The 72,089-nt window shown below is 36.0% G+C and overlaps 1 protein-coding gene, 2 long non-coding RNA genes and 2 pseudogenes across 6 annotated transcripts; 2 read left to right on the forward strand and 3 right to left on the reverse strand.

Moving 5' to 3' along the window:
• LOC109076013 overlaps nt 1-20,276 on the reverse strand; it is a 38,608-nt pseudogene extending 18,332 nt beyond the window's left edge.
• Nucleotides 20,277-20,418: 142 nt separating this feature from the next.
• On the forward strand, nt 20,419-21,280 carry LOC122141345. The gene is made up of 2 exons (XR_006157732.1): nt 20,419-21,206; nt 21,251-21,280. It is a non-coding gene; the product is annotated as an uncharacterized LOC122141345 (long non-coding RNA).
• On the reverse strand, nt 21,001-26,344 carry LOC109075732 (transmembrane protein 209-like). 2 transcript variants are annotated; one of them, XM_042747534.1, is made up of 15 exons: nt 26,189-26,344; nt 25,625-25,792; nt 25,491-25,549; nt 25,282-25,413; nt 24,420-24,640; nt 24,117-24,321; nt 23,845-24,020; nt 23,636-23,707; nt 23,197-23,293; nt 22,924-23,049; nt 22,704-22,801; nt 22,450-22,564; nt 22,003-22,100; nt 21,854-21,927; nt 21,001-21,690 (listed from the first exon to the last, which is right to left on the reverse strand). In XM_042747534.1, exons 1-15 carry the CDS (start codon nt 26,197-26,199, stop codon nt 21,636-21,638), a joined length of 1,707 nt encoding a protein of 568 aa, XP_042603468.1. In that variant the 5' UTR covers nt 26,200-26,344; the 3' UTR covers nt 21,001-21,635. The 2 variants fall into 2 exon arrangements, with proteins under 2 accessions (XP_042603468.1, XP_042603476.1); XM_042747542.1 differs by having other exon boundaries at nt 25,625-25,777; nt 26,189-26,329.
• A 1,769-nt stretch (nt 26,345-28,113) lies between these two features.
• Nucleotides 28,114-45,914, reverse strand: LOC109048185 (annotated as a pseudogene).
• Nucleotides 45,915-63,737: 17,823 nt separating this feature from the next.
• On the forward strand, nt 63,738-69,472 carry LOC122141341. 3 transcript variants are annotated; one of them, XR_006157728.1, is made up of 6 exons: nt 63,738-64,045; nt 65,443-65,559; nt 66,100-66,189; nt 67,526-67,694; nt 69,038-69,171; nt 69,251-69,472. It is a non-coding gene; the product is annotated as an uncharacterized LOC122141341 (long non-coding RNA). The 3 variants fall into 3 exon arrangements; XR_006157727.1 differs by having other exon boundaries at nt 69,038-69,472; XR_006157730.1 differs by lacking the exon at nt 69,038-69,171.
• Nucleotides 69,473-72,089: the final 2,617 nt, after the last annotated feature.

The following is a 72,089-nucleotide window of genomic DNA, read 5'->3' on the forward strand; positions in this document are numbered from 1 at the left end:
GCATTTGCACCAGGCTGACAGATCAAGTCTAACGGGTCAAAGAGATTGTGTTGGATCCCCTCTTGCTCTCTACGGCAGAAAACACACATTGAATCCTGCAAATCCACACTGAGCTCACAGATGGCTCTGGACTATTTTCATTCCAGAAGTTTAAGCTTTCAGCCCCCAGGAATGCTCGAAGACCACCCTGTCACTTTTTCTCCCCTCTTACCTTCTTAACAGAGGGCTCGGAGATCTCTCCATCCTTCTTTTTTCTTCAGCATGTCACACAGGAAAGCGAAGAGAGAACAGAGCGGCAAAAGGGAAGGGACCAGCGGAGAGGAAGTAGACTATTTTACCAGCTTTACATGTGGCCAGTCTGAACTGATTCCATGGCCTGTGCATCACAATCCTAGACTGTTTCCCTTTGGGGGTTTTTGTGCATCTCTCTTTTAATTGTTAATTGTTTAGAGGCTGAAACGATTCTGGTCAGAGTTGGCAGAACGTGCATGTGTGTGTGTGTATGTGTGTGTGTTTGGAGGCTTTTAGGAGGTGATTACTGCATCTCATGCTCAAGATAATGAAACATGCCAAGGACACATGCACTCACACACTGCCACCTCTGGCCCTGACAAAGGACTCTTTCTGGTCCTACAATACAGAAGCAGAAGGGGACAGACCAGAAGTACCAGACCAGAGGGACAGTTACTCTGGCATGTTCTTGAGTTCTTTAAACTCACCTTTATGACAAACATCAACGTCATGGTCGCTGGTTTAGCTTGACGATTATCAACTGTTGGCCTTTAACAAGAAAAATGTGCCAAGAGTTTACAAACAGTTCAACATTGTAAAGCAAACAAATTGCTGATGGATGTTTTATGATGGCCCAATCTTGAAAGCAGTGCTAAAGTGCTGGAGATCATCCTATAAGAATACGGTGGTCCACATCTCCTGTGAGCTCCTTTGTGAAATGTATTAGAGGTGTGGTTTAAAACTTTTTCCCAGTATGACTTCATACCTTTCCCATGGACCTGGATCACGCATTACTTTATCTAGGGAGTTTAGAAAGTCAAATATTTGAGAACTATTATCAGTTTTTTGTGGGTCTGTGCATTCTGCTGATGTAATTTGCACAACAAAACAGACTAATACACTTAAAGCCTTAATGTTGCTCAAACAGTAGAGCATGACGTCAAGGTCATGGGTTTGATTCCCAGGGAACTGAAAAAATGTGTACCTTGAATGCAATTTAACGCTTTGTATAAAAGTGTCTGGCAAATGCATAGATGTAAATGTTTAGTCTATGCTAGACATTTATTTTAAGGCCAGAAAGGTGTTTGCAAATACAGATGCAAATGCTTGGCCAGCCTTGCAAATGTGCGGTCTTGTACAAACTAAACGTGTTACTTTCAAATCTTTGTGGCATTAAACCAGATGTAATGTACAGCAGCTTGCTATAAACATGTAAGTGTTAACTAACCTCACAAGATTAGTTATGTAGTAGAACTGAAAGTTTAATGTGTCTATAAAAGCTGCTTTAGTTTATGTTTACGTATTCCTGTAGCTAAAACAGTAGAGCATGGATTTGCAACGCCAAGGTCATAGGTTCAGTTCCCAGGAAATGCATAAACAATTATGAGATGTATACCCTTAGAGCAACGTAAGTCGCTTTGGATAAAAGTGTCTGCCAAATGCACAAATGTAAATGTTAATGCCTGCTGCCGTGCCACATGTCGCAACTTGCATTGCATTATACTGTTGTCCTAGCAGACACAGTTCCTTTAAGACACTGCATGTATACTAATAAACATACAGACTTCACCAAGTGCAGAGAAGGATTTGTGGTTTTTGCATTACTTTCGTTCCTAATCAGACACTGTCTGCACAGTCTAAAAACGCTGTAAAGGCCGCTAGTTTATTTAGAGGGAAAAAAAAAATGGAAATAAAAGAAAAACATCAGCAATATGAAATGGTCATCATCCAAATGAAAAGACAAGGATAATCATGCACCAAAACAAAGCATTGTGCTATTATGTCCTCTTTTTAAATGCCACTGGACATTTTGCCAAAATAGAATGAGGTATTTTAATCTTTCAAAGGTAATATGAATGGATTTAGGTATTAAACAGGAGGCAAAAAGCTCAATTGGAGGAGAGATTCAGGCCACATGAGCAGCACTTCCATGAAAAAAAGATCACTTATATAAGAAAGAAAGAACTAGAGAAAGAGAGAGACGCTTGCATCACGTTAACGGTACATTTTAGTGACACTGCTGAAAGCCGATGATTAAAGAACAGAGCGAGGGGAAACGCTTATACTTCTTGTGAGTGGATGTCCAAGTGTTCACAGTCTAGCTATGTTTTTCACATTGAGAGCTCCCGCAATGAATGCAAACACAGCCGTGCTGCAGGGTGCTGATGAATACATCGGTCATTTGTTGAAATGCTGAATCACTTTTCTAATGAAGTGAACTGAACCGTTACTCAAGGATAATCATTAGACAGCTTTGCTCAACACCCGAGTGAGCCACCTGCCAAGATAACATTAACCATCCATCATAAGATACTGTAAACATTACAAAAAAAAAAGATTTAGAGTGCCAAGACTTTATAGTCTCTTAAGTGTGTATATGCAGTATATATATCCTTTCTGAACAATCGTGTATGACAGTAAGGCAGCTTTCTAAGGTTTGGCACAAAGCTGACGAATGATCAATGACTGACACTGTGACAATATTAATTAGAGATTTCTTCCACATTAATATACATCTCAATGAAAAATCTACAGCATGTAACAGAGATACCTAACATTCATTGTACAATTGTTTCCTCCAATTAACTTACTCCTCTATACATTATGGATGTGTGTTAATTTAGAAGCAAACAAAAACTGAATAATGAATGTAAAGCGATGGCTTACAATGTCGGTTCTCGTGCTGGTGAAGTGTGGAGGCAGTACAGGAGCCAAAATAGAAGCTGGCTCATCCAAGACCCTAACATTTAGAGTCCTGTCACGATGCAAGCCATGGCTGGTGTGCCAGGGCTATTGTTTATTTATACTGATGTGGTGCAAATTGGTAATTGCACTGGCATAATGCAATTTTGCAATGCTTTTATTTACTTGAGATGAGACTTCAGTTTAAGCCTACAGTTAGAGAACAGTACAGCTACAGTAAGAGCAGTTAGCGAAGATTTCCTAAACTTGAAACAGAACTCTGCAAACAACAGTTCACAAAGTTCATATCATCACGCTGAGCTCTGAGACAAGAAACAATGACACTTGTAATGGAAATGTCATGGGATATGATAGTCTGGAATTTACTACAGGATAAAAGGTTCTATTTTGAACAATTTGAACCATTTTCAACGACTGTGCATACTCTGCAGTATATACACGTGACCGTTTTGTATTTTTAGCAGCATGAAAAATAGGCTAAAACTTTTATTCAAATTGTGAAAAGATTAAATACAGAAAATTACAGCGCTGTAATTAAAAGCTTTTAACGTTCTTCATACAGCACGTGATCACAAGCATGGGCCCTTTTGAAAAGAGCTGCCTATCAGCATGTACTGGATTGAGTTGAAATATTCTTGGCTATTGGAGCCGCATCCGGACCGTGCCTGTCACCCAACACAAAATTATTATTCCACCAGTTACATCAAATATTAGCGGGTACCCGCCCACTGGTCGTGTGCAGGACTCTGGATAGGCTTGTTCTGCTCAGAACGCATGCTAACAGGAGAGGAGAAGTATAGAATAACTGTACAAGATAAAGATTTTTTTTTCCTCCAGATGACAAATGACAGAACCATACAAAAACCTCAGGCCAAACAACAGAAAAATGTAACATACTTGGAGTCACCCTGACATACTTCAGTTCTGAGTACACATCAGTAATGGAGTCACTTGAGTGTCAAAAAGTGAAAATTTTTCTGCAGAAGCACAGAGTTATAGGTCTCCTGAGGAAAAAATAAATAAATAAATACATGATTTTTTTTTTCCTCAACCCCTGAGCCTTTCATTACAGGGCAGCAGCAACGTCAGGCTGAGGTCCTGAACATCTCTCGAGAATCATTAAATTTGTTCTCAGTGGAAAGATATGCGTAAACAGATTCACAAGTCCTGTGTAGCACCTGCATGTGGTGCAGCATAAGGTTGAGCTCAAGAACTCATTATAACAGAACATTATATGCATGCACTTAAAGATGTGTACCTGAATGCAAATGTTAAATCACTTTTAACTAAAGGCCAGGATAAACCAAGCCGACTTCAAAGAACTAAAGCCGACAGAACTAAAGAGCATCTGGACCAGAAAGCTGTGCTTGAATTAGCTGTCTCTATCAGCAGCTATCAATATATTCATCTTTCACAAGGAGAAACCAAAATAAGGATATAGAAGATATACGCAGATGTACGAAACGTAAACAAAGCAGCACTTGCTTTCCATTTTGAATATCAGTTATGTAAATAACTTTCTTCATTTTAAGCGGCTTATGTTGTTATGAAAATATTTACATATTGGAATGTTTGGGCAGCCGACCGTGGGCTTGGCGTAGAGACCTGCAGTGACCCGATGCAACAGAGTGCGGTGTGGGACAAGACTTGATGGGTGAGTGCGGGTGAGTGTGGGTAGATACTCGTGTTTGCAGGATGCGGGATAATAAAACTATTTGCTCCCGCAAAATAGAAATATTTAAACATAAAATATCTAATAACAAATCAATTGTTATTCATCTGTTGCACAAAAGCAACAAGAACAGCTAATATCAACTAAAGACGAGGCACAATCATAGGCAGAGTTTCTATTTTATAATACGTGTTAGCAGCGTTGAGCAATGTAGCCAATCACAGACACATGTGCTGATTTCTGGAATGCAATGGCCAATCAGAGGTGTTTAAGTTACAATCTACTCACCGCTCAAAACGCTGGAGTTCTTGTGCAGCGCTGAAATTAGCATGCTCACGAATCCTCTTATTATGACACACGAAGTGTAGAAATTATGAAAGATTCATTGTGTTATAACAGAGCTTTCTAAGATTGCGATGAACTGAGATGTCAGCTTTTTAGTGATGACAGCTTTCCTCAGAATTTTAGTTCACTGATCACCAGGGATCAGAAATAAAATGATATACTAAATATTAAAAATAAAAGAGAAAAACCACTCAGCCTTCGATTACTTACTTAAAAAGCCTTAATTATCAGTTCATTGCCCTGCAAGAAAAAAAACTTTAACTAAACTAATATTTGTTGCTGTCATGCACCACTGCATCATATAAAAAATAAAGATCTTAACGCAACTGATCTTTCGCATATGCTTCAATTGTTAAGAGCGTAATAGCTTTGCTGTGACACACAGATCTGCACCTCTGCTTTCTTACTGCAGGACAGTTTGTGACTTCATAGACTTTTCATCCTGGCATTTTCACAAGCTTTACAAGCTATAAAGTGACTCTCATAGCAACTACACTTTCCAGCCAGAACAGACAGGGTTTGGGGTATGGCGGTAGTGTGGGTACTGTGATACACAGAGGCCTGCTTTGACTAATGATGGCACTAGAAATGAGAGATCCTGGTGCAACAGACACCGAGGATCATCTCAGGGCACTTAATCGGAGAAAGAGCTTTAGCAAATCTTCTTCCATCTAAATGTTTTCATTTAATGCATAGGCTTAACAGAAGGTATACGGTGAATTTCCATAATTCAAATGGCCGATCCGACCCTAGCAATCGTGTGGCAAAGAACACTGGAAGGTGTGACAGGTCATTTGCTTCCTGCTCGGATGACGGATCACATTGTGGGACATGTGCACTCAAGTGTTCAGCATCCAACACGTAACGTACCTGACAGATTTGATTACCATTTCTTGAAATTCTGCCCTTCCTTTTTTCTTTGTATCCTTCAGCCACAAAATAATAGGATTGTATTCCTACAAGGCCAATATATCACTGGGCTTGGCAAGGAGTTTGACCTTTCCTACAATAAAGTGTTGAAAAGCACTCAAGCAGAGCAAAGCATCTGAAGTTTGATGTGGATTTTTCCGCTCTGAAGAACAGAGGTTAGCCGTAGTTAAAGGATCTGTTCGGACTTTGCCAGTACTGGTAAAATTAAATCAGTCTGAAGGATTTTAATGGAAATTTACATTGTAGTATAGTAGTCGAATTCATCATAAAGTTTTATTGCTCTCTGCCTCAAAGTTCATGACTAATAGACAAAACTGCCATGATTTCATCAAAAGCATGAAGAGTTTATTCTGTTTAATAAATGTCTTCATACTCTGCACTTGTTCTGTGAATGTATAACAGTCATCCACCTACACACAGAGCTCAGCTGCGAAGGGTTAGGGGGCGGTCAGCTACCCCATGGCCAATTCAGATTCTTTCTGGAGGAGCCATTCGATACCACGTCCCACTATTAACAAAAGCTTTCTGAGACGAGCGCCTCAGGATGCTTCAGCTGTGCTAGAGGAGCAAAAAAAGAAAAGAAAAAAAATGCAGAAATGTCAATATCAGCCTACAAGATGTGTTGTTCTCATGCCCTTTGCTATAGACAAAATTTACAAAATTTACAATTTACAAAAAAAAAGCAGCTGCAGTGAACACACCCTCACAGACACACTAGGGTAATAAAAACATGAGGGCTAAAAACAGATTTTTAAAACAGAACAGATTCTCAATTTCTTCAGAATATTTAACTTTGCTGTAGGAACCAGAGATGCATGGATATTAACATTTGAACGATACTGATAAGTCGATAATTGTTTTCATGTTATGATCAATATCCAGAATAAATTAACACAATTTTGGCTAAATATATATATATATATAATAATAATAATAATTATAATTTGTTTTAAAATGCTACAAGTGAATTTAGGCATCACAAAATTATAATGTACAGTATTAAAAACTTATATTAACTTTTGAAGATGACACTCAGCAATGTAATTTAACAGTTGCCAGTTATACAGTGGTAAAGGCAACAATGGAAACTGAGATACAATGAATAAAAATAAATATCCAAATCAGCATATTAGAATTTCTGAAGGATCATGTGACACTGAAAACTGGAGTAATGATGCTGAAAATTCAGCTTTAAATCACAGGAATAAATAACATTTAAAAAAAATATAAAAACAGATATCAATTATTTTAAATACTCAGAATATTTCACTTTTTTAAATGTTTTTTTTTTTTTTGGATTAAATAAATGCAGCCTTGGTGAGTATAAGAGACTTATCAAAAATTCAAAATCTTTATTATTCCAAACCTTTGACCTGTCGTAAATTACACAGTTATTCTATTGATATGAATTCTAATATCGACGATAACCACTATAGTACCAACATATCTATATTCTGATGGTTGTTGCAGGGCTAGTTAACCCTTATGACCAATCCCTAGCTTTGGTATTACAAACCGATGTAGAAATTAGCCTGCATAACTGGAACAACCAAGGCAGCACCATCTCAAAGCACAGACTGGCCACTTGAAGAGCTCGAAATCAGTCCTTTGGACTTTAATTGAAGCAGTCGCTCTCTCTGAGTGTTCTTCCACCAGTATGAACCTGTTCCTGCAAGCCCACTCTGGAAAGTTCCCTGTTCAACAGGCAGTGATGAGCGGCAATAATTGTCTGGAGGTCCTTGGATAAAAGGCTTCTATTTATGTGCCAGATGGTGCTCTTCTGACTAAGCACAAACAGAGAGAAAGAGTGTGATGTTCTCTCCGTTCTCTTCGCATTTGGGTTGAACGCAGGCTGCCAGCATGTTCTTTCACAGTGTGCTTATTCCGAAGAGAAAAGAAGAAAATCATCCCACATAGTATTCTAAAATGAGAAATATTTCACTGCTGTGGGCTCTAGAGGCAAGGAAAGGGGTAGAGCAGATCTCAATGACTAAAAATAGTTATTATTTAGAAAATAGTTGTTGCATTCAGTTCATTTGCCTGCCTCGAATTCATGTTTATCTGTAGCAGAAATCTAATCCTAAAAAATCTAATAAAGGTAAGTAGATGTTATTTTACTACATTGAAATTCAGCCTTCAAGGCACTATGACAGTCCTTCAAAACATCTGGTGATGTCTAAACTCATGCCAAGTGGTCAAAGCCTGGCCAATTATTCAGCCCCTATTGGACATTTTAAACAAGACAATCTGGTTAAAACATGTTACTTCAAAGACAGCCGTTCAAAATTAGCATGTATTTTTTTTATCAACTTATTTTGCTATTTTATAGTATAAATGTTCTCTGATGCCAACAGAAAGAACAGCAGATTTCAAATATTTCCAGGAGGGCCGGTTGTGCACCAGCCAAGCAACCGCCATTGAAATGAATGGGAATTCTAACTCTAACTCCAGTCATTATAGCTCTCTTTGCTACAAGCTAAGCAAAGTATGTTTGGGTTTTCGCAGTGGCACACATTATCTGTTCTCCTTGAATCTGATATTATTGCAGAAGCATAGCCTTGCTGGCCAAACACAGAATGTATAACATGATATTTAACTATACACACATCGTTCTCCTATTGTCATCTGTTATGCACTGATAAAGACCAAGACAAAGAAACAAGCAATTTACTGATGAAATAACATCTGCCTGTCTCCTCTCTTCAACAACAACCATGAATACAATACATGAATACAAGGTCCCGTAGACTACCATCAGCAAGCGCCACCCATCTGACTTCACTCTGACCGGTAAAGGGAAACAGTTTGAGTTTGGTGGACACAAACACAGATGCACGAATCCACTCTGAGCTTGTTAGGTATTCCACTTATCCTGTTAAACTTATCCTAAATCGAGTACATCATTAACTACAGCAGGTGCAGGAAAAACAATGATCCAAGACTTACTTGCCATGCATGATCTTGCAATATTATAATGAACCAAAATGTTTTATATAGGGCTGGACGATATGCAGGGCTCGAATTTAAGAGGGTTGAAAAAATGGACAAAAAAGCATCCCCTTGGTAAAACCACCATCCCCTCTTACCGTCCCCTTTAGATTAATAATGTGTATTATGTCAAACTTATGCAAATTAAATGTTAAAATTCTCAGTACTGTAACAAGCTGCTCACAAGCGGAAGTTTGTCATTTTTCATGCAAAATGGATCAAGCGCAACTTTTGAAGTTCTTTAAAAAGAAGACAACAGAAAAGGTATGATTTTTCCTTGAGTAGAATTTAAAGACATTATGTTATTGTGCTGTGTGTGTGTCTGAGGAATCGAGAGACGATAGTAGAGCCGACATTATCGAGTCACCGACTTTGCAAAAACCAAACAAAAATACGCCACGGTGCAGTTAGTAAATCCAAGGTAAATGCTGTCAGCACTGTTTTACCCGAGTCGTTTGTGTTGTTCACTGAATTCAAGCGCTTCACACTGGATCTCACAGCTCTGTTTATCTGCTCTAGTAAGCTTGCACTGCGGTAATAAATGTAGCAGAAATCTAATACTAAAAAATCTAATAAAGGTAAGTAGATGTTATTTTACTACATTGAAATTCAGCCTTCAAGGCACTATGACAGTCCTTCAAAACATCTGGTGATGTCTAAACTCATGCCAAGTGGTCAAAGCCTGGCCAATTATTCAGCCCCTATTGGACATTTTAAACAAGACAATCTGGTTAAAACATGTTACTTCAAAGACAGCCATTCAAAATTAGCATGTATTTTTTTTATCAACTTATTTTGCTATTTTATAGTATAAATGTTTATATAAGCTTGCACTGCGGTAATAAATGGTCCATGTGGTGCGCTTCAAATGAGTTGCGCGATTTTGGCGCATAAACACTATATTGAACAATTGTACTTTTGTTATCGTTTTATCTTGGAAAATTCTTTCTCGATAATTATCGTTTTATCGCCCAACCCTAGGTTTATGGAACCTATGCTGTCAATATTGTGATATAAGGCATAACACATGATAATGGAAATAAAAATGTGCAAAAAGGAAACATACAAGTGCTTTTTGAGTCTAAACGTATAATCAGGATACATTTAGGGACCATTTTACAACACATCCGCTGGTAACTTTATGATGAAACAAGTATAACTGTAGTTTAACAGTGCATTGTAGACCATATTAATATCTTCAGCAAGAGCTCAAAGCTCTCTGTGTATCAGGGCCTCTGACTTGCTAATTTTGGTTCGAGAGCAGATGGCTGCGTCCTTTTTAGAATCATCAATGTGTCTGATGCTCAATCATTCCTGTTGCTCCACATAAGGAACAAATATCAGTTCAGGATTTAGAGATAGTGAGATGGAGATAGAGAGAAGAAAATGAGAAGGATCATATTACGCAAGCCAGTTACTGATTCCTAATTCATAAGAGGCCAGCGAGACTGACTTCAAAGAGAGCAAGACAACCCTAAGAAGGCATCATATCTCCTCTCTCAAGTCAAATATAGCAACATCAAAAAAAAAGGCGTTTTGAGATGTATGCAACAGACATGCTTAATGATTTTGTCACTAATGTTTATGCACACATGCATTTCATTCAGATCCATCCGTTGTATTATCTAATCTCATTCTCTAAGAGGAGGAAGAACGCATCTATTCTGCAGTGGAGCAGAAGAGGAAGAAACCTCATTCAGTTTTATATTGGCCAATGGAGCTACCAGGCCACAAGATAAGCGTGAAAGCGCAGCAAGACCCTGAAGCAGAAACACTAGGAAAGCGATGCCCTGTTGCACTGATTTATCGACACTGGCATATGAGCAGTACATGCAACAATTACAGTCTTCGGCTAACTGCATTCAATGTGCAAAAAACTGTTTCTGTACGCTGAGTCAGAAGGACAAGAAATCTCATTGCAGTTTTTCCCATGATGCACTACACTGCTGACACATTTCCTGGGAATGGGGAGGAACTAGGATAAAGGATGACATCACGCCCAATGATGGTCATCCTGAACCAATCAATCGACCCACAAATTTAGCTCAGAAGTCATGTTCTAGGTCATCAGCCAATTCAAGTCAATGAAGCCACACACTCTGAAAGCTCAAACGCTTTCAGAGGAAAAGTCTCATGAACACTCCGCAATCAGAATGTCCTGAAAGTGTGACCTTCATAAAGAGGAGTAACAAGCCACAGTAACACTAAAGTATTTTCAACCCCGTACCAGATCAGAGGCATCAAATCCAGTAACTGGGCTCCACTTCTTTGATCTGCAGAGGTGCTTGTGGTCCCAAAGAAAAACGATGGACTGCAATTTAGGAATACGTACCCACTACAAAGAAAGCCTAGGGTACGCTGAAATTGTAGGTTTGTGTGGACAGACTGCTGCAAATTGATATTTTACTTGACCAAATATGCAATTAAGAACACTACACTTTGCCATAAAGGTCATTTTTAGATTTGCCTCATTTCTGGCTCACTTTTAAATTATTAAGAGACAGAAGCGTTTATCTGTGCTTTTGCATTTCAGACATCCATTTACTTCAGTTCAAATGTAGGAGACTGAAAATGAAAGTTGATGCATAAAGAAGTCTTCCAATGTGTATCAACGTTCAAGTAAAGCCACAGTGCAAGACATCTGGCTAATATTTGATTATGATTTTTCTGAATTTCAAGAATGCACAAAAATGTAAAAGTTTGGCTGGGTCAGAAGAAATTTCGTATGCTCTTCACTGAAAAATAGAGGTTCTTTATAGGCATCTATGGTTCCATGAAGGGCATTAACATCCATGGAACCTTTACATTCCACAAAAAATTCTCTATAGTGAAAAAAGGGTCTTTAGATTTTTAGATAACCAAAAATAGTTCTCCCATGCCATTGCTTTTGGAACATTTATTGGAACATCAATGTAAATCAATGTAAACTGATGTCAGAAAAGTGTAGGTTATCTTCAGGTTACCTTCTGGTAAATTCAACACAATGTGAGCCAGGCCACTAAAATCAAGGTAACAGTCACATTCAAGCCATGCATTTCAGCAGCTGTGGTCCGAGGTTTGTATTTTCTGGTAGAAAGGAAAAGGAAGAGAAATGAGGGTGGCTTTTCTTAACCTTTTGTGATGCAGCAGATTTTGAGCACAATGAAGGTTCTTTGTGGGGGGCTGCTGCAGGGGTTTAGGGTGCATTCCTTAGCCGTGGATCCTGCATGTGTGTCCATTCCACGGTTAACTAATTGAAAAACCTGAGGCCTCAATACAATACAAACGCCATCAGAAATCATCTACTTAATTTGCAACAGCATGAATCAGTCGAACAGTCACTTGTGAACAGAAGGTTCATTTGGTCAATGGAAAAGCTTTTGTTCATTCATTCAGTAGCACATTCCTGGCTAACGCCTGACCGGTGGCTTAATCTTTCACATGCACAATTGATGCAAATTCACTCCTTCGTTCAACAGTGCCACAAATCTGAATTCATTCAGTGAACAAATGTATAAACCATTGGGATAAAAATGTTCTTATAGGATTGTATTTCCCAATCTCTCTAAAGCAAAGCTTAACATATAATGTTGAGCAAAGAGCGAGAATAAATAACCAACTGCCATGTACACAGCTTGGTCCTAGTGTTCCTCTATCCTACGACCAGCCGCACAATCCGACAACAGCTGGCAGCCTCCAACAGATTTGCTTTCATGATGCCTACTTTGACTCTTCTAGCCCTGCTGCTATTATAAAGCTCACTTGTGACAAAGCATGACAAGCAAGTCACAGATTGCAATCCAGCTGCTTATCAAGCCACGGTACGGAAACTGCCATCTCTTGTGCAGATTTGCTAGGATATGGAAGCAATATATGGCAGCACAGTCTGAGAGAGTAAAACAAAAATGCTTTTAAGCCCAAAAAAAGAATAGGACAGAGACAGAGAAGACAGGGCCCTGTAAAAAAGTCATACAAATGGAATTCACAGTATAACCTGGAATGTCATGGAATTTGGCAGATTTGAAACTCAAAAGGTCTTCATGACAAACTGTCAAGATAAATGATCTTGATTTTAAGAAATTGTGACAGAAATGTATTACTTCTACAGGGGAGTGTACTTTTCAAAAGAATAATAACAATAATAAATTATTATTAACATTTAAATTGAAGTAAAATCACACAGTTTTTATTACATTTTTTATTTTATTTTAACGGTAGACCTCTGTTGTGCAGCAGTTTGTTTGCCAAAAAGGGCAACTGTTACATTTTCATTTATTTACATTTTAACTGATTAATTGATGTTTTCCGTAGGGATGTAACGATTCGATTCAATTCACGATTTTGATTTCACGATTCGATTCACTTTTTTTTTTTAACAAAATTATATTTAAGATAAATTAAGAATTAAGTGTGTCCTTTTATTATTGCTTGGACAAAAAGCTTTACATTTCTTTGTGAAATTGAAATATAACTATAATAATATACTAATATAGCACTAGCATATTATTGCTCTTTTGTTGGTTTTGATTACTTCTATTGTCCTCATTTGTAAGTTGCTTTGGATAAAAGCATCTGCTAAATGACAAAATTTAAATAGAATGTAACAAAACTAAACTAAAATTTTAAAACAAGCCCCAAATCAAATAAATAATTAACAAATTAAATCTCTTCATATAAACAAAATAAGGCTTTGTCTGTGCTCTTTCCACTTAAATCAGAGGTTTTTAATTTAAATTAGATTGTATAATTACGAAAATTTGAAGCAAAAACAGAATGGTTTAACTTCAGTTTTGTGAAACTATACATAAAAATATCTTGCATGAAACAGCGGACGAGCTGAATGAGACGCAGATTCACTCTCTGCCAGCAGGTGGCACGTAAAGCGTTTCCTTGGTATCTGCTGTAAACGAAGCAGTGCTGCACTTATGAACTCTAATGTGCATTACTCCTACCCCTAATTGAATCGCGATTTGTTTAGCATCTCAACCAATTTGAATCATCATATTTGAATCGATTTTCAACCGACTCACGGTTAATCGTTACATCCCTAGTTCTCCGCCTTCATTTGATTACAACTGTTTTTGATAATAAATTTGTATTAAGTCATAAACCTAGAAAAGTTCAAACAGTTCTTTTTTTACTTCTGAAATCTAAACGTTAAAATGGAATCCAGAAAAATTTTAAAGGAATTCAGGAGAAATAATCAGATTTCATAGGGTTCTAGGTAAGAGAGTGTGAGAGAGAAGTCTGTCACACATGCACGCAACAGAAGCAGCATTGAGCTGGCATATTTTGTGTTTGTTTGGCTGGCTCGCTCTCACTGTTGCCTCCGCAGTACACAGAGTCATTACGCCACTCGAGAAGACTCTGGGTGATTTCAGGTGAACGAGTCCTGCTGCGGTGTGGTTACGGCTGCCTGAGGGAGAAAGAAATCTCAGCTGTGCCCTTTAAAGTGTTGAAGTGCACCATTAGGGTTGCTGCCAAGGACACAGAGTCATAGATGAGTGTTTGAGAGCAAGAGAAGATGATTCGGTGAGTGCACTGTTATCAGTAAACTGCTTCAGTACAAAACATGCAGTTCAGTTCAACGCATCACTCCATCAAAGCTTCAGTCTCCATGACCACCACTTACCTGAGAGAGCACATCTAGTTCTGTTTAATCGCACATGTGTGGTCTTTTTTCTTAAGCTCTTAAGACAATAAGTGGCATGAACAGAAAATGGCCTTCCTGGAGGTATGCTCTCATTCACACATGAACCCTCTACAAGTGCAGATAAACACAGGCAGGTTCAATGTATAGGTCAGTCTCTCTGGTTCCATTCCAACATTAATCAAAGTCTCCAAACTTCGCACCATGGTGGGAAATATTTTCCTGTCAACTGCTCGTTGAAATCTCATCACGTGTCATGTGAGTAACGAGAAACTTGGTGCGGAGCAACCTGGAACGGAGACACGAACCAAATCACAGTACCGCAGGTCTTCTTGACCCTGATTTCAAAGCAACATTTTCTAAACACTCCCAAAAGAGAAATTGAGCTGTAAACATGATTATAGGTCAAAAACATTAAGAGACAGAACAAGTTTGTTTGAATGGTGGTTGTCGATCTGACGTTCATCTGTTGATTTACGCATGTGAAGCTGAGCTACATCACATTTTATTATTGTGCACTTTTGTGTTTTTAATTAATCTTTCTATTTAGCTTATTATTATTTTTTATTTTTTTCAGTTTAGTTTCAGTAAGTTTTGTAGTGAAACCTAAACTTTTTCTTTTTGTCAGTTGCCAAGGCCTACACTTAAAAAAAAAAAAAAAAATTCTGTTTGCATCAAAGATGAGAAACAGTGCTTTTTACCCAAATGCTGGGTTGAGTTTTTTTTTTTTTGTGTTTCTTTTTTCCCAAATGCTGGGTTGAGGGTATTGAGGGGGGTATTTTTCAGTGTTTGTGTAGTTTTAGTGTTATCCAGCTCCTGGTTCAGACATAACAACCCAATGTTCGGGTAGTTTTTGTGTTACTCAGATCCTGGGTCAGACGTGACCCAGCGGTTGAGTTATTTATTGCGGGGATTTTGTGACCTCTTCAGGAAAGAGCAGTTCTAAGCACCATCGAATTGATGCATTTCTTCATTTCATCATATTTTATTTGTAAAATAGTTACTGTGCTGTATATTGTTTAGTTTTATGCAAAGCATCATTTAAGTTTTGCGTAAAAAAAAAAAAAGATTTTATTCATAAAGACACAAAATATAAATACTTTGGGTGTTAAAATATGTCCTCAGACCTGTTTACTGTTTGCTTATAGGCCGGTTATGGAGTTAGTCATAGCATTTTTCGGGCTAAGCGTGAAACGCAGGCGACGGTCTGAAGTTAGCAGTTCCCCACCGAACACGATTCCAGCTCGGGCACGAGAACCAGTAGAAACAGAATAACAGAGACTGGTCGATTACACATGAATTACATCGGTTTAATGTTTGTTAAACAAGTTTAAATATAGGCGATAGCCTACATATTAAAAATGACTATAAACGATGCTGTAAATGATATAAATAAAGGAAAACAAAGGAAGTTATAATGCAAACCACTGGTTGTGTGGAGTATTTTACACAAGTTTAGAGGATTTAAGTTTAAGTTTACTTAGAGGATTTAACCTGGAGTATTTAAGTTAAACATTATTTCATATATGAAATAAAAAATAAGCTAGTAAAAATGAATCAACCCATTATGCTGGGTTAAATAAACAACCCAATTTGATGGGTAAAATCAACCCAACATGTGTTCTGTCCTATATTTACCCAGCCCTTGGGTTAAAAACAACCCAAATTGGGTTGTTTTCAACCCAGTGCTTTTTTAGAGTGTAACTATCATTTAACTTTGAAAGTGCATGTTAACGATTCACCAGCTCTCCACAACTCCATTGTTGTTTTATCATTATTTATATATTATTATAATATTTATTAATATTTTAATTTAATATTTTTTTCTATTTAGCTTTATTTTATTTTTGATTTTAGTTTTATTAATGAATGTACAACTGAATGTAAACAACTCAATCTCTCCACAATTACCAGTGTAATCGTTTATATAGGCTACTATTATAATATTAATGGACATTTTAAATTAGCTTTTTTAGATTTTCGTTTTTTTATTTAAATTGTAATAATTTTGTGATGTGCTTTTTCTATTTTTATTAGTTTTCATTTTTATATTTACCTTAATTTATTTTTATTCCAGTTTTAGTAAATTTAGTACTTCAACTTTTTACTTTAGCTCTTAATTTCAAATTTTTTGATTTCTAATTTCCATTTAACTTTAATTTTAGGTTTTTCATCTTAAATGTATATTTTATTCTAGCTTTATTTCATTTTTAGCTTTAAAAGCTTTTTTTTTATTTTTAGTTAACAATAACAATACTGCTCACAGCTGTTACTGTTACATTTATATTGCTCTAAAAACAACTTATCCTTATCTTATCATTCTGAATATTATCACCAACCTCTAACACTTCTTTAGGCTCCATCATTAGTTCACAATTTATTATAAATAAACCATCTAATATATATATATTACCCGCATTGACCCATAGGCAATAGTCATGTACAGGGCTTCCCCCATTTTATCTGCATCACATCATAAGCCTGTCAGGTCTAAGAATCCTGGGAACAAAAGCTTTAGTGACATAGCACCACAACAGTGCAAGGTATGCACAAAGCTCACGCCTGATGCCAAACAGCAGCGTGAACACGTCTATCAGCACCCTGGTTCCCCTCTACACCCTCAAATCCAGTGGTGTGAATGTTCACTGAGGTCACAACAATCCTTAGTCAAACTACAGGCCGTTTGCACCTACATGATGTGATGACATGGACAGGCCTGCATTAGAGATCCTGCTGCGGGACATGTCACTGACCTCCCCTCCTCTCGGCTACTTTACAAAAGCAACAGTAGCATGATGTAGCTAACAGTTTTACAGATGAGCAGCAAGCCTGCTTTTTGGGTGGCTAAAGATTTTTTTTTTTTTTTTTTTGGGGCAGATAAAGTAACAATGGATTGAAAGCATCACACCAGAACCTTCAGGATAGATGAGTGGCATAAAAGAGTGTCTGTTCTAAAATATGTGGGATGTCACCAACCCCATAAAAGATCATCTAAACCATTGGTCTCAAACTCAATTCCTGGAGGGCCACAGCTCTGCACAGTTTTCCTCCAGCCCTAATCAAACACACCTGATCCAGCTAATCAAGGTCTTTAGGATCACTAGAAACGTCCAAGTAGGTTTGATTTGGAGCCGGTTGGAGCTAAACTGTGCAGAGCTGTGGCCCTCCAGGAATTGAGTTTGAGACCAATGATCTAAACCCACTATAGTTCATCATCTGTCACTGTCCACAGAAAAGCTCCAGAGTTACACTGCTAAGAACATATCCTGTTGATATTCAGCAGACACGGTCCGCACTTAGAAAGAAGGTTATTAATAAAAAATTAATAGACATATTTAAAACAAAAACTAATAAAAATTACAAAAGACAACAAAACTACTAAATAACTCAAATTTAAATAAAAGAATATTAAAATAAAATCTAACTCAACATAAGAATAAAAACTATATCAGTATCACAATAGCACTAAAATAAATAACCTTGCTTCCTTTTTCTTTACAATACAAATGAACGCTATGCACTTAGCCTCAAAAAAAGAAACAACTACGAACCAAAATAATATACAGTATGCGTGTGGATTTAAAAAAATTCAAATAATAATGAAAAAAAAAGTGATTGGAAATTAGAAATGCTGCCTTGGTAACTAACTGAAATAAATTTAATTTGAAATATGAAATATTCTAGCACTAAAACGTTAATAAATTAAAGCTAAATATAAAAAGTAAAAACTAATAAAAATGTCAAAATAACAAAATTACTAAAAATGAAAACAGAAAATATAAAAATAAAAACTATGCACTTGGCCTTAAAAATAAATAATCAATCAAGAACTAAAATAAAAAAATACATATACACATACATATATATTTATGATAATAATAATAAAAATAATAATAATAAAACATAAATAAAAATTGTATTCAATTCTTAATTGCTTGAAAAAAAAAAAATAATAATTTTGTCAAAGAATAAATATATAAGGCCACATCCAAATGTCATGTTATGGCTCGTTCTGCATTAAATCCTTGGCTAGTGGCAACAGTAATAATAAAAGTAAATTTCTTTATCAAAATCTTTTATCCTTGAAATGTACACCATCTTTATTTTATCAGCTAAGATAAGATAATGGAGATACTGTTTTATAGATAAGAGATTCATTGAGAGCACAGTCTAGATAAGCCAGATAAGAGTCAAAGAGACACTCCATGGAGTGAACCGGCAAATTCCCCTAATTATCTAATCTAGCTCTGGCCACACAAAGCTCATGATAGAGAGAGGCGTCACAGTCACACGGACACATAATAGAAGAGTGACATTTCTCAAGTTATATCAGGCAATACAAAGTCTGTTTCCTCACATCAAATCTGACATTGCTTTTGAATAGGGAAATGAAATTACATTTCAGAAAGTCAATCAGAACACACGGACAAAGCAACCTAATCATAACAGAGAACTGGAAAAATACTCAAACAATCAGACACAACCATTTCACCGGCCTTGCTCCAGTACTGCTAACTTCAAGTGCCACAAAACTGACCTGCACACACTCAAACAACACTTTTCTTCGCTTTTAAAGTGAAAAGCAAAACTAGATATTTAGATTTACATGCAAAGGAAGTACAGACTTGTATGCAAATAATGGTATAAAAGAAAAACTGCGACTGAAACGAATGAAAACAATCTTAACCAACGCTGGAATATCAATTCATAGCTGACCACAATCTTCACATAAAGATAAATCTGAAGGATTCTCAAATAGCCTTTTATTTCTTGAAGATCATAATCACAAATGGAACTACAACACACTTAAAAAAAAAAAAAAAAAAAAAAAAAAAACTTGGTTTACTTTACATAACAAATGTCATTAAGATAAATATAAAACGTGATTACATTAAGTATTGCTTAAATCATGTACAATCAAACTATTCCATGAAAGTGCAATAAAATTAAATTGCTTATCTAATGCATTACATAATCTGCGAATGAATTCATAATTAAAGTTTTTTTTATAAAAGTGTTACTATTTTAAGCACGATTATGTTTTGGAACTGTTTGTTTTGACCCGGATAAACGCACGCACGCAGCGCCACGACACGCGCAGTGCGGGTCTCGTTCAGTTATTGCAGACAATCACTCACGAGCTCGAAATCAACGCGATCCGATCAAAAACCCCGTGAAAGCACTCGGTACATGTGTCACCGATGATCCCCGGACAGCTGGAGGTAAATGAACGTGAATGTACAGCTGTTACGCTGCTAGTAAAGGTCTGATAGGCCAGGAATCATCGCCGCACAATGACACGCGACAGCGGATGAACGGTTCAAAGCGAGCTCCATCACAGATTTCACGGAGCTCAGCACAATCAACCCGTGTTACCTTTTTCATTCGCGGTGCCTCGGCCACGGTGCCGTCACAGTTGACAAACGCCTCGCCTCCGTTCTGCTGCGGGTCCGGCCGCTTCATCGCGGACGCCTGCGGCATCTTCACGGGGTTCGGAGCGGTGGTCACCGGGCTCGGCTCAACCGTCGCGGCAGCTGCTGCTGCTGATGGCGAAGTAGGGTTATTTTCACTCTTCTTCTCCTCTGCTTTGGGTGTCAGCGGAGATATGGCGGGGGAAGCGGCTTTACCGGCCACGTCTTTTAATTCGACCTCGGCCATTTTCGCTGTCACAGCCTGGACTGACATCGCTGCGAACCGCACTGAGCTTGCTTTTTTTTTTTTTTCTCAACACAGAAACGACACACGAACGGATGCGCACGGTGGGATGACGAGCGGCGCAAAGCACCATGGGACATGCAGTTCATGTTACCAGAGCGTCTGTAACGTTTCATGTTACGCATGGCTCCATATGGCTAATAATAGCAAACGGTAGTAATAATAATATTAGTTTTTTTTTTTTTAATCCTCAAACACTACATTCTATTATTTTCATATAGTAAAAACTATTATTATACTTTTTTATTCAGAACACAACTATAACTTTGACCTCGCAAAAAGTAGTCACTACAATGGTACAGCAATGGCAGCATATGTTAATACCGTGGTACCGATTAATTATCATGTGGTATTTACAAGGTACTCTCAGGAATAGCATGGCTTTACCATGTTTTTATTCAGTTTGACCATTGTAAAACACTACATTCTATTATTACTATTATTACTCACTATTATTACTCACATTTCACTGCTGGTTATATATGCTCTATATAATTGTGTATGTGACAAATAAAAAATCTTGAATCTTGAAAAGACTTCTAATATATTCTCTCACACATTACAATTGGCATTCTAGGAAATTTAAGTTGCAGTACCAATGGAACTGCTATAAAGCTTTTATAAAATATTAAAATAACACATAAATATATTCTTACCATTTATAACCATTTGTAGGTGTGCAGCACTACCATCCAGTGGTTAACACTGCGAATATAGTTTTAAAAATATGTAAGAACAGTGCTGGGCATTTATTAATTTGAAAACCTAAGACAAAAGTGGAAGCTCATTCCATTTCAAGTTTTACTTCAGACCCAATATAAAATACAAACAGCATAAACATTTCTTGTCAAATATGTAATCTGGGATTCAAGGATCATCTGTTGTGTCCCAGCTCTTCTGTATTTTGTCAATGTAACAGTGAGGAAAAATTAAGAAAAGCCCGTCACTGAGAGCAAATAAATGATCATTATTACACCAAACTGTTTTTAAAAAGTACATATGACTTATGTTTGTTCATGGTTGCATGTCATTACAAGTGCATGAAGAAAAACTACCAGTAACTGCTTCATAACTCATAAAAAAATCATAACTTCTGCAGTGTCCACCCATCCAAACTAACAATTAAGAATTTACATTCATGAATAACTACATTGTTTTTCTTGTATGATGAATGAAATACGTGTACAAAATCCAGTGGAACAAGATCCATTTTGACACTGTTTCAAGTCATAAATATCTCAGTGTTGAAATTTAAAACATTTGTTTCAGCTAAAATGACTTTGTGTTTATTCTGTATTTGCATTAAGGTTGCAAGTTATGTGACAGTACAATGCATCTCAAAAACATGCAACGTCACAAGATTATAAAAGTAAAAAAAAAACAGTCTTTATCGCATCCCAAGGCTTGTGCAGTTTTCTCCTCTCAGTCCCCGAAGATCCAAAGTACATTCACTCCCGAAAGACCCAGATTCACTCTCCTGGTACAAAAAAAGGGGGGCAAAGGTTTCATCCATTTCATACTTTAATGTAGCACATACTTTCAGGATCCAAATAGCAAACCAAAAACAGATACAACTATTCTAGCTACAAAATTCCTTAAAACGATGCAGATCACAGATAGCATGATAGATGTACACTCACCCCAGCATGCCCGACTCCTTGGTTTTGATAATGTAGAGAAACATCAGGATGGTATGAAACAAGTTATTTCTGCCCTGTGGAAACACAATCAAGCATTAATCACAGAAAAGTTACTCCACTGTAATTATGGTTGGAGAGTATGTTCTTACCTTAGGCAAGCTGTAGATGTGGCCCTGGTAGACGAGCTGATAATGAGGAGGGTTTGTGCTACTTTGATGAATGCAAAACAGGTTCTCATTGGACACGTCTGTTAGAAATTCACACATAAAATGCCAGAGTCATAGATTAAACACGCTGTATAAAAAAGGGTTATTATAGTTAATTAAAGCATTAAATATAAAATAATATACACGTTCAAGTAGTTGCCAAGGTAACATTCATTTAGTTTAGCTAGATTTAACCAAAATGAAAATTGATAAAACATTAAAATGTCAACAAAAATTAAAATGTCGAAAGTGCACAACAAAATAAAAAAAAAAAAAATGTAATTAAAACTAAAATATAAAAACTAATTCGAAATCTAATTAAAAACTATAATAGTATCTCAATTATGCTAAAACTGGTATAAAACTCAATGTAACACAGTCTATGCATACCTGGTTTATCAGGTGTCTGTATAAAATGCTGGGACGTAAAGGTTTTTCCGTCGGGATACTTCGGATGTGGAGGAAGCCGTGAGTCCAGGTACGTACACAGCACATGCATCAGGATCTGTGTTCGTCAAAGTGTTTGCATCAGTGTAGAGTAAAAGTAAATGCAATGCATCAATATTATCTTTTATGCTATCATCCAAACTGCAATGCACTGGTGATATGGCATTCAAATGCTGCAAATGTTTGGAAGAACACACAGCAGAATCTGTCGGAAGGTCTGTGTCCCATTTCCGGTTTTTCAGATCTCCTCCTCCGTTCCAGCGGAAAGAGCTCATGCAGCCGCTGTGGGCTAGTTCTGCAAGAGCATTGATACAAATGAACATTAGCAGTACAGTAGTATCATCTCTGTTCATGAGACACAACCATGGTAAGTCTAAATATTTATTATGTTTAATCCCAGTTGTGTATTCTGCTCACCCTTGATTCTCTCCACCAGATACTCCTGGTTTGGTGAGACGTCCAGATACTGTACGATAGTATTGAGGGTGGGGATTGCAGAAGCTTTGACCACAGCAGCTTGTTTGAGACTGCTGATGCTGGCCTCTTCATGAAACAAGGGCAACAGAAGTGAGACATAATGGAAACGTTTACAATCTAAATATCTTTACTGCATTTCGTTGCCTTGTACCTTACATGTGCAATGACAATAAAGTTGAATCTAATCTAATCTTTGGCAGAAAAGACAATTACCTCCAATCTGGAGCTCAGGGCAACCCATCCTCCTGAGCTGACTGTTGACCGAGTCGATCTCTCTGACCAGATGAACTAGAATGGTGTCATTTATCCACTGGAATAAGCAGAAAGAGAAAAATATTATCATTTACAGACTATTGACACACTTCATGGATAAAAATTAATAAATAATAATAATAATAGTAATAATAATTAAAAAGTAATAAAGAATAAATTAATAATAAAATAATAATATAATAATAATAAATTTAAAAAAAATAATTAAATAAACATAAATGTATAATAATAATAATAAAATAATAATAATAATAATAATAAAATGAGAATAATAAAAGAATAAATAAATACTGAAACAATAAAATTAATAATAAAAATAAATCACAAATAATATACCACCACACGACTCGTCGTGATGAATTAATTAATTTGGACTCACATTTCTCAGTTTAGCAGTCCAGCTGTCAATACTATCCGTCACCACACGACTCGTCGTGATTCTTGCCCAGACCTGTAATAAATCGCAAAACTCTACTTTAAAATACTCTTTAAAAAAATTTGATCCTAAACAAATAAGAATCTATATCTAGAATACAAACAAAAAAAAACCAAAGATGATTTGATATCTTGAATTCATTTGATCCTCACCTCTTCAGCAGCTTGTTTGGAGCCCAGCTCCGTGTCGTCTTTATGGGCAGACGGTGCCTGTGAACGGCAGGCCGGCTGATACTCAAACTTCCTCAGGCTCTGTGCGTAATCTCCCACTGAACGACTGTAGTTCCAGAACGATGGACTGTGTCTTGGAGATGCTGACTCTGGACTCCCTAAAGAAGAAAATATTGCAAAGAAAATGTTGTAGGCCACTGCTTAGCCCAGCCACAGTTTGATTCAACACCTTCATGTCCCTGCAGGACTCTTACCCAATTGACTGCGGTGGCTCTTCTCCTCCTCCGAATGTAAAAACTTCTCCAAAGTCTTCAGGTCATCGATGTAGTCCTCCTTACCTCCAGGCGAATTAAAGACTGACGGGGATGTACGGTACCGAGCGCGGAGACTGGTGCCCTCTGCTGGTCCGAGGATGCTTGGGTAGGGAGAAGAGCCTGGAGATGGACTATAGTTCAACACCTGCAGACATAAAAAGCAAGAAAGGAAATGCAGTGGGTGTGTGAACAGAATAGAATATCAAAAATACAATTTTATAGAAGCTTTTCAAAGTACTCAACCTTGCCGAAAGCCATGGAGGGTGAGAAGGGTCCTCCTGCTGAAGAAGTGCTGCTCAAAGGTGGACTGAACCCAGACACACAGCTGGGGGAAAACTTAGGGCTGAGGCTTGAGGTTCGCGCAGGGCTAAAACTGAGAACATTCTGTCCCTGCAGGGGCGACGACTGCACTGAGACTGGAGCTTCTTTCTTTTCTTGTTTCTGAGGTGGAGAGGTCTGAATGCCTGTTAACAGCAATGAAGGGTTAGTTTCCACCACTACCAGAGCTACAGACTAAATATTTTAAAGCAAATCTGATCAGTTCTTTACACAGTCCTGCATCTTAAGAAAAAAAGAGTTTTGACTATTTGAAAAATCTTTTTATAGAATTATTCTTTATTATTAAATAATAACTTTAATTATAAAAAAATAATATTAGTTTGTTTGTCATTCCATATTATTTATTTAATTTTATAATTGTTTTTATAATTTATTTATTTTATTATTATTTATTTTTATCATTAGGGAGTGGGAAAATATGTTCAAATACAACATTTAACGTCAAAGAACTTTACAAAAAAAAAAAAAAAAAATCCCCATAAAATCTGTCATTTTCTGTTGCTGTTTGGATGTAGTAAAACCTACAGATGTATCAGAAAACACCAGTCTGCATTTGTCACTGACTGTAAATTCTAACATTGAAATCAGGATTAGGCATAAAAAACGAATCATCCATGAGACACACTAGAGTAAAACAGATACTATTTTTGTAATCAGCATTCATTAAGCAATTATGCTACTGGGCAGTGTAAATGCATGTCAAGAATTGTCTTTTCGGTGAGAAATTCTGTGAGAAACACTTCTTTCTAGATGCCAGCGAACTCACCTGAACCCCTGAGTCCAAGTAGTCGATGTTGTTCTGGACTGACGGTGATCGTGGATGGGGCCATAGTGTACTTGAAATACTTCCAGAAGTCAAAAAGCGCATTGAGACTGAACAAGGATGCCAGGGCAAGCTCTGTCCAACAAAACCAGTCAGATGAAAAACAGCATACCAGATCACCGACACACTTTGAGCTCTTATTATAAACTTACCAATATACCAGATGGGCCAGTAGGTTATGTTGTAGTATCTGCTAAGAAGCTTTCCAGACCTATAAGACAAGGTGACTTGGTTACCCGTTGTTTAGAAGACACTTGAACCACATCAGGGTCATAACTTTACTCACATCTCAGTATAGATCATCCCAGCCAGAGACACATTCAGCACGGCCCACGCCAGGACAACCTGCCGAGCCTGTTCCTCCCTCCTCAGCTTTATGGTCTTGTCGATGAGAGAGGTCATGCCGTCCTTTGATGATGTCATATCTGCACTTGATCCTCTACCAAACCATAAGCTTTCATAAAACAAAGTATATCAGCAGCCACATAATGCATTCCAAAGCATCTGAACGACTCGAATAAGGGTGCAACGGGTTACACATTTATGTGTAAAGAGAAATAATTTTTTTTATATATATATATATATATATATATATATATATATATATATATATATATAGTTGTGATTGTGAAATGTTATTAGTATTATAATCCACGTTATCTAGCTATAATGTTCAGTTACATTATATGAGCATTCCATGCATGTGCACTTGTGAAATACTGCCCTAGCAAACTCTACGCTGAGACTCTCGCACGACAATAAACAAAATACGAAAACATATAGGGGTTTTTATGGGTAAATAGTTTATAAACATTACAAAAAATCGTTTGAAAGGTGATTTGATACATACTTCCTCTGCATCAGCCCTCCATGAACGCGGTAAAGTATGAGATGTGAAGACAGAAACAATAAAGTATATCAACAGAGTGAAAGGAGCAGGAAATAAATTACTTTAGATGGCGTTTCAAAATAAAAGTCTCGCATGTGCTCTTGCACAGTGTGGCCAGAGAATGTCTAATATGGCGAGAGGTTTCACTCTCACTACACTTCCGGCTTCTGAACTGGTTGCAGTTCCACTCTGATTCCATATGAGGGCACTCACAGGACGAGTGCAGAATGAATGGAGGTCAATGGCGGTATACCCCTCAAAATCCACTTTTCTCAGGATATAATTTTTTGTCTAGTAATTTGAATGTTGTATTCAAAAGGAGATGCAAAGAAATTACACATTGCTGGGTGTTAGATTTTTTTTAGAGCCACTAATTTGCTTTAAAAAGTATTTTAAAATGTCAATGACGTCATACGTTATACGTTCATTAGCAGAATGCTAGCGTGTTATGGGCAACAACCAACTCAACCTGTAAGAAATCGAAAGGACATAAGTACTCGTTCATTCAACTTTCGACCTATAACCCATGTTGAACTTGCAAAACCTACAATCAGATCTGAGATTTCTCAACGGCAATCGGTGGAAAGGGACAAATTTAGCCGTCTAGCCCCATAGACTCCCATTCATTTTGCACTCATGGCGATCGCCCCCAGGGGAACTCTGGTGGAACTGCAACCAAAAATTCGGTACAATAGGACTTAATAGGGAGTGGGAAGGCTCTCCGTAGACGGGCTCTGGTGTGGCCTAAAACACATAGACAGTAAAAGAAATGGACACAGCGACCCCATTGGAACTCATTGAGACAAGTGAAGCCCGTTTTTAGAGTCGATTTTTTAGCACTTCCGTTTCTGACGCGCAGACTCAAACTAAACTTGATGACGTCAGCAACCTGTCTGACAGATGTAAATCTTCTAGTAGCTGTGCGTGCAAACTGCCATCGTTAATCTTGCAGAGACGGAGAGCTTGAGCGGGGAGTTCTTTGGGCATGAGTGAGCAGGAGTAATTATTCTGATTAATTATTTTGTATAGTATTTTAAAAATGTAACGCCAGTACGCCATATCTCTTGACGTCTCCCCGATTGCCTGCGAGCTTCTCCTCCTGTCTGTACGGTAATTTCTCTACTGTGCGACAGAGAGTCGAGTGGTTATGACGCAATCGTTAGCCTATTTTTACAAAAACTGTTTCTACGGGGCCATAATGTAACATAGAAGGTAATGGAGCCCTTTATACATTGTCGTGTATCTTTAGAAATAAATAACGCTCGCATGGACAAATGGAGTCTTTTAAACGCCTCAGATGCAAAGTTATTCGCTGTCAAAGTGACGCCAAAATGAATGTGAGTCAATGGGATGCTAACGCAAGTGAAGTTCTGATACAAAAAGCCAACACCCTACCCACACAAATAGTGAATTTTTATTCACTTCGTGATACCTAAACATGCCTCAGCTAAGTAAATTAAATGTAGCATTATAGCTAATGGCTTACCCCGACATGTAGTGAATTTTTATTCACTTCGTGATAACTGATGTGAAGATCTGTTTGTGTCTGTGTGTACTCAAATGTATCAGAAAAGTGCAATTGATTTTCATATTAATTAAAAATAATATGAAGTTTAAAATAATACAAATATTTATATTAATCAGTTATAATAATATATCTAAATAATTACATGACGTTAAAGGCAAAGCTGCATTTAAATCCACAAACTCCCTGCAACCCCTCTTCTAAGCAGCAGGGGTCAGAAAGACACTTTTCAACCCATAATTCCCTTATGAGAATAAACATTTAAGTTAGGAGTAAAGCCTCTTGCTCGAGTCCACAACTGTGTCAAAGATGGAGACAGTTAGGGCCAATTCACATCAATCACCACAGAAACTGAACACGATTTTTATTTTTCAGATTGAGATTTATTGGATTGAATGATAATCAGGGGAAAAAAAATGAAAATGATGCTTCAATGGATATTTTTGGATGTGGAGGTGGAACTTTGAACAAAAGGTGACTGCTTCAACATAATTCAAACAAAATTAAAAACAATATTTTGAAACTAAACGATGCATTGCCCCAGTCTAACATCAACCACCTGATAAGAAAATACATTTACAGCTGTTTGGTGAGTGTGTATCTGACAAGTTCATAAAAGAACCAGCCTGGAGGCTTAATCTTAACACAGGCTTAATCTTTCAATCTTGCTACTCTTCTACAAGCGTCCTGACTGAAGTGCTGTGAGGTACAGTATTGTGACTGGGCAGGAACTTTATTTGAAAACAATAAAGGCGTTTCATTACACAAAGTAATATAATAGCTAGAAAACGAAGTCAGATAACAGTTATGTTAGATTTAACACAAATGAGGCGAGACCGTTCATGCAAATATCTGCAAGTAACTGCCAAGGCACTTCATGCATGAAAATAATTGACAGTGTAAATGTGAACAGAAAACAGACATGCAGCCACCATGAAAACACGTTCAATAATTCTGATATAGCAGCAACATTGAAATTAAGGTATGCATTAGCTCTTTTTTTCATTTTTCTTTTTCTTTTAGCAGCACTGGAACACAAGTTCAAACATTTACACAGAAATAAAGGAATGGGAAGAACACAAAATGAACAAAGATAAAATAGCACACAAACTCTCTCAAAACTTATATGTGTGAAAATTTAAAATAAAAATGAACTTTGTTTGAAAAACACTCATAACATCATTTGCATAGATGTGTTGGAATGGCACGTTGATGTCAGCACAACACATAATATATCTGAAGTAAACATCTCAAACATCTCAGACCTCCGAGTTACTTTTAGGTCCACTTCATATAAAGAGGACTCACTTGCGAAATCAATTGTTAAAAGTGCAAGAACAAATGAATACGTAGAAAGGAGAATAGCGTAATGTTTCAAAATATCTTTTTCCTATATATGAGAAAAGTTCAAGTAGATTTTGAGAACAGAAAATAAAATAAACTAATAAAATAAAGTGATTTAATGATGATAATTTGATGATGTCCTATCTATGCTGACATGAATTCAACACAACTAAAGTAAAACGCAACCAATCTTGGCATGTCAAACCTCAGCATTTCTATTGGAAGTTGACTGTTAGATCAGTTTTTGGTCTAAATTTATTGGTCTAAATTTAAAACTATAACCCGCAAGGCACAGCTAATATGGGAAACCAGCCCCAAAACAAAAATAATTTAAGAAAAACAATGCAAATAAAATAAAATAAAATAAAATAAAACCCTTTAGAATGATTCGCCCTCCTCTTGTATACCACGGATAACCAGCGAGAGGTGATATCTGAAAGTGCATTTGTATCATCTTTGCTAAGAAGGATTTTAAGACTCCCAAATGATTGAATCCCTCCAGCATTGTGAGTGTCTCTGCCCCACAAGTGATGGTGTTTAAACAGGTCAAAAGAGCGTGCAACTTCACACTTTTTCATTATAAACATTATAGAGCGTTCCAGAAACCACCTGCCTACAACCGTTCATATTTCAACCACGTGCAAAAACTTTCAATCTGCTATTCTTCGATTTGCCTCTTTCCTTCCTTCCCTACCTCACCCTTACTCCACCTTCACTACATACTTAGTGTCCATCTGAAACTGTCCTGCGTGCTCATGAAGCTGTGATGGTCACCATGCATGGATAGAAACAGTTTAACATATATTCATTTATGCTTATTGCATGCAATAACATTCACTGTAAATAATCCCTATACTAAGAGTTACTTGTATCTGAGAAGTAACTCTTCAGATCATTGTATTAATATCTCTAGGATAAGAAAATGAATCCCACTGAAAGGACTGATGCATCACTCTATCCATTCTGTAGAACAGCATTTTCATGGGATCACATGCTTCCTATATTGTATAAAAAATGGCCTCTGGGAATTACTAAGGAAATACAGATAAGATAAAAAGCATAATATTTTTAATAATAATAGGTATTATTATTATAATTATTAAATAACCACATAAATTACAATAATAATAATAATAATAATACAGTTGCATATGGTAGCCAAAACAGATGTGTGCTCTTTGTTAAGTAATATACAACATACTGCATTATTCAATCATGTTTTGAGGCCAATTCAATTAAATTTCAAGTATGTAAAACGCCACCGCCTGCGGATATGAGACGGCAGCAGCAGCTGTTTTGCTCCGTTATAAAATATCAAGCTTGCATTCATGTATTATGCGCGTATAACCATCTAATGAGGCTTTGAAATTCAATTTCCATACAGTAATATAATGATAACTGAATCTTTTGTAGGCTGAGGAGGTGGATAGGAACAGGAACCGACATCATAAGTTAACATCTCGGACATCTGTAGGGGTGCAGGACAGGTTTTGAGACTGCGTCCCTTTGTTGCTGGCTCTGCCCTCCTGTTGCTGTTGATTTTCTTTCAGGCTGTTGGTCAGTAACTGCTCGATCTGCTCTTAAAAAGATATAAAAAAGAAGAACCAAGGTAAGCACTATGCACACTAGCTTCAGCCTCAGATGGTACTCTTAAAAATAAATTAAAGTTCCTTCCAGCACTGCGTCCTGACATATACCATTTTTAAAAATAAATTAAAGTTCCTTCCAGTGTACCATTTTCTTTCTTAGAGTAAGGTTCTTCACCATCGATTCCAATAAAGAACCTTTAACATCCACGGAACCTTTCAAAGTTCTCTTAAGGTTAACCCTCTGGAGTCTAAGGGTATTTTTGGGGCCTGGAGAAGTTTTGTCATGCCCTGACATTTGTGCTTTTTTCAGTTTCTTATAAATATCTAAATGGCTAAAGTCTAATCTCACTGTAATCAGCACAAACTAGGCTATAATAATATGTGAGCAGCATGTATGTACATGATTGTGTTTTTGAGAAAAAAAATGTTATGCGTGGTTAGTGAAAAACTAAAAATGTTAAATCACTTGAAAAAGGCAATAAAACACATACAGAAAATTGGTTCCCAGGAATTTTGAGAACTGGAGCTTGTAGATTAGAATTTTTTTTCTAAATGATGTGAAAATCATCTTGTTTACTCACTTACAGAAAACAATATATTGATTTAAATTTTCTGAGGCTTTTTTGTTGGTAAAAGTCATATGCGAGTAGGCGTCAACTATCATAAATTCACACCTGAGAAGACAAAGGCCCTGCATAATGAGCTGCATAATGAGCCATTCAGTCAGCTGTGTCACTGAGAGGGATGAGTTACAAGAAAGAATGTGAGGACAAAATAAATCTATATAATTTTATGTTTGTAGTTTATTTAGAATATATTTAATTATCCCACAACATAATTTAATATTCACTTGTGAGTGCAGTTAAACAGTTTATTAGGAAAAATCAAAGCTGACTTTCAAACTGAATTTTTTGCATCACTTACTCCAGTCACACAATCCTTCAGAAATCCTTTTAACAATCTTATTTTCTACAAAAAAAAACATTTATTGTTATTATTATCATCATCATCATTATTATTATTATTATTATTATTATTATTATTATTATTAATGTTGAAAAGAGCTGAGAATATTTTTTTTTCAGGTTTTTTAGGGGGGATAAATTGAAAGAACAGCAATGATTGTTACATTTGTTACAGTTACATTTATTGTTACATTTTATTATTTACATCAAGCTTTTGAATGGTATAGTAGTGTATATTGTTTAATGAAACTTCATAATATTTCACTTGATTATACATTTAGTCAGGCATTATAGTTTGGAAAAAGTCTTTGGAAAAAGTCTAACTAGTAAAATGTTTACACGTTATGTGAAAACTAGTACAAGTATATAAATAAATAAAAAGAGACTTACTCATGAACTCTGCTGAATAAAGTGCTTCATTCTTTTTTCTGAGGAAATCCAAATCTCAAATCCTCAACCACATCACATCTTTTTGGGGTGAATTATGTCTTATTCCTCTAATCGCGAAGCAAACAGTAAAATAATAAAAACTTGAAGAACAGTCGCTCGCTGCGTTGTCTTCTGTTGTGTGGGCGTATTCAAAAGCCGCTCGCTTCAGTGAAACATTTAAATCTCAAAAGCGCGCTCGGCGCGGGGCGTGGTCGCATTAGAAGATAATGAAGGGAGACGTGAAAAACGGACATCGCGTTGTTTTCATATGGATTACTTTATCACAGAATATTTGTTTTCGGCAGCACTTGTTTAGTTTAAAAGTAGACACATCAAGCTTTCTATAGATATCTCTCTCATGTCTCTTCGTTGAGTATTCACTGAGTTACAGTTCATTTTTAATGACGCATTTGTATCTGAAGATCAGCGCAGACAAAGGCTGCAGACAGCACTCTTTGTTTGTTATCTTTATTTTATAAGTGCACAAAGTTTTTGTTGTTATTATGTCTGTATACAAAAAAAAAAGTAGACCCCTTTACAGATTCGATTGATGTATTGCACTTATCTGTACGATCAAAACTGAAAGTGTAATTTAAGTTCTTTTCGGGGTTATCAGGAGAAAATACCCCAAAACGCGTATACGCGTTAATCGACTCCATATCTAACATCTTTCTTTATTGGAATCGGAATCAGAAGGAGCTTCATTGCCATGTTTGCACATACAAGGAATTTGTTCTGGTGACAGAAGAGACAACCCACAGAAATTAAGAAATAAAGATATGTGAATAAAATACACACATTTACAAATATATGTTTCAGATAATCAAATTTAAATATTAGTCAAAGATAACACAAGTAAACACCATATGCAGTTTTTAAAGGAAGGTTTTTATTATTAAGGGAAAACAAAATCCAAAACTACATGGCCCTGTGTGAAAAAGTGTTTGCCCCCCTGTTAAAACTGTGGTTTATCACACCTGAGTTCAATTTCTCTGCCACACCCAGATCTGATTACTGCCACACCTGTTCACAATCAAGAAATCTCTTAAATAGGACCTGCCTGACAAAGTGAAGTAGACAGATGCTTGGCAGGAGTGGATTGGGGAGCTACTAGACATTCTCTTAGAATGGTATACAATGCATTAGTTAGATCAGCAATTGATTATTGTAGAATAGTATATGGATCAGCATCAACATCATTATTAAACAGGATAAAGGTGATTCAAAACAAAGCCCTTAGAATATGTTGTGGAGCGCTTAGATCCTCTCCTGAGACAGCGTTGCAGGTAGAAATGGGTGAAACTCCACTAGACATTCGTGAAATTCAACTTAAAATGGTATATTGGACTGGTATTAAAGGTCATTTTACAAATCATCCAGTAAAGAAAATATTGGAGAGCTGCTGGGAGTATGAGCAGACATATTTGAATAGCTTTGGCTGGACAGTAGGCAAGCAGGCTCAACAAATAATTATCAGTAATATCGATATTAGTCCCACGGTGACTCTGCCAGTATATCCACCTTGGCTTTTCTCTATGCCAACAGTTGATTTGCAAATATTGAATTTAATGAATGAAAACCAGAAATATGTTCCAAAAGAGACAATAGTGCAGCAGCATTTAGATAGTTATTACTTTCAGTATTTACAAATTTATACAGATGGTTCTAAAGACCCAGAAACTGGGCGTACAATTGCTGCCATGTATATTCCTCACTTTAAATATACATCTGCAAAAAGAACTGCTAATAATATATCAGTATGTGCAACAGAGATGATTGCTATTCAGATAGCTTTACAGTGGGTGGAAGAAATCCAACCAACAACAGTGGTACTCTGTTCAGATTCATATTCTGCACTCACAAGTATACTTACTCAAAAATCAGAATAAAGAAAAGATAACTTATTAGAAGTACTGAAAAGTTTTTACCAAATACGGCAACTGAGAATTATAGTCGAATTTCTGTGGGTGCCTGCTCATGTTGGAGTGGAAGGAAATGAGGAGGTAGACAAGATAGTGAAACAGGCTCTTAAGCACACAAAGATTGACATTCATGTACCCTTGAGTAAAACAGAAATAAAATGTTTAATAAAAATAGCTGTCAGAAAGAAATGGCAAGAGAGATGGGATAAAGGTAATAAAGGGCGAAGGGATGATACAGTTATATCTCGATTGAGAATTGGACACTCTGCTCTTAATAAATCACTCCAGATGATAGGAAGACATGAAACAGGTCAGTGTAATCATTGTGGACTTCCAGAAACTGAAGAACATGTGTTGATTAACCGTAGGGCATATGAAAGGGAAAGAATACAGCTAAAAGAGGAATTAAAAACTGCTGGCATTAATTCTATGTCATTACATAATATGTTAAACAGTTGTCATAAAGGTTATAAAGCTCTTATTAATTATTTGGAAAGAATAAATGTATATAATAAAATATAGGTAGAGGAAAGAATTTTTTTTTTTTTTTTTGAATTAGCGTTTCCCTTGATATCATCGCCTCACACTTCATCCCAGTAGGTGGCAGAATATGCAACAAAAGCTGGTTTGCCGACCGCCATAAGACATCAAAAGAAGAAGAAGAAGTGAAGTAGACCAAAAGATCCTCAAAAGCTAGACATCATGCAAAGATCCAAAGAAATTCAGAAACAAAGGAGAAAGAAAGTAATTGAGATCTTTCAGTCTGGAAAAGGTTATAAAGCCATTTCTAAAGCTTTGGGACTCCAGAGAACCACAGTGAGAGCCATTATTCACAAATGGCAAAAACATGGAACAGTGTAGAACCTTCCCAGGAGTGACCGGCTGACCAAAATTACCCCAAGAGCACAGCGATGACTCATTCCAAGATGTCACAAAAGACCCCACAACAACATCCAAAGAACTGCAGGCCTCACTTGCCTCAGTTAAGGTCAGTGTTCATGACTCCACCATAAGAAAGAGACTGGGCAAAAATGGGAGTTCCAAGAAGTTTCATTTTTGCCAGAAAACATCTGGATGATCCCCAAGACTTTTGGGAATATACTCTGTGGACTGACGAGACAAAAGTTGATCTTTTTGGAAGGTGTGTTTCCCATTACGTCTGGCGTAAAAGTAACACCGCATTTCAGAAAAAGAACATCATATCAACAGTAAAATAGCTGAATGGTAGTGTGATGGTCTGGGGCTGTTTTGCTGCTTCAGGACCTGGAAGACTTGCTGTGATAAATGGAGCCATGAATTCTGCTGTTTACCAAAAAATCCTGAAGGAGAATGTCCGGCCGTCTGTTTGTGACTTCAAGCTGAAGCAAACTTTGGTTCTGCAGCAGGACAATGATCCAAAACACACCAGCAAGTCCACCTCTGAATGGCTGAAGAAAAACAAATTGAAGACTTTGGAGTGGCCTAGTCAAAGTCCAGACCTGAATCCTATTGAGATGCTGTGGCATGACCTTAAAAAGTCAGTTCATGTTCGAAAACCCTCCAATGTGACTGAATTACAACAATTCTGCATAGATGAGTGCACCAAAATTCCTAAACGGCGCTGTCACAGACTCATTGCGCAAACACTTGATTGCAGTTGTTGCTGCTAAGGGTGGCCCAACCAGTTATTAGGTTTAGGGGGCAAACACTTTTTCACACAGGGCCATGTAGTAATTTTGTTTTCCCTTAATAAAAACTTAATTTAAAAATTGCACATTGTGTTTACTTGTGTTATCTTTAACTAATATTTAAATTTGTTTGATGATCTGAAACATTAAAGTGTGACAAACATGCAAAAAAATAAGAAATCAGAAAGGGGGCCAACACTTTTTCACACCACTGTATGTATATATTAACAGAAATAGACAATTTGTATGTACAGTTGTGGTATATACAGTAGATGGAATGATATACAGATTGAATCAGTGTGGTATATAGATGGACTCAATGGTTTCACGAAAAAACTTTAACATCCACGGAAACTTTCTGTTGCACAAAAGTGTCTTTGTAGTGGAATAAGGGTCTTTAGATTATTAAACTGTTCTTAACAAACAAGAGATGGTTAATTCTGGAAATGTTTACTAAAAGTTTTTGGGGGGAACCCAAAATAGTTATTTTATTGCATCGCTATAAAAGGTCCCCCATTTTGGAACCTTTATTTTTTATGAGACTCTGCACAAAAGATTTTCTAGATACTTCAATTATGCTGTTGTGCAATTACTTCAATGATTTGTCCATGATTATTGTGGTAACTGAACTGAAAAATGTGGGTGTAGGATTTACTTTGAAATATTGTCCCTCAGAAACTGCTAGTCAATTTCTCAATTAATTACAAAGAAATTGCAAGCAGCATTAAATTAAACATTACATTCTGAAGTAGAAAGACTGAAACAGTACTTTCTTTTACTTCAATAATCTTTGCTGTTTTTACAAATGTAAAAAAAATCATGCTAACAGTGTATTTCAGATTCACCCGCCCCTAAACACCACATAAAATGAAACAAACTGTTGTTTTTCTCATGTCGGTCAGACAGATTTTTTCCTGTCTAAGTGGGCAGTTCTTGGGCAAAATGAAGCTGCAAACTGGTTCAGACTTTACACCGATCGGCTATACAGGACTATATACACTCTTAAGATTGAAAGTTCTTTATTGGCATTGATGGTTCCAATAAAAACCATTAACATCCATAGAACCTTTAAAGGTTCTTTATTGCAGAAAATAAAAAAATCTTTTTTTTTTATAATGTTCTCCACATTAAGAAAAATTGTTCTTTTAACAACTGTTCACTGATTGGTTATTTGAGGAACCGAAAAAAACCCCTTTTGAAACCTTTATTTTTCATATAAAACATTGATTTCGGTCTCTGTCTCTTTCTGCAGAAATGTGGGCGGTCTGACAGAATGATCCCATATCAAACTCTCATCTTTTTCTCAGGATAATTAAATCCGGTTTTCTCCAAAGACCGAATGAGACGGCCACAACAGGCCCTGTTGTCCTGACAACTACAGAATGGTTGCTAACGGCAAGAACTGAAGGTGGAGAAAAAAACTTAACACATTACATTGAGGGGTGAGAAAAGAATGTGTTAAACATTATGAGTGCATATGAGGAGTTTAAATGGGGCGTTCACTCTCTGGTTTCAATTCAAAAAAGTTTTACTGTGAGACTTTCAAAACAGCCTGAAGCCAAGATGTGTACGTTTGTGTAAGAGCCTGAGTGTGTGTGTGTGTGTGTGTGTGTGTGTGTGTGTGTAACATTGCACTTTAATCCACAGATGTGGTTGAGAGGCCTGTGTCTCGCCACAAGTATGCAGCTCTGAAAACACACCACCATTGCTGCAGTAAACACACACAAACACTCATTCATAACACATTTCTCCATTTCCATACAGTCATGCATGAATGTCCGGCACACACACATGTCTGCTATGCCCACTGTTTGTCACATGCAAAATTGACTTCAAAACTCTGTTGAAAACTGACAATGCTAAACTATCATTTAATAAATGCAAGTTCTGAGTCTCTAAAACAGAGTTTCTCAAACAGGGGGCCTCAGCAAACTTGTGTTTTAAGTTATTAATCATTATTATTATTATTGTAGTATATTATTAATGTATTAAAATAATCGAAATCTAAATTAAAATGATAAAACAGATAAAAAGAATATGTAAATTGATATTTTTGTTTATTTGTTTTTTTTTGTTTTGTTTTTTAACCCTAACCCATTACTATTTTTTACTGATGAACATTAACCTTTTGAAACATCTGGAATCATTATCATGAGGGTTAACAAACTGAAACCATAAAAAAAATAGTTATATGAATAACTGAAATTAAAATGTTAACAAAGTAAAATTTTTATCTTAAATTTGAGTTTTAAATTTAACTTGATGTACTAAAATAATTACAACTAAAATACAAATTAATAAAAACTATATAGACATATTAAAAAAACTAATACATATGACAAAATTACATTTCTAAAACATTAATTAAAATTAAAATGAAAACAAAAAAATAAAAAATATTTTTTTCAAAAATCTGAATAAAAACAAAATAGTATTTCAATATTAAAACAGCATTGCTTGAAATAAAGCTTTTAATCAACAAATGCAGAGTTCGTACAGAAACTGCAAAATAAAATTCCAGGGGTCTCATTTATAAACATTGCGTACAAACAAAATAGGCATAGAAAATATGTACGGAATTTTCCACGCACATATCAGGATTTATAAAAAATAAACTTATGTCGTCTGGTTTGAAAAGGTCCAGTGATAATATCTTACTGTACATGCACAGCTGCACGGAGGTGTTGATGTCGTGTCAAGGCATCTCCACAACATTATGAAAAATACCACTGTATTTGAACGATACAACTTGAAGAAAATGGTAATTTGCATGTTTTTTTTTTGTTTCGTTTTTTAAAATAGGCTACTTTGTCAGTGACGCGCCGAGTCAGACAACTCTATTTACACTGCAATAAATATAGACTAAAAATAGCTAAAAGATGTTCACCTTATCAGCAAAACTGCATAAATTAAATTTTATTTGAATTGTTTCAAACAATTCAAATACCATTTGGCCAGTGGAAAAGAATGAGATCAACTCTATTCTAAAATATTTATCTGAGAACTATTTTAAACAACAAGAATACTGATTTTTATTTTTATTTATGCTAAAACATAAACTATGGATGATTTTTTTATAATAAAAATGGCATTTATACTCTGTATCTCATATTTCCTTGATGTCTTGTACCTTTAACAGTGTTAAATATAGCGTCATGTGGATGGGAATATGCATGTAAATGATATGCAAATGAGGTTATGCATAGTAAAACTAGGTGTTGTAAGCTCCATATATGGTGATTTCGGGGAGGAGACAAGGTGGAGATGCATATAGGCACATCTTCCACTAATTGAGATTTATAAAGGGATTATTGCGCAGGTTCTGGCGTACACATCGTTTTATAAATCTGAAAACTTTTGTGCGTACGCAAAATCTAGCTTTTGTGCATGCGTACACTTTTAGGATGAAATCTACGGAGAGTTTTAAAAATGAGACCCCAGGACTTTCAAGGACTTTAAGCACTACTTTTTTGGTTTTCAGGGACTAAAATCAGACATCTTACTTATCAAACTATTTTGTTATTATCTTTCAAATTCTAATAAACTAACAAAACAAAATGGTACAAATAAAGTGCAGCACAAAAGCATGCAATGACTGTGGCAACTTTAACATTTGAAAGGATATTATGGCAAAGTTATCGCTTTCATTATTCAAACTGATTTTTTTTTTTTTCAGAAATATGATTTCTTTTTCTGAAGAATGAAAGCTGTATCATACACTTGGGAAATTACGAGCTATATCACCACTTATCAACACTAGGGTGTGTAACAATACACTTAGCTCACAGGATATACAGATACTTGGTTCACTACAATGAGACAATATTTTAATACTATTTTTAAGATTTTTTTTAATGAAAAAATATTTGTCTTTTAAATCACACAAATCAAAACAATGCAGTTGTATTTTGAAATATTTTAACTAATCTAGGGCTCTAACTAATAATTGTTTTGGTAATCATGTAATCTACTGATTATTTTGACAAGTGAGTAATCTGATATTTTTTAGTAATACAAATAGACCCAAGTGAAAAACAGGCTTTAGTATGACTATTTATATGTAAACTAACAATAAGGCAATAATAATTGGTTCAAATAAAGTATCAAAACCAAGTTATTACATGGTTTTATTGAACAACCCTGATAAAAAAGGCCTACATAATGTAATATGCCTACACAAAATATGAACATAGCCAACTTAAGTATATTATGTATTATAACAAATACCTGCAGAGTGCACCAACGGCCTGGCCATGCTTCACTTTACTGCGTGATTCAAGGATGTTTAAATCCATGTAATTTTAATATTTGGCCACCTGCAAACTCAGAGCCAGGGTTTGAACTTTTATTTTGAAATCGCAAATTACAACAAATCGCATATTTAGAAATATGTTGATGAATTCTCCTGTGTTGGCACAGGTTTATTTATAAATGATTTACATTACAAATCTAGTGAGATAACATGCACTGTTTTCCTAGATGAACATTAAGCAACCCAAACTCACAGTATATGCAGAGGAAGAGTTTGTGTCCCGAGCTGCTGAGATGGAGATGCGCTCCGCACTTGTAAATGATAACTGTTTAATACAAAACAGTCAGACTTTATATGCGGTTTCAAATTAAACCCAAACGAACAGCACATGCAATAAAAGACCGAACAATATAATGCAAGCACTATCAAAGTTTTACCACAAACACAACTTATACGAATATCGCTTTTCACATCAAATAGTAATATCGCGAGATCTAGTGCACTGCTAAAAGCCAGGCGAAACGGCTCTGTATTAATATCAGACACGCTGCATCGTTAATTTTGCGTAAAAAGATTGTTTTTTCCAGGGAAAAAATAACACATTTCATATATACTGCCCTTTAAAAATTCAAATACTTTTCAAAGTACCTTCTCAAAAATATGGCTGTTTTCAAGGGTTTTCCAGGACTTAAATTTCAAAAAGTCAAATTCAAGTACTTCAAGCACCTTGTACGACCCTGCAAATTAGACCGTAGATGTGTCCCATCCCAACTTCCCTTTCCAATAGGAAATACATACAGAAGAAAAAAATGGGGTCATCAGGAAGCTGTTCTTTCATAAAATATCACAGAATGAATGGATTACTATGCAACTAAAGAAAAAAAACAAGGGCTAATGCTTGGTTAACCTACATCTTGAATGGTAATTTGCTATAAAATTACTGAGATTTTTTTTATAGTATGGAGAAGCTGGACACTTACCACCTCAGTGTGGGTGATTTTAGCCAGTAGCTCGGTCAGATTGTCCCCCCACAGATTTTGATTGCTCTGGTCAGGCTGGAGACCACATACTGCTGCCCCCACACATCCTGTAGCGATCATGGAAGGAGGGTACATGGTGAAGCTGTGATCTGAGGAAAAAACAAGCACACACACATCCCGAAACATCAGTGACCTGGTCAGTAAGATCCCTAGAACATTAGTCACCCGTAAAACACATCAAAACAACTTCCCAGGAAACAGCTGTGAGAATGGAATCTGATTGAGGAGTATTACTGCAACTTACATCTGTTTTGAATTCCACGAAAACCTGAACCTGACGTTCACATGCTCTCTGGTTTCAGACCTGTTTTAACATCGCTGCCTCCCTTAAATTGTCTTGCAGCTGTAAACGAAAAGAGAGGAGAGCCTGCCTTCTCCTCTCACTCCTCCTCAATTCCTCCCTCCCTTCTTACCTCAGAGGGCATTGAGGTTTCCAGGAACTACTCCCCCTCTTCATATGCCTTGAGATCCTGAGAACTGGCCCTCGGTTTTTAGTCGGGGAGGAAAGCCTCGGCTATTCTGTGCTGGAAGTCTTTTGTTACATCTGCTTTGTTGGTGTTAGCGTGGTACTTATTTCAGGATGCAACGGTCATCCTTGAATAAACACCCTACACTCGACTGACTGCCACAGTACAGCAGCTGTGCAGTAAACCAACATTCCTGACTTGAGAAAATTGTTAAAGGCACTGACAAAAACATTTGCAATAGCTCAAAAAAAGCTCCTCCATATTGGCTTGTGTTCAGGCCTCAGCCTCTTGAACAGATGCAGGGCCGCAGAAACACACACCCAGTTAAATATACAAAACTTTTATATAGACACAAATAACAAGGCAGACAGCATCACAACACATTCACATCATACATCTTTAGCACAGTACTGGCTATGTTTCAGATTATACAGACAAATTTCTGACGAATGCAGTCAGTGCACTGTCACTCATCCTACCTGTTGCACAGAGGGCGATGAAGGTTTGCGTGTGTTTGCGGATCAGCATCATTCTGTCTTCGGGAAAGGGTAGTTTGTGCAGGATGTGTTCAATAAAGTCAAGTGGGGTGATGGCAGCCAGGTTCCATTTCAATTTACTAAGAACCACCAACTCCCACTCCAACAGAGACAGAGAAAGACAGAAACAGAACAAGATATAATGAATATGAGTGGCAGGACCACACATAAACTCAAGTGACTATATTACCCACTATACTGGCTGATTGTGCAACCAATGAGATTTCTTGCTCAACATTTAAAGGGAACAAAAAAAGCTCATTATTAACAATTAGGTACTATTCAATATACTTCTTCAAAAAATCCCTGTAACATACTTTGGTTAAAATTTCTCAAAGGTCATGTAAAACAACACCCTTTTTACCTGGTCAAAAATATCTCTGGTCACAGTGACCTGTTTCGGTGCATGTCTCTTTAAATTATAATGAGCTACTGCTCACTCCACCCCTCTCTTCCTAGAGCGTGTCAACACAAGACATGAATTGCTGTCTTGGACTCCGTATATGGCTCGTATGTGGTCTTATTCAAATAGCTAGCTATCTACATAGAAACCGGCTGCAAAATGAAACAGATCGCCAGATGACACAGTTTCAGACTCAGAGCCCATAACAAACTGGTTGTGTGTTTAAGCTTTTCTGAGCTGGCAGACACACCAGAAACCTAACTAAATGCAAAAAAAGCTAAAAAAGCTAAAAAAGGGAAAATTTCATCTGATGTCCCCTTTAAATATTCAGGTTCTGTGTTCGCTGTAAACTGGTTCAACTAAAACCCTCCACCTCCACCAGCTCCACCTGTCTAGATCTTTTATGGAATTTATACATGTCTATTCATGCATGTGAACTGCTTTAGGATTTACTTAAACTCAGAAACTGTTAGTAAATTTCACAAATAATTACAAAGAAGTGACAAGTATTTTCTTGTAAAACAATAAACTTTGTTTTGTTTTTTTACAGTGAATGTGGACTTTACTGTTAAAAGTGTCTGCAAAAATATCAGACACTATTACAATCTGAAATCATCAATCCACTAGTGTTTGTCAATGATAATGCATTTGACTTCACTCCTGTCTATTTTATCGCCCCCTAGTGTTTCAAGTGTGCAAAGTGTGTCAATCTTGTGTGGCAAAAGCCCATTACATACCAAACTCACCAAACTAAAATGTTTAAAAATGCAAAGACATGTATTGCCTTATAAAACACAAGTCATCAGGATCTACTGACACTGACATTTAAAAATATCTAGGTTGTGTTTCTGTCACTCAACACTCAACTTGTGATTCTTCAAAACGGGTGAGAAATGAGTCAAGTTGCTCTTTAAATATGGATCTGTTTTACTCAAAGGGACATCACAGTTGTAAAATAAATGAGGTTATCATGTAAAGCTCCACCCCTTGTCTTTGATCTCCACCAACCAGATGCTGCATTCCATGCACACGCTCAACTTCCTTCCTTGCACGTGCCCAGCTGGCTTTGTTTCGCCTGCTGAAGCTACTTTCTGAGAAACCCGCAAGAACAGAGACACAAGGGGAAAACCGGCCCAAAGTGAGAAGCTCTACACCCTTATTGTGTGTGCTGGTAAAAGAAGAGAGACTGTGAGAAATTTGAAGTTAATGAAGACTCCGCCAAGAAGGGACAGTCCCTGGCAAGTGACACCAAATCACCAAGGTCAAGAGTCCTAAAGCCACCTCTTCCTGGAGGCTCCAGTCTGCAGATGCATCTGTTTCATACAAGAATCACCACTGCAATTTATAAGAAATCTTTTTGTTTTGACCCAGTTGGACCAATTGTCTTTCCTGTTCTCTCTCTCTTCTTCTGTCTTTAAACACACATAATATCCAAAAGCTCTAGAAATAATTTCGATTTAGATATTATCAGGGTTTTACCTGCTTATATGTGATAAGAATAGAGTGTATGATGTATGTAACAGTATCAAATCATCAAAACCTTTCTCAAGCTGGTCAACAGAGGCTAAAAATCAAAAGAGCATTTCATCACAGCTCAACCCAGAAGACAACATTAGGGGGCAAAGCAAGCTAAATTCACTTCCCCAATAGCTAAATTTCACAATAATAAAAATATGATGAATCAGCAGCTCACAAACCTAGGGCTATATATAATCTAAAATATACAATCTGAAGTCTGAATAATTACACAACAGATGGAAGACTTCTTGCTGTCATCAAGGCCATCAGCTCTTACCAGCAGTTGTTGAGATGTAATGGAGTTGTCTGTGTACATGCAGAGCTTCCTGGCCGACAGCGGTTGGCATGCTTTTAATTTTGAAGCCAGGAAGAGACACACGGCCCCTAAGAGCTGCAAATAACATTTTCTTGTAGGAACTGCAGCTAAAAATCTGTCCAGGTAGTTCATAGCCAAGGGAAAGACATCCTCTTCACATTTCTCCTCTTCACAAACCTACAGAGACATGGACAGAATTAATTCACAATTTAATAATAATTAGTATTCATTTAACATTTGTCTGTACTAGCTACATCTTTTTGTTGTTGTAGTTAGCTCAATGCTCTTAACCAGACATTTTTGTTCATATGGGGGGGGGGGGGTATGCTTTTCACCCCTTGAATTTATACCACGCATTTTGAAGGCTATATATGTAATTCTTTTTTTTATCTATAGCTACTTGGCCTATTTGCAGCTTGTAGAAAATGTGCTTACTGTTACTAAATCTTTTCATGAGAAAGAGGAACTTTCCAGCGGTAGAGATCTTCATTCATTTTAAGCAGGGTGTGCTGTTAAACCCAATGACGCCCACACATGATTTGTGTAGCTAATTTTTGCGAATTTTTGAAACTGCTTTGGTGATTCGTCACGTTAAGAAAAATATGATCTAACACTAAGTAATGTCAAAGACAGCATATAATATCATGTATATGTATCGCTCTAATGAAACTACATCCGTCAATTATTATGTCGCTTTGATGAACTGAAATTCATTTAAATCGACGGTTCTTAGCTGCACTTTCGCACCGAGCAACTCAAAGGCTGCGCCTGTTTCAAAAATTCGCAAAAATTACACAAATGTATAAAACCACTCATAAAACACATGTAAATAAAGCACAGACCCCCATCTGTCTAATAAAGCATGCATTAAAGAAAAATACTAAAGTGTTTTCTATTTAATGAACATTTATAGCATACATAATCGTGTGTGGGGGTTTCAACGTTGCATTTCCTGCTGATTTCTTGATCAAACTTTTCCTTTGCACATTGATTACACATAGCCTATATGCTATACGCATACAGGTGTGAACAAATGTTGTCTTGAGTATGACTGTCTGCACTGTAATAAAACGAATGCATGCCAAAGTCCAGCTATAGCCTACTTTAGTTAGGCTACTTGCCAACATATTCTACATTACAAGCAAACAGTTTTCAGAAATAAAATAGGAACTAACGTTACAAACCTCCAGCATCCACGTCGCGACCATCCGCCTCATAAAAGGCTGAATTTCCTTCTGGACACATTTAAAATAGGGTCCCTGCGGAACATATCTGTCCTCCACCGTTAAAAGACTTTGCAGTACTCTTTCATCGCAGAAGATGTTGGGATCTTTCTGAGCTCGCATGATTGCGTCCTTTTCCAAGCAAAAAAGTTCCATGTTTGGGCTTTTCTGGGTGTTGCTAACTAATATAACCACCTCACAGTGCCAGCTGCATGTGGCTGTGCCTATGCAAAAAGGACGTTTGTGTTGTTGCCTTAGGCATCAATAGAACTTTGCACTGTTAAAACTTTCAGTTTTTACATAACTGAGGCTGCAATCCCCGGCATGAGTCTTTCCTTCTGAACTACAGACACAGATAAAGCAGAACAACTCTTCTGACTGCATGAACACCCAAAAGCCAATTGTCAGTCCCTCCTCCTCCTCCTCAGTTCACGTTGCAAAAATGTTCAAATTGTCTCCTTCCTGCCCAGTCACATGCATGGCATTCTAGCCAATCCTCTACTCACACCCCTCAAAAATACATTTAGTGCACTTTTGAAACAAATCATGGACGGCGTAATTATAGATTTTTTACATGCAGACATAGCCTATACATGACACATGATACGATTTTTTTTTCTTTAGGTTATTATTTCCCCTCACGTGCAGATGCACATGTCCAGTAAACTTATTTTATTCTTTTACATGCATTCTTTTAAATGTCTCATCTGTAAATTTACTGAGTGCTGCATTTCATGCACAATTCAAGTGGATTATTTTTTACATTATTCACAACTGAAGCTTGTAATACATGGAATAAATGCATTGAAAGTCTCACTAAGCAGTTATTATTCCGGCACAGTGGAAATCCCCATAAAATATAGGACCTATTGTTTTTCACAAAAAGACAAGAATGTACAATAATGATAGTAGTGAACAACACAGCACACAAAAAGTTTCATGACACAAAGACAGAGCCTTCGAAAGGGGAAGTGACAAGTTGGGCTTGATGGGTTACATAACAGTGTCATACGAATAGCCAATAAGAAATCGAGAAAACAGCTTGAATTGACAACTTTTACAGGATATCAAAGACATTCCCATGCCCAAGATAAAAACATATAAATGATGCTTGCCTTCATCTAAAATGTCTGGTGATCCAGATAACAATCATTTTGTTAACTGCACCTGTCTGTCTGTCTTTCTCCATGAAGCAGATGTTGGTAAGTAAGAAATAACTGACAAATTAACCATGTGTTACAGCCCTGAGAGATGAAACCACAATTAAATGATCGGCTGCCTCCTGCCGACCCACAAACCAACACACATATTCATTAATTATTCGATCATAATAGTCTGTGATAGATGAAAGGCGATTGTGAAATAGTTCTTGAGTAACACCCCCATTATTTTAACGAAAAGCTAAAAAGCTGTCTTTTATGTTGATGTTTATGTTAGAGTTAGTATGAAATATGCTTTGTAAATGGAGCAGAACTTACAGTATCTCTGAAAAGAGCCATAATGGTGCCCAGATGCAAAGATAACAGACTGTTGTGTTGTCTGGCATATTCCATTCATGAAAAACACTGCCACACTGCTTGAAATTCCGGCTGTTTATAAGCACTGGGCCTAAACTTTTTGTTTGGCTTAGTTGTAGACAAACTTCACAAAAATATGCATGAACAGAAACTAACATACAAAACATATGTATTTAAAATAAATCTGTCCACAGCGGCTCAAATAGACATGCTACAATTGAAATATTCCTCTGTCAGGAACTAACATGGCAAGTAAATGAGTCACAAATTGTTTTGGCCAAGCAGTGGGTCTAACCACATACTGGAATTTAATTCAAACCCAAAAGCATCCATCTTGTGAATTAATAGAAGATGATAATTCAGTAGCATTCTACAAGACATTGGCAGGGAGAGGAATGCCGGACGTTAAAGGAATAGTTCACACAAAAATGAAAATGTACTCACCCTCAGGCCATCCAAGAGTTTTTTTCTTTATCGGAACAGATTTGGAAACAACTGTTTGTAAGAAACATATCCATCATATGAGCGTTTTAACTTTAAACTGCTTCTGGGCAAAATAGAACTCAATAATCCATAATAACACTTCCTCCAGTGAAAAAGTCTGTCCCCTGTTGACTCTCACATCAAAATCCATGAACATATTTGTTTAGAACTGTTTTGGACTGTTATCATTTGTAACTGGTACTTAATCTGTGCATATTTCTCTGCTGATTCAGACAAGATGACTTTTTCACTGCAGATATAAATATTGTGGATAGAGGAAGTGATGGTTTGAAGTTAAAAAAACATCTTAATGATGGATTTGTTTCTTATAAACATGCAGGTTTTCACTTCACAAGATGTTAATTGATGTACTGGTGTGGATTACTTGTGGATTGCTGTTTGGCACCCATTCACTGCATATAGGGTCCATTGGTGAGCAAGTGATGTAATGCTAAATTTCCAAATCTAGGTGAGTAAATTTTCATAAAATGTTCATTTTTGGGTGGACAATTCCTTTCATTATCATACTGACTCATTATAAAGAGGATTTTTCTTTTTGGTTAGAGATTTGTCGAGAAACCTTTCAACATATGCAGATCTAAAAATGGCATTAAAAGGCTAAAAATAAATAAATAAATAAATAAAACATTTCAAATGACTGATGAAACTAAATAAAAGCATAAATAATTACACGACCCACTTGACCCACTTTATACTGAGATGAATGCATTGGTCCCTGTCAGAGAGTGTGCACGTAGGGTTGTGTGTATGTGTGTATCTTATGACAACATGTCAGCCCATATCACACTCCAAAGCAGCACAAAGGTAAAGGAATCCTCAGCCGCCTGGGAAAATGTGTAGAAGCATGAAATTACCTTGATCCAAAGATTCCTGCTGCATACCGGTTCTGCATGCCAGCATCATGGTCTTATCACATCAGTTGGCAAATTCATATCTATTCCCAACCATAATACATCAAAAAAAAATAAAATTTAGCAAATTCAGAAAAAAAATAATCTACAAGTATCATGATTGTGTATGTGGTTAAGTTATTAATATTTTAAATAAAACTTTTTATTCAGACCTGGCTGCCTACATGAACATCTCAAACATGACATGACATGTAGTTGTGCAAAGCATGTGGGATTAAATGCATTTCTATTTTTTTAGAATAACAAATACATCCTGTGTGGAGAAATATATAAGCATGCAGACAACAATAAGTGTTTATTATTATTTTTTATTATACTGACCCTTTCAACAGGGTACACCATAATGCTATAGTTTTCAACCAACTGTCTTTATGAAAGAGTCAAGGAATCATTCACTCAACCCATTCCTTTAAACACACTAATTCAACCAGGATTAGAACAAGTGACTCTTGTTGTTTCTGAAATAGAATACTTCCCTACCATATAGTATGCAAAAACCAGTATGACAAAAAAGTAGCATGTAATTTCAAAGTATTCGGAAAACAGTAGGTGAAAAGTACCCGAATGACGTAGTACTTCCGCCCAGATTCTGAAGTGCAGAGCCGATGGGCACTTTAATATCCCATGAGGCCACAGGAGAGTATTTATTAATATCAGTGAAGGGACACAACTGACACTGGTAGGTTATGTGATAGTAACAACATGGCAGAAGCAGTATGTCCAAATTTAATTCATACTACCCATATTCATACTATATAGAACCTACTTTTTTAATGGCCGTGAATTAAGTTCAAATTCAAATGTAGTACCTATTTAGATGGTACGCGATTTCTGACACAGTATCCTTAAGTCACTGAATCATTCACTCAACAGATTTGATCAAACACAGTGAACTAATGAGGATCGAAACAAGGGACTGTCTTTATGAGTGAGTCATTGAATTATTCACTCAACTGATTCATTCAAACACAGTGATTCAATGATGATCTAAACATCCCTTCTCAAAGTCCGGACTCCAGTCCGGAGGGAATTCGATCCGGGATTTCAAGTGCACTCATATCACTCAGATCTCCGTGGCACACACAGGGACGCACGAACCAGTGTTGCAGTTTTTACCGACTTTTTTGTAAGTCAGAAAATATGTACATGAGAACTGCTTCATTGGGCATTTAGTTGTATAAAAATGCAGTACTTTATGTAACAGTTCAAAGTAAACACAAGTATGACTTGAAGACCTAATGAATTTGATAATTGCATATATTAAGTTGAATTGTTATATAAAGTTATAAGCATGTTTATTAAAAATGAGTTTTGAAATAACAATTATTTCGGACCTTTTCTCGTTGATGAGAATTCAGATTTGGACCTTTGAATGTAAACTTTGAGAACCCCTGATCTAAACACAACTGCTGTGTTGCTCTGAGATGTGTATCTATCTATCTATCTATCTATCTATCTATCTATCTATCTATCTATCTATCTATCTATCTATCAAATAATTGTGTAGATTTATAAAAATGCATAAAATATATTTTTGTTTTACAAAATGAAATATATAACTATAATATAATTTTATGAATGTTTAAATAAAAGAAAAACTACACACTCGGTTTATATGAATGAAATAATTTATTTTAGGTAAATGATGAAAACAAAATATTAGGGATAAAAAGTCTGTGTTTTTGGAGATGAAGCTCTCATACTCACTCGTGGGATAAAACCACACCGGGATGCCATCTGGAGTATGGATGGACATTACACGCCTCTAATGGCCTCTCCTGCATGAGATAAGAGAGAGAGAGACAGAGAGAGAGAGAGAGAGAAAGCAACAGGGTGGGGTGTCCAGTATAAAGCAAGCCTGGCTTCAGTCATAAGCAAAAAGTCACATAGGCTGGATTTCTGAAGAGTGAGATCACATCCTCAGTCACATCTCCAAACAGAGGAAGATCAGCAGAAACTCACACGTTATGAGGAAACACTACCATGTGAATTAGATAGCACTTCAGTGAGTGTGTACATTTGCCATCTGCCATTTTTTCAATGCATTCTTACCACTTGATGTCTTTTAGACAACATTATAACAACTTAAGCATTCACTCTCCACCCAGACCAAACAAACTGAAAAGTCTCAGGATTGCACTCATGTAACGTTCACTTTCTAAGCAGAGGCCCCACTCGTGTCCGGAACATGAAGTATACAGTACAGCATGCAAGATTTGATTAGTCACAGACTTCTATGTGGGTGTGGTTCCATTATAGCGAGGAAGCTGATTGGTTCTATAAACCACTTTGGAATTTTAGTCTCACAATAAACAGCACTTGACTGAAGGTCAAAAGGAAATGACCAGGAAGAGAGTGACATTCAAAGTGAGTGAAAAAAGAAAAAAAGTGATATATTCAAACACCAAGATAAAAATCAGCAGTTGTTTTCTAAACAGCACTCGGATCAAAGCTGACCTCTGATCAGTCACAGACATCAAGCTTGACGATGCGAAACAACAGAGGTTGATACAGAGGATAGATGTTTCTCAGCCCAACGCTGTGTTCCTGCTGTGTTCCCCCAGCCGTCTGCCACATAAACGGCCCTCTGTGAGCCAGCTACAGCTTTAGCTTCTAATTCTCCTGACTGGCTTATTGCTTTATTTAATTCTACTGCAGATTCCCTGGACTGTGCTGATTTCAGCCACAAACCAGAAGAGGCCTGTCATCACCCCCATGCAACTTCAAGAGAACATTTCACATCAAGGCATGGTAGAGCGTTTTCTGACATGTGCTGTTTCTACCAAATAAGGAAGAAGACAGTGTTACTTTTGAACATCTCACATTGACTTTGGCTGCATACACTCTTTTTAGACTATTTCTACTCTTCATACACAAAATACAGAACGATTACAACTTTCCCACACCAGTATATACAGTATAATAAAATACAACTATACTACTACAAATAATCAACATAAATATACAGAAAAATAAAAACGCATAAGAAAATAATAATGAAAAAAATATATATACATAGTAATATACAGAAAATATACATATACTTAAAATGCATAGGTAAAAAATAAATAATTTAACACAAGAAAATTAATTAAATCATAGTTACAGTAATCATTACAGTATCTGTTATTGTTTATTAAAAATAAACAAAAAATTCACATCAGAAATCATCATCCCACGTGATCTACTTGTCAATAAAAGCAGTCCATATCTTATACATCTACTTATATATGTCAGTATTTTCCAAAATAAGATTACAAGACAAATATTAAAGGGAAAAAATGCAATAAACACAATTTAGCTAATTCTCTCTTCAGATCAGATTTCATGATTTTTCTTCTAGACTAGACTTCTAAACTATCAACTTTACCTGTTTTTTCCATTATCTGCCCAGATTCATTCCATTTTGACATACTTGTTCATTCTATTTAAACATTCCAGTCTTATCATCAGGGGATGACATTACAAGAACAAGTTCAGCAAAGATGAGAAGAGGATGATTGTATCCTCAGAGATTTATTATGTAAACAGCTGGAGGATTCATGTTTTGTTGAAAATGAAAAGAACACATAATATGCACTATAGTATGCACAACTCTTCTGGCCTCTGAGTGTGTCCCATAAACCAGCAAAAACATCCAAAAACCTCACTTCAAAAACTCATAGAACCAGAAAAATAACTCAATGTTCTTCGTCCATCCCACACTCCAAAAATAGATTTCCCATACCAAAATGGGCAGATCTGATTTTCCCATGGTTTAGTGCAAAATACTGCAGTGTTTCTGGCATAGAGCAGTACATGTTCTCCACAACATTACAGTATCGCTCTCTGATTGCAGAAAACCAGCATAAATGGTGTGTGTTCTTGAGAGCTGATGAGAATGACCACTTCCTAAGACTCATCAAGCTCAAATTATCCATTCCCACACAGATTTATTGAGTTTATCTTCACAGATAGTCTAATAATAACTGATGCCCCTTGGAAAATCTCTGTCAACCTTCTCCGCAAGGTCAAACCAGAGGAGGTCTTTGACCCTTCCCAGCAGTCACTGATTTGGTGAGGAGTAGCAGAGATGTTCATAACATTGATGAAAACAGGCCTGATACTGTATATGAGAGGAAGAAAGGGAAGAATTGCAAAAATGAGAGATGTCCCTGATCTTGACACAGATCTTCCCAGGACTGCGGTGGCCCAAAGGGATCAATTTCTCCCTCCGCTTCCGGACACAAGTTCCATATCAGGAATTACATCATCACATCCTCAACAAATATATAGATTGAAAAAAAAATTGGTGTAGGAGACATTTTTTACTCAGAAACCACTAATAAATGTCATAAATAATTGACTTTAGTCAGGTTAGACACCATGTTGAATTTAAAATGAGGATGAAAACGAGGCTGTGAGGGATAGACAGTCTTCTTTACAGTCTTTTCAAAGGTATGCACTGTATAAAGGTCTTAAATTATGTAATTTTCACAATTCATAATATATATATAGATATGCGATTAATCATATATATATATATATATATATATATACTGTATGTGTATATATATATATATATATATATATATATATATATATATACTGTATGTGTTTATATATATACTGTATCATATACTAAATATAGATATCAAGTGAGAGAAATGATGAATTAGGACATTTTAAAATAGAACTGTGTGAATGAGGTCAAGATTGAGTTTAATGTATAAACACATGCACATCATTTAGCTGACAACCCTGTGGCAGATATTTGGGTAAACAACACAATATGCATGTTTGCATTATATTTCAGTCATGTCAGCATATTCAGTCCCATTCAGAATTTGTTCATCAGACAACTTTTTGTATGATAAGGGTTAATGGTCATTATAATCTTATTTTGACTGCATATTCCACAATGGCACTGAATTCACTGCATCATCAGTTTCACAGCCCGGCATGAAATTCTGGGACGTGAGTAAAGGGCAATATAGCAAGAGTTGTCAACGGCAATGTTTAGTAATTAGTAGCAAATTTGCTAAGCTTATTCTGCTTTTTCCCATGTTACACTACATCACAGTATCTGCTAAACAAACCCATAGAAAGAGACATACAGAGCTGCAGTCAAATCAGTGTGAAACATTAGCAGCTCTGTCAGAGTTACACACGTCTTTTTTGCACAAGTCATGGAAGCAATAGTTAGAACTTCATCACAGTGTTGGCATGCAAGACTAATCTTGAGGAAAAAGCACACAGATGCCTTTCAGTTACACAGTGACAGCTCTATAAAGCCAAATGATCATCCAAACATAGTTAGACCACATTGATCCATGCAGGAAACAAATTTAGATTATAAAAACATTGTTGCAATATTGTTTTGAAATGTTTCTGAAATGCTAAAATGTTTTTTTTTTTTCTTGTCATATTTATAACGTTTATACGTTCTATTTAAAAGTTACAAAAACATTTCTGACAATGTTAACTTTATTTTCACCTAACAAAACATTATTTGAATGTTTATTTTTAGTATTCTAAGAATGTGAAATTGTCCAGTGTTTTTGTCATGATTAGAACATTATTTAAAGGTTACCAAAAAGTTTCTTCGAACATTAAATAACATCATAAGGACATTTTTTAAAAACATTCTAAGAATGTGTTCTCTCAACCTTATGAGAACATTAGCCTTAACACATTGCTAGTATTTTTTCAACATGTTGCTAGCATGATTTAGCAAATTGCTAACATTTTTTAACATGTAAGCAACATGATTTAGTACGGGGTGGAGAATCCAGCCGAGCCACAGTCCTGCAGACTTCAATTTCCACTGTGATAAAATCTCACCTGCGTGCAGCTTTCCATTAAAGGGATACTTTTTTGTAAGCGAAGAACGTGTATGTACAGAGGAGACCACTGACAAAGGAGAGACACAGACAACACAACCTACAAATGCATATGATACAGAAGAGCATACGCAGCATACGGTGATATGGAGAGACACAGAGGAGACTGTTGTTAAAGGAATTGTTGAATAAAGTCGTTATTTTTGTTTTCTTGGCTTACAAAAAGTTTTCCCGTCGCTTCATATAAGCCAGATTGCATGTCTGATGGCAGACGGAGTATTCTGATGACGACTTTCATACCTTTTATGGACCTTGACACTGTTATTTACTTGGCAGTCTATGGGACAGTCACAGGCCTCCCGGTTTTCATCCAAAATATCTTAAATTGTGTTCCGAAGACAAACAAAGCATTTACGGGTTTGTAACAACATGGGGGTGAGTAATTAAAGACAACAATTTCATTTTGGGTTGGAGTATCCCTTTAACCCTTCAGACCTTGATTAGCTTGTTCAGGTGTGTTTGATTAGGGTTGAAGCAAAACTCTGCAGGACTGACATTCGCCACCCCTTATTTAGTATTTTGCTAGCATGTTGCTAGGATCATTAAACACATTTCTAACATGTTTTAAGATGTTTATAGCATGATATAAGATGTTAATAGCATATTTCTAGCATGATTTAGCACGTTTATTACATGTTTTAACATGGTGCATGATTTGTTTCTAGCATGTTTTAACATGTTGCTTTAGTACGGTGCTAAATATGTTGCTAGCATCATTTAGCACATTATTAGTATGTTTTAACATTGATAACATGATTTAGCACACTGCTTGCATGTATCAAAGCACTTCCAACAAAAATATATCCTAGCATGAGGCATATTACTACACACATTACTAGCATGTTTTAACATGTTTCTAGAATGATTTAGTACACTTATAGGTTGTTTCTGGCAGGATACTGCACATTACTAAAATGTTTTTGTTTAGCACATTACTAATGTTTTCTCCTAACATTTATAAAACATCTAAAATCCATTAGTGAAAGTTGTGAGAAAGTTCCCTGTTAGCCTGGATGAAAATCACTCTGCAGATGATTTCTGAAAAAAAAAAAAAAACATCCAGATTTCATGCCAGAGATCTTAAGGGTGTGTATGTTAACTCAAAAAAGCCAGTTTTAAAAGCATCAGCTAAACATTTAAAATGCATACACACACAAACAAACCCGAGCAATTCTTAACAATATACATGTGAAGATAGTTTTGATAATGTCATAACATGGAGATGCTGTAATGTCTGTTGTCTTGGCTCTCGGAGATGGAATGTCAAGCAGATCAAACGGCATGCCCAGGGCCTCTCTGGATCAGATTGCATTTTGGGTTGAGGCCCTTCATTCATTTGTGACATTTACAGTGGTTTCAGCCCCTCAGCGTCCCTAAAACAGGGCCCCTCGTCTTTCTGGAAAATCCCTGTGAGCATGTGTCTGGCTCCACTTGTGTGTTCTGTGCCGATGGAGGAAACGGGCCAATTATGGAGGCAAGAACTAAGACGCGTATGATGTCATCGCACACATACGCCCTCCTGACTGTGCTGTAACACACTACAGATGAGATCCAGATGTTTTGTTTACCTGCACTGACAGGATTATGCAACAAACGTTTGCTAGAAAGACTAAAAAAGTCATTGCATCCAGAGTTCAAGACAGCATTACCTGAATAATGGGTTAATGGATTAGTCCTATATCAGCAGCCCTGTGCATCCTGTAAGGGTAATGGGCTGTCCTGCTATTGGTTGGTGAACGTTTGTACAACCATCATCAGATATCAAAGAGAGGTGAAGGACAGTGTCCAATGAGATTGCTTTCCTCTGTTTTTTAGTAAAATTCTAATAATAAAAAATGTATATATATATATATATATATATATATATATATATATATATATATATATATATATATATATATATATATATATATATATATATAAAATTGAGATACTATTATAATTTATTATAATACTATTATAATATTTTTTATTTACAATTTTAAATTAAATTGTAAGTAATTTTGTAATTTTTATAAATTTTTAATCTATATGGTTTTTATTAATTTTATTTCAAATTTATTCTAAAATATCAAATTAACTAAATGAAAGTGAGAAACATTTTCTAGGCAACTAGCTGAAATAAAATAAGTTTTATTTAGAATTTATTAGAATTTTGCTTTCTATTAAAATTTTGAGTCTGGAGAGGTATTGCTTATTAGCAATTAATTTTTTTTATTTGTCTATATGGTTTTTATTTCAGTTTTAGTTGTTTTGGAACATCTTTAAAATAATTGAAAATAAAAAAATGTTTTTAATGATTCTCTTTGCTTTTTAGTCAAATTTAGCCTGGAGAAACATCACTTATTATTTATTATTTATTAATAAGTAATACGTTTATTTATATATTTATTTATTTACAAAAAATTATGTTGAGTCAGTATTATTTAGTATCATTGAGGTATTATAATTTCCTATAACTGTCACAGCCCAGTTACCAGCCCTGTCACAAGACATGTTATATTATTATTATTTTTTTTTTTTTGTCTAAATAGTGTTTTTTATTATTAAATTATTTCAGTTTTAGTTATAGTTATTTTAGTACATCAAATTAAACTAACCCTTACAAAAATTAACCTTGGTTTTATAGTAAAAATTTTAGTTACCATGTTTAAAAAAAAAAAAACGTATTAATTACCATATATATTCCGTTATAGAGACCATATATAATAGAGCGGTATACTTCTGCCCTCGTGTGGCGGGCTTTGTCAATTATACAATAGAATTACAATTTGAATTTCAAAAAAGACAGGATTTAGATATTACCTATAATTCCCTTAAGAAAATTAATCATTGTTTTACTCATTCACCATGGAACTGACATCATTCTACCACCTCATCAGTCAGTTTAATAAAATAACCGCTCTTGAGCCCTTTGTCACTTTGTCACTTTTAATCAGACTGAATAAGCTATTTTTTTTATGCACTAAAAATCTTTTTATCTGCACTGTTTGTTCACTGGTTTGCACTCTATCTGCCATGTGCCTTGCGCTGCTTTTATTTAACCTTATTTTTATTTAATTTTTTCTATTATGTCTTTTTTTACATTCCCTTATTGTATAGTTTTATCTTATATTTTATATTTGATCTAGATTTTTAGGCTCTACTGTTAGTGTTATCTGTATGCACCGAGGGTCTGAGAGTAACGCAATTTCGATTCTCTGTATGTATGTACTGTACATGTGGAAGAATTGACAATAAAGCAGACTTGACTTGACTTGACTTGACTTGACTATAGGAAACGTGTAGTAACCATTGTATTTTGGCATATTTATTACCATTTGTATAACCAAATTACTACAAATACCATGGTTAAACTATGGTTAGTGTAGCAAAACATTTGTTAATTTGTGGTTACCATGGTTTAATTAAAGTAACCATGGTTCCCTTTCAGAGGGTCTCTCGACATTGCACACAGCGTAAGCTGACCCTTTGGAAGAAACACCTTTCTCCTCAAATAGTCAAGCTATTACAGCCGATACTCCCAAAAAGAGATGGCGGGCTCAGGCCCATTCTCGATCTCAGGCATCTGAACAGCATGCTTATGTAACGACTGTTCAAGATTCTGACTTTGAAACCTTGTGCAAACATGATCCTCATGCAAATATAGAGATTCACATTCGAGAGGGTGGCTTATCAATATACAATCCTGCCATTCTAACTGTGCTTGGCCTTCAGCACTTTTAAGAAGTGTGTTGACGTGGCTCTTTCCCTTCTGAGACAGATGGGAATCTGCATTATGAATTACCTCGACGATTGGCTTGTCTTAGCCAGATCAGAACAGGAACTCATTGCTCACAGGTTGCTGTTACTCAATCATCTGGAGCGGCTTGAGCTGAAAATCTATTTATCCAAGAGCTCTCTGTCTCCCAGCCAGCGAGATGTCTTTCTGGGGACAGTTATTGATTCAGCCCAGATGAGGGCATGGATTACGCCAGAACACTCCCTGACAATTCAGCAGCTAGCAGCGTCATTCAATCTCAGGACTTTTCGTCCTCTCATGCTTGCAGCCTCCTCTGTGATTCCTCTGAGGCTGCTGTACATGCAGCCCCTCCAATTTTCGCTCAATGTACGCCTGGGACATTTTCATCTCATCTCAAGGAGCGTAAATGCTGTCCAGGGGCAATATAGTGCCAGGAGAACGAAGATTACATCCCCAAACGGTTCAAATGATCTGGTCTGTCTTCGGGGAGGCAGAGGTAGACCTCTTCACCTCAGAAGTGTGTTAAATGCAACACTTGTTCCCTGATCTCAGGAAACCGAGGTTACGTTAGTAACTGGAGCGTTTTATTTGCTTCTTCAGATAGGTCGCTACTATATGATTCATGTCACTGCTTGTGCACTGAATAGTAAGCCTGGTAAGGCCCGCCCCCCCCTTTTTCAGGGTTCTGGGGTTCCACTAGGGTCTGACATCATGAAGACGACGGCGCCGGCCCGGCACAGCCACCAAAGCCACTAGAAGGCAAGCCTGCAACCTTTAGCCAATAAAGTGTAATGACTAATGCTAATCCTTCCGGTGTGCCAGTTCGTGGGAAAGGAGATCAGAGGGAGTTTTTTTTTGGAAAGAATGTCAATGGAGGAGAGGCTTCACTACGCTGAATAAACAGCTTTTTAGAGGAAACAGCTCTAATTCGTTTTAATGAATCAACAGCCCATCAGCTAATCTCCAACATGTTTTACACTTAACATTACTTTTGGATTGGACTATTTTTAGAGTTTACACCAAAAAAAAAAAGGCATTTTATAAGGGAAGTCACTGACTTTTTGCAACAGGTGGGATACAGCTTACGGCATTTCTCATTCCTTTGTATGGTATCTGTAAATGGCCATTGAATGTCACACAACTCCGAATGAAATTCATTGACATCAATATAATGTGATTGGTTATTAAGACACGTGATCCAAGTTGACCTTTATGCTTTCTCCACTAGTCAGTAATACACTTGTATCTCCCAATAGTCAGACAATCTCTGATGCTCACTCTATTGCAGCAGCCGGGTCCACCACTTGTTATTGCAATTGCCATTATATTGTCTCTGACAGCTGTTTTCTGAAAGTTTTAAACTGCTGCGTCTCACTGATTTATATCGCACATACAGCAGTTCAGATGACCCGCCTAAGATCAACATGCTGTCTAATCCCGGTCCGCTCCATAACTGCATGTCTAGCTCCTGTGTCTGGAATGCGTCAGCTTACACTGTCCGCAACATTGAGCAACCCTCTCGAAAGGGAACATCTCTGGTTGCTAACATAACCTTGGTTCCCTGAGAAGAGAACGAGATGTTGCATTCATGCCATGTTACTTACATTCAGAGGGTACCAGGGGTATATGAAACAAGAAGCATTAGAGAAGTACAAGAGCAAGAAAACAAATTAATAGGAAAACGCAACATTTGCAACTCAAGTCACAGTGGTGCACCTCCCACAAATCATCACAGGAGGGCGACAGTCAGACTTCCATTCCCTAAGTAACTTAATTTATCCGCCACACGTTGATTCGTGAACCACGTCCAGGAAGAACCGCAAGTCATACATTTCATCCCTTCTTACAGATTTGTATTATGCTAACATATGCATTGACAATCGTTCGCCATTAAGTGAGCGCGTGTGTATTCTATCTGTTTGCTTTTGTTTTACATGCATTAGTTTATAACTGTGACATGTTATTTGAAGATGCTTTAGGGACAGAGAGTACATACACATTATCTGCGTGTGTGTTGTTAAGTCTTCTCATAAACATATCACCAAATGTTTACAGAAACGCTTAATATTGTATATACTCTGTGAAATCGCACGTTTGCCCTTACCAAAAAGTAGTATACTTCAAGTTTATTTTATTTTATTTATTTATTTGAATACTTAAGTACAGTTCAAGTATATTTTTAAGTATACTTTATGTAGCAAGTATACAAATATCAGTGTTCTAGTAGTATACTTATAAGTGTACTGTTTCAATACTACTTAGGACTAAATTGGCCAAATTTCTAGTATATAAAAGTATACTTTTAAGTATACTTTAAGTATAACAGTAGCAAACTTTGAGTACACAACTAGTTTACCTCTATGTTTGTAGTTTGTACTGCAATTATACTAAAAGTGAACTCTTAGGTATACTGATAGTTTACTAATTAAATACTTTGTACACTTTGAAGTATAGTCTCAGTAAACTACTAGTTTAGTAGTTTTATACTGCAAGTATACTCATAAGTTTTCTTTAAGTGAACTTTACATCATAAAGTATACTACTATGTCCCTATTTAGTTTTTAATTTGTATATATTTTGTTATATGAATATCTGAACACACAAAACATCCAAAGAAAGACTGCACTTATTTGATTAAAAGTACAGTAAAAAAGTACAGCTGAATATTAAAAAAAGTACAGTTGAATATAATTTGAAATGTAATTTATCCCTGTGATGGAAAGCTGAATATTCAGCATTGTTACTGCAGTTTTCAGTGTCGCATGATCCTTCAGAAATCATTCTAATATGCTGATTTGCTGCTCAATTATTATTGATACTCGGTTATTAACAATGGTTTTTATAATTACCAATGTTGATTCGCGGTTTAATTTTTAATTTTTTTATTTTTTGGTGAATAGAAAGTAACATCATTTGTTCGAAATATAACACTTGAATACTTTATAAATGTCTTTACAGTCACCTTTAATCAATTTAATGCATAATTGCTGAATAAAAGTATAAATGTCTCAAACTTTTGAACTTTTTCCACAAAAATATTATGCAGCAAAAACTGTTTTAGCCTTGATAATAAGAAATGTTTCTTGAGCAGCACATCAGCATTTCAGAATGATTCTGAAGGATCATGTGACACTAAAGACTGGAGTAATGATGCAGAAAATTAAACTTCAAGGTCACAGGGATAAATTACATTTTTAAATATATATTAAAATAGACAACAGATATTTGAAACTGTAATAATATTTCACAATATTACTGTTTTTACCGTATTATTTAATCAGATAAATGCAACCTTGGTGAGCATAAGAGACTTCTTTCAAAAATTAAAAAAAAAAAACAAAAAAAAAAAACTAAATTATTCAAAACTTTTAAATAAAATTGATTATTTAGTTGTTTCTCTTGTATTTTTCCAAGATTTTAGTCACCATTGGCTGATCAGATGAAATGCTCACACAGAAGAAACTCTTTGTTTATCCAAGTAAAGACATGCTAATGTTTCTCAAATCCTTGTATCAGCGCATGTTAGAGGAGTACGGCTCATCCGACCAGCATCCTGCGTCCACTTCTGGACCATCAGAACCAGAACAGCCTGTGATTGCTGGACTAGCTAATGATGGAGTCCAGAATGTACACCCGTTCATGCTCTGATCGTCACTCACGGGGCGCTTATCCGTGTGTCTCTGCGCCACCTAGTGGAGGATCTGCAGTGCTGTTTGCCTGCAGGTCTGAAGATGAGCAGGTGTTCTCCCCGTGCCCTAACGCCGGCATCAGCAGGTTCATCATCACCCTCCGCAGAGAGGAGAGTGGCCCGCATCCAATGTGTCTTTATCAACCCGAAAGACCACCTGGATGATGCCAAAAACTCAGATTAGTGTTATGAGGTGTATCTGAGACTAGATGGCGTTTAACTCAATGACTGAAGCACAAACAAGTCTGTGTGGTTGATTTTATTGTGTCAACTATTTAACTGTTATTCTTTTGAAAGATATATGATTGCATTAAAGGGTTAGTTCACTCAAAAAAATGACAATTACAGCATTGTTTACTAACCCTCATGTTGTTCCAAACTTGTATGAGTTTCTTTTTTCTGATGGACATGAAATAAGACATTTTGTAAAATGTTGGTAACCAAACAGCTCACGGTAGCCATTGACTTCCATATTATGGAAAAGATACTGTGGAAGTCAGAATGAAATGCATAGAGGTTTGAAACTACTTGAGGATGAGTAAATGGTGGTTGAATTTTCATTTTTGAATGAACTATCCCTGTAAGTACATGGCAAAAAGTATTGTCTAATTTTCCTCTAAAAATATCTAAAATTTCTTAAATCAATATGCATTCACTTAATAAGGAAAATGAACCAAGATATTAAATGTTGTTTTCTTGTCTTTTGCTGCTTAAATGGATCAAAACTGAGTTTGATTAAAACAAACAAACAAAAAAACATCTGTCAGTGTGGTAAGAAAATAATTTAAAATGCTTTCTCTGTTTATCTTTAATAAAAAATGTTTGCTATTTCTTTCTTGTTTCAATCATAAACTCAATGTTGATCAATCTGAAAAGCAAAATGATTTAAGATATTAAGTCTTGTTTTTTTTCTGAAAAACATCAAAATTAAGTTTATAATTAATAATTTAGAGTTTATAATTAAAACAATAAAAAGGTCAAGTTCTTGTGTTTATCTATTTGAGAAGCATAATTACTGAAGATTGTTTAACAGTTTTTAAATGCAGCGATGTTGATCCATTTGATTTTTTTGATGTCATCCATTATATAAGCACTTTATACTCACACTACTGCAATTTTGGCCTCTAAAACACTGAGGTATTCACACATACTGTACATATCCATGCTTATGTAAACCAAGAAAGTTTTGATTTTTCTTTGCAGTTTTAGGCAGGTTTTAATGTTTTTTCCTAAAGGTGAAATGTGGATTTGGTGTGAACAGAAAATGTTATGCCTCACCTTAAATGCGTATTTTATCATTTACAGTTTCACATTTTGTTAATTTTATCTCCAGGTTAAGTTGGTGTTAAATGTGAGATGCACATGTAAACCTGTTTGTGGGATTAACAATTGGACAAAGTATCAGATCTACTTTAACCTTCCTGTTGTGTTAGAGTCAATTTGAACCACACACAATTTTCGAACGTCTCAAAATACTGGTTAATCTATATATTTCTTCTTGAATTTTGGTGACTAATTCTCATTTAGGGTCATGCATGTGCATATAAAGTTTGACACAGATGTGTTTTGGAAACATTTGTGTTGGGGTCATACAGACTCCCCCATTGACCCTCACTGATTTTATATATATAGTAACTTGTCAAACACAAAAATTAAATGAAAAATTAAATACATGAGAACATAAAGATTTAAGACTCCTAGTTTTCTCGAAATTTAGACTCATCATCTGAATCATCTAAGGAGAATTCACTGTTTCTTCATCTATTTGAGTTTCATAGTCAATAAGTCAGTCAAAGTCTGTTTTTTAGTTTTAGTTTTTTTGGATCTCAATTACTACACTGTTGAGAAAAAGTGTGAGAAACCGTTTTTACCCATGGTTTTGAGAACGGAACATAACAAAAAGGCAGAGGAAGTACAATAGCAATAAATATTACACTAAGTACAAATAATGTTTAATGCTATTTATACTAGTCACCACAAGTAGTCATCAAAAATATTCCATTTGTGTTCGTGCAACTAATAGAAGTACACAATAGAAGTAACAACCTCAACACATTCGTAACCGGTTTTTGAACACAATAGGAAGAAAAACCACGTATGCTCATCAAATGCAATTTTGAGATTTTGTTTGCATTGAATTTTGCATCTGGTTCTGTTGTTTTGTCTAATTGGACCGTGGTCTCGTCCAGTAGATGGCGCTGTGCTACTGACCTCTGGAGGAGAGAGGGGCCAACCTGCTGATGGAGAGAAGAACGGGACACGTCTCCGCTGCCGCCCACTCCAACAGGAAGCAATCACCAACTTTGCTCCCTCATTTTCTTCGTGCCGACCAGCAAAGGAGACTCAGTGATCTTCTAAGGCTTGTCATTTTCCTGCCGGTAAGTGGGCGGCAGTTTGGTTGAGCTGGTCACGCAGGGGACCTGGACGTCCTGCAATCCAAGCAGACGATAGACTAGTCTGTGGCCGCACATTCTTCAACTCCTACAGACGCTCCTAAAATATCTGCTCAGACAAATCACATTTACATTTTTTGTGCGCGCGCGCGCACACACACACACACACACACATGCCAAGGGTCATTGTGACCCATCAAAGCACTGCAGCAGCTTCAGGTGTGTGTTATTGTGCAATTTTTTTATACACATGCAGAGCTGTGACACAGATGTTGTTTCTATAGACAGGAAAACGCCACTGCCAAATAAAACAAGCAGTTTTATTTAGTTTCATGCTGTTTAGACACCCAAACAAAGTCACATGCTCCGTGTTTTGTTCTGCTGCAGTGCCACTTAACCCACTTGACCAGTTGGATTGCCGGTCTGTTTTTGCCAAGCTGGTGTCCAGCTGGTCCAGTGTCTGATGCCCCAAAACCAAATATAACCATCAAACCAGACCAGTGAAAACCAGCTAAAGCCAGATAGGACCTTTTTTCAGCTGGATAACTCTAAAATGTACATTATTTTAATCATTTTCTTCCAGAAAAAATAGATTGTGTTATATGTTCCGCTTTTTATATGACAATAATATATATAAAAATATTAATATGTCATTAGTAAACTGCAAACATGATTTTCTTACTAAGTATTTTTGTCTTATTTTCCATTACAAATATCTAAAAATCCTTAAATCAAGACACATTTATTTATTATTTATTAACAAAAATGACTTAGGATAGTAAGTCTTGTTTTCTGAAAAAAATGAGTTGATGATTGAAACAAGAAAAATACCTGTCAGTGGGGTAAGAAAAACATTTTCTGTTTTTTCTTGTTTTAATTATAAACACATAGTTTAAAAATTAATTTGAGAAGTGAAGACATTTAAGATATTAAGTCTTGTTTTCTGAAAAAAGCACCAAAATTAAGTTAAATTAAATTAAATTAAGTTATCAAATAAAAAAATAAGAAAAAAAAATGTTCTTTTTTTTGTTTCTTGGTTTAATCATAAATTTGAGAAGTAAAATGTCTTGTTTTCTTAAAAATGCCAAAAAGTTAAATTATGATTAAAACAATAAAAAATACCTGTCAGTAGGGAAAGATTTTATTTTATTTTTTTTGTCTATTTTTTGTCTTTTTTAATCAAAATTAATTCTTAAATTAATTCTGATCATTTAAAAAAAAAAAAAAAAAAAAAAAGACTTAATATCTAAGTCATTTTGCTTCTCCGATAAATTTATCTTGATTTGAGAATGTTTAGATATTTGTACAATAAATTTAAAAAACTGAATAAAAATTTTTTCCCAGTGTATTAATTAACAGAACTGACTTCCCTTGTTTTTTAGACACCCAAATTATACATTAAATGATCACTGGAAGTGTTTCACTCCACATCTGAGGAAACCGGTGGAGAACTTCTACAAATATGGGCTTTCAACTGAAGAGGAAGTTGTAATTGCATTGTGGGTAAAACTCCCCCATTACCACCTCTGAAAGCAGTGTTTATAGTTCATAATTTCTGCTTAATTAATTTAATGCTGTATAGTCCATAGTGTTAGGCGAGTCTCTGGGGGACGTAGTTTGATGACACAGCAATGCCTATAGGCCTTGAAATGAACAGTCAATACGGTCTGCACCTTCATTAATCACACCAAAACACTAATGGAGCGTAAAGAAACCACATTGTGCTACTACTAATTATATCAGAATCCAATTTTGTTGGAATTTGAATTCATAATGTTGTTAATGATGGAAAGAAGAGTTTTATTTCCAGAACTGTGTGAGCGGTGTTTATCTTGAAATATCAAAATAAGGATGTAAGGTAACATCCTGTCTGATGGCATGGGCATGATGGAGTACGTGGTGGTGAAGAGATGTATTTATAGAGCGGCTTTCAGAGTGCGCATGCTAATGCTGATCTCTTCAACTCTACATTTCCAGCTCATAATTAGAGGTGTTTAATTTGTGGGTACTGATTGTACTTCCTGTTCTCTCTATAAAAGGCCCCAAGGGCTGGACCAGGCTTTTTGGATATCCGCTTTTTGAGGGCTGTGGAACACTCCAGTGCTCCTGTAACCCAGGAATGGCTCGAGGTCAGTTTTCCCCAGAACCAAACCGCAGTGTGACCACACTGGATTGTGCCACAGACCTTGGTGGGGGCATTGTGGGTAGAGAAAGCTAGTGGTGCATTATGTTCCGGAGTTTATTTTTCCTCGATGTCTCTAAACGGTCACTTTGAAGAGCTTTTTATGCAGAACACACACTGCCGGGCAGCCAGTCTGCTAATTGCCATGATAGTCTATAGATCAATGCATGTGTGTGCTGGAGCAAGAGGATGTGAAACATTTTCAAACAAGAGGATTTTGAATGCAAATTCCAAAAAAATTTAAATAAATAAAAATCTTAATTTGCATGATTATTGTATAGGTTTCTACAGGTCTTAAATGTCTCAATTCACCCTTCCATAAATGAGAAGGCCTTAAAAAATACTTAAATCAGAGCAGAAAATCATAAAATCATTGCATTGCATTAAATGTTGCATGCATTGCTAACGATTAATATAATAAATATTTTTGTTTCGTCTCCCAATACAAATCTGTAAACATCCAATGAATTAAAAAGTATGGAAATGATTGAAATTTGCCTTTTCAAGGTGTTTAAAATAAACAAAGTGTTAGAACTTTGGCATTGTGTTTCTTAAATTATTATTATTTTTTTAAGTCTTACATTTACCTTCATAAAACCCCTTTTGTAGTTAAAAAGTGTTTGTCTTAAATGCTGTTACAGAACTCACCCATTCACACGTGTAAATTTGGTCAGTCTGATTGCGTTTTTCTTCGTAACATTTGCTTTAAACCGAGAAGCCCCTTGTTTCATTCAGTAAGTTATTATCAAAACTTAAGTTGTTCTTTTAAATAGAATTAAAATTCTGTTTAAAATTTTTAATTGGCTCCCTTGCAACTCTAAAGGAGGAATTTGATCTGAATTGCCCACAACAAATAATACAGTATATTTAAATTGAAAAAATAATAATGATTATAATATTGTTCTGTATGGATTAAACTGACAGTATCATGAGATCTATAATAGTAATTGCAGTGTCAGATTCACACACTGGATCCTGCACTGCAGATTGGATCCAATAATCTAATTTTATTTATGGAATGTGTTAAAGCTAAATATTTAATTAATTTAATTTAATTATCTTAGTTTCCTGTACTTTGCATTTCTTGACTTGTTTTTGCTTGGCAGGGAGGCAAATAATGAATAAGGAATAAGCTCCTTTAGACTAGAAAGTGCATGAGAGCCTTCAGAAAGTTTTTTTCTTTTTTTTACTTATTAATGGAATATTTCCCAAACAACTTTCAAGGTTTGCATTCAGAAAAAGTATTTTTTTTATTATTTTTTTTATGTTTAATATTTGTCTAGGATAATTTTTTCCGCCTTTCTGCTGGCAGTGCTGGGACTGATCTGTGCCGACGCCATGCCAAAATGAGTGACAACGTCCCAGTGCTGCAATGCAGTAAATTAATAGCGGTTCCACCGGACAGATGCTCTTCACCTTTACACCAGCAGAGGGCGACAGCAGCGATGAAAGGTAACAATCATTCCTGTTATGCTGTAAAAGGAAATATATCTATACAAGGGTACACCAGATTTTCATACATATACTCTTATCAGGCTCAGGCGAACAGCATAGAATATTTTAGAGCAGAGATACCCAAAACAGGGCCAAAGTTGGCCCACTATGCAATATCATAAGTGAAGGGGAAAATAGAGAAAAAACATGCCACATTGAAGCACTCCTTCATTTCTAATTTATATTTTTGTTAAATTTTTTTGTTTGTTTTATTTTTACTTTGAAATTTTAAAAAAAGTGAATTTGATTAAATAACAATTTAAATTTATAAAATAAATTACATTTTTATTTATATATAATTGTAATAGTTTTTTTTACGTTTCATTTTCATTGTTTAAATATTTGTTTCATCATTATCATTATTATTATTATTTTATGTTTATTACATTTAATTTAATATAGAATACTTGGACTTTTGGCCCACAGTCCTCAAACAAGTTTAATTTTTGGTCCCTTCTGCTTTAGAGTGAAACAAACCAACTAAAATCATCACCGAAATCATAAAATCCATTGCTAATGTTTGATGTTTGTGCTTTTCCTGGAGGATGATGTAATTAATTATTTAATAAACAATTCATTCCTATATTCATATAATTGTGATATTAATAAAATTAATATATTTTTTAAAAAATATTAAAATAGGTATTTTTCTTTGATAATAGCACAGTTAAGTGAACGTAGGAGTGAATGTTTTATATTAATTAGTTAATTTAATATTTTTAGACATTAAATGTACTGTATAATACCAATGACCCTCTTCACTTTGACTTTTTAAAGTAAATCTTCCCTTGTGACTTCTGAATGAGATTGCAGACAAATTCTGTCATTGACATTTTTAGCAGCCCCAAAGGAAAACCTGTATTTGTCTTTGAAAGTAATTTCAAACACAATATAGACAAAGGCATGACTTTTAGAAATATGAACTGATTCAACTGTTGCTTTAATAACAAAGTCTGTTTCTTCATTCAGTCATTGTGGTCTTCCTATGACTATAATGCATATTCTATACTTCTCTAGGGCTGCTTTAATATACTAAAATAATCTTTGAGAGAGAGTTATTTCTCTACAGGAACGTCATGTTGCCTCTCTGTTGGCTTTAATTATGATTAATGAATGCATTCCAGTTACTGTCTCCATAATGAGATTTTTATTATGTAAATGATTGCTGCTGCAGTGCCTATATTGGCACAGGGACAGAATCTGTGTTGTGGATGAGTCACTGCATTTGTATATGTGTGTGTGTGTGTGTGTGTGTGTGTGTGTGTGTGTGTGTGTGTGTGTGCGTGTGTCCCTTCATCAAGCAAATTACCCCAATCCACTCATCTGCCCACCAAAGCCCCACACACTTGTCCTCTAGTGCAGTTGTTTCCTCCATTGCTGAAATGACAGAATGGAAAGCAGCGGATACACCCACCTTACGCCCGCATCAGAGTCGGTAACACCATTCTTGCCTGTAGGGAGTGAGAATGTGTAAAGTGGCACAAGGATGTCTAACAGAATGCCGTTCATTCCAGGGCTGGGCAGAGGGAGCCCGTGCTGGTGTAGGGTTCAAGGGAATGCTGGGAGACCGCTGGGCTTGTGTCTTGCTGACTCGGCAGAAACCCTCCGCTGATGTCATTCTGCTTTTCCTTCATCACTCGTCAGAATGAAATCCTCCAAAACCAGTCACTTTAGTGCAGCCCATTTCTGTGCAAAAAGTTATAACACAGAATGTCTCTTGATTATCAGTTATTGCTACACTCAGTATTTGAGAAAAACTAAACAAATAACTACAAATACATTTCTAGTACTTACTGGCGTTTGTGGAGGAATAGTTCACCCCAAAACAAACAACAACTAAAAAATTTGCATTACATAACTTGCTCTCCAGTGTTTCCTCTGGAGTGAATGGGTGCCGTCAGAATGAGAGTCCAAACAGCTGATAAAAAAATCACAATAATCCACACCACTCCAGTCCATCACTTGGGATGTCTTGTGAAGTGAAAAGCTGCTTGTTTGTAATAAATCCATAATGAAGACTTTAAACCATTGCTTCCAGCTAATTTCCCATAATATTGCTTTCTTCAAGTTGTCTAATCTGAATCAGGAGAGAAATATGCAGAGATAAAACACTTCTAAACAAATATGATTTGGGTGTGAGAGGACACCATGGGACAGATTTTCACTGTAGTAAGCAATATTATGTATTATAGACCTGTATTTTGCCCAGAATGATTTCAAATGCCTTAATGATGGATCTGTTTCTTACAAACATGCAGCTTTTCACTACAAAAGACATTAATTGATGGATTGGAGTGGAGTGGTGTGGACTGTTGTGATATTTTTTTATCAGCTGTTTGGCGGCTCATTCACTGCCGAGGATCCATTGGTGAGCAAGTGATGTAATGCACCATTTCTTTGCAAACAAGTTATTCCGGCAGGATCTGTGAACCGAGTAGCAGCAGTTCGGGTTAAGATGATGGCAGTTGTGCTTTTTTTAGATGAGAGTGCATATGACGCCTGATGTCACGCTGAGAAACAGTGACTCGTGTAATCAGTGGTGAGAGGAGAGATGTAAGCTAAAATGACTTTGCACCTTTCAGCTCATGAGAAAAAGAAGTAGACACCATCAGGCCGCTCTCAAATAGAGAAACAAAACACAAAAAGCTTAAATCCCTGGATTCAGAACTCGATCAGCAAAAGTAAAGTGACCTTTGTTTTTAAGGTGGACAGAAATTTTACCTGAGTCATTGTGCTGTGAGTTTCAGCTGTGCTAGTGTGCGCAGAGTTCTGCTCTCTGCAGGGGTCAGATGTTCTCTCTTGAGTTCTTGTCAGCTCATGAACACACTGTGCTTTTAGTGCTGTTCTTGCAGCTCAGCCTGGCACACAAAATCCCTCCCACAACAGGAACTTCACTGCAGAAGCCACTTTACATCACTAGTGGTCACTAGTATATATGTATGTATATATAGTACCTATACCACTGATATAGGTTATAGGATATAGATATATATTTAATATAATACTGACCCCAAAATTTTGAATGATGTGTGTGTGTGTGTGTGTGTGTGTGTATATAGATCAGTGACCTATACACACACACACACACACACACACACACACACACACACACATCATTCAAAATTTTGGGGTCAGTATTATATTAAATATATTATATTATAAATCATAAAAATAACAATAACAATATTGTAAAATATTATTACAATTTAAAATAACTGTTTTCTATGTGAATATACTTTAAAATGTAATTTATTTCATGTGATGCAAAGCTCAGTTTTCAGCATCATGACTTCAGTCATCAGTGTCAAATTATTATGTGTGTGGCATAAAAATATAAAAACTTCGAGCTCAAGAAACATTTCTTATTATCAACATTGAAAACAGTTGTGCCGTTTTTTTTGTGGAAACTGTAGCTGAATTTTTAAATATACATAAATCCTTGTCATTTTATTATTCTTTATAAATTGCTTTAGTTTTTTTGTTTTGAATGAGCTTTTGTTTTTACATTTTCAGTTTTTTCTTTTCAATTTTGTTTGTTTTTGTAATTTTGTTATTTTTTTCATTTATAATAGTTTTAATATTTCTTTTCAGCTGTATTTCAGTTTTAGTTAAAGTAATTTTAGTACTTCAACTTCACATTGTTCTTGCTGAATAAAAGTGTTAATTTCTTTCTTAAAAAAAAAAAAAAAAATCTCACTGAGCCCAAACTTTTGAATGCTAGTATGTATTTATATATTAATTATATGAATCTGATTTTATATTCATTTTAATTATGTGAACTTTAATCTTATTTATTCATTTATTATTTCCCAATAGCGTGCAGCATTTGTGTTGTAGCTTCCAATTTTTATATAAGTGATTTGTCAATTAATATGTGCAAAAATTTCTCCATTCAACCATTTGTAATAGAATTCATTGTTTCACAGACCAGTTGTTTTTTTTAACACAATGTTTTTTGCACATTTTAAGAAAAATAAAAGGTGAACTGAAGGCTTTTCCGTGTTGAATTATTGATCATCTGTGTCAGCAACATCACAGGGCCTGACTCATATCCATCTCTGCCATTCCACTGGACACTTTTCCACCCAGACTGCCAGCTTTATTTACCCCAAAGTGCCATCATGCAGATTGTTCTAGTGCTTGGGCAGACAGCTTGTTTTTAATGAAGAGCTGGAATGCAATGCAATCTGAAATGCAAGTTAAAATAGAGCATATGCTGCAGGGTTTTCTTCAGCAGGATGTGGATGGGTACCACCGCGCAGCTGCTCTCCTGTAGAGAATGCCATTTGTGCACTGTGTTAAATGTTAAACGTCCACTGATGCTCCTGATGTCATGTGTGAGTAATTCTCTCC

The sequence above is a fragment of the Cyprinus carpio genome, chromosome A4, assembly GCF_018340385.1.
Source record: "Cyprinus carpio isolate SPL01 chromosome A4, ASM1834038v1, whole genome shotgun sequence".
NCBI lineage: Eukaryota > Metazoa > Chordata > Actinopteri > Cypriniformes > Cyprinidae > Cyprinus > Cyprinus carpio.

Coding starts and splice junctions, on each gene's coding strand:
- LOC109075732 (XM_042747534.1), bottom strand. Junction 24,322..24,419: donor CCTCCATGGCTTTCGGCAAG/GTTGAGTACTTT, acceptor TTATGTCTGCAG/GTGTTGAACTATAGTCCATC. Junction 21,691..21,853: donor AAGGAGTCGGGCATGCTGGG/GTGAGTGTACAT, acceptor TTTTTGTACCAG/GAGAGTGAATCTGGGTCTTT.